The 72,089-nt window shown below is 35.8% G+C and overlaps 1 protein-coding gene and 1 pseudogene across 1 annotated transcript; both read right to left on the bottom strand.

Moving 5' to 3' along the window:
* Positions 1 to 29,301: 29,301 nt before the first annotated feature.
* LOC134757319 (putative tyrosine-protein phosphatase TPTE) lies at positions 29,302 to 69,362 on the bottom strand. The gene is given in 14 exon segments (XM_063699093.1): positions 29,302 to 29,557; positions 29,655 to 29,736; positions 30,553 to 30,613; positions 37,503 to 37,567; positions 38,300 to 38,363; positions 38,510 to 38,609; positions 40,258 to 40,377; positions 46,867 to 47,028; positions 48,522 to 48,572; positions 55,377 to 55,436; positions 64,919 to 64,972; positions 65,506 to 65,559; positions 66,785 to 66,841; positions 69,220 to 69,362. Coding segments are annotated over 14 exon segments (1,218 nt in total). The 3' UTR covers positions 29,302 to 29,412.
* LOC134757364 (uncharacterized) lies at positions 39,844 to 39,940 on the bottom strand (annotated as a pseudogene).
* Positions 69,363 to 72,089: the final 2,727 nt, after the last annotated feature.

Here is a 72,089-nt window from a genome sequence, read left to right as displayed (position 1 = left end):
ATTTGGAAAAATTTGATATTTTATGTACAGTATGTAATATATACTTGGTGAAATTTGATATTTTATGTACAGTATATAATATATATTTGGTGTAATTAGATATTTTCTGTACAGTATATAATATATATTTGGTGTACTTTGATATTTTGTGAAGAGTATATAATATAAATTGGGTGTATATTGATATTTTATGTACAGTATATAATATATATTTCTTGAAATTTGATATTTTAAGTGCAGTATATAATATATATTTGGTGAAATTTGATATTTTATGTACAGTATGCAACATATATTTGGTGAAATTTGCTATTTTATGTACACTGTATAATAAATATTTGGTGAAATTTCATATTTCATGTACAATGTATAGTATATCTTTGGTGAAATTTGATATTCTATGTACAGTATATAATATATATTTGTTGAAATTTGGTATTTTATGTACTGTATATAATAAACATTTGGTGAAATTTGCTATTTTATGTACAGTATATAAAATATAGTCGGTGTACTTTGACCTTATATGTACAGTATATAATATATATTTGGCGAACTTTCATATTTTATGTACAGTATATAACATATATTTAGTGAAATTTGATATTTTATGTACAGTATTTAATACATATTTGGAAAAATTTGATATTATATCTACAGTATGTAATATATATTTGGTGAAATTTGATATTTTATGTACAGTATATAATATATATTTGGTGCAATTTGATATTTTCTGTACAGTATATAATATATATTTGGTGTACTTTGATATTTTGTGAAGAGTATATAATATTTATTGGGTGTACATTGATATTTTATGTACAGTATATAATATATATTTGGTGAAATTTGATATTTTAAGTGCAGTATATAATATATATTTGGTGAAATTTGATATTTTATGTACAGTACGCAACATACATTTGGTGAAATTTGCTATTTTATGTACACCATATAATAAATATTTGGTGAAATTTCATATTTTATGTACAATGTATAATATATCTTTGGTGAAATTTGATATTCTATGTACAGTATATAATATATATTTGTTGAAATTTGGTATTTTATGTACAGTATATAATAAACATTTGGTGAAATTTGCTATTTTATGTACAGTGTATAATATAGAGTTGGTGTACTTTGACCTTATATGTACAGTATATAATATATATTTGGCGAACTTTCATATTTTATGTACAGTATATAACATATATTTTGTGAAATTTGATATTTTATGTACAGTATTTAATACATATTTGGAAAAATTTGATATTTTATGTACAGTATGTAATATATATTTGGTGAAATTTGATATTTTATGTACAGTATGTAATATATATTTGGTGTAATTTGATATTTTCTGTACAGTATATAATATATATTTGGTGTACTTTGATATTTTGTGAAGAGTATATAATATTTATTGGGTGTACATTGATATTTTATGTACAGTATATAATATATATTTGGTGAAATTTGATATTTTAAGTGCAGTATATAATATATATTTGGTGAAATTTGATATTTTATGTACAGTATGCAACATATATTTGGTGAAATTTGCTATTTTATGTGCACTATATAATAAATATTTGGTGAAATTTCATATTTTATGTACAATGTATAATATATCTTTGGTGAAATTTGATATTCTATGTACAGTATATAATATATATTTGATGAAATTTGGTATTTTGTGTACAGTATATAATAAACATTTGGTGAAATTTGCTATTTTATGTACAGTATATAATATAGAGTTGGTGTACTTTGACCTTATATGTACAGTATATAATATATGTTTGGCGAACTTTCATATTTCATGTACAGTATATAACATATATTTTGTGAAATTTGATATTTTATGTACAGTATTTAATACATATTTGGAAAAATTTGATATTTTATGTACAGTATGTTATATTTGGTGAAATTTGATATTTTATGTACAGTATATAATATATATTTGGTGTAATTTGATATTTTCTGTACAGTATATAATATATATTTGGTGTACTTTGATATTTTGTGAAGAGTATATAATATTTATTGGGTGTACATTGATATTTTATGTACAGTATATAATATATATTTGGTGAAATTTGATATTTTAAGTGCAGTATATAATATATATTTGGTGAAATTTGATATTTTATGTACATTACGCAACATACATTTGGTGAAATTTGCTATTTTATGTACACCATATAATAAATATTTGGTGAAATTTCATATTTTATGTACAATGTATAATATATCTTTGGTGAAATTTGATATTCTATGTAGAGTATATAAAATATATTTGTTGAAATTTGGTATTTTATGTACAGTATATAATAAACATTTGGTGAAATTTGCTATTTTATGTACAGTATATAATATATAGTTGGTGTACTTTGACCTTATATGTACAGTATATAATATATATTTGGCGAACTTTCATATTTTATGTACAGTATATAACATATATTTTGTGAAATTTGATATTTTATGTACAGTATTTAATACATATTTGGAAAAATTTGATATTTTATGTACAGTATGTAATATATATTTGGTGAAATTTGATATTTTATGTACAGTATGTAATATATATTTGGTGTAATTTGATATTTTCTGTACAGTATATAATATATATTTGGTGTACTTTGATATTTTGTGAAGAGTATATAATATTTATTGGGTGTACATTGATATTTTATGTACAGTATATAATATATATTTGGTGAAATTTGATATTTTAAGTGCAGTATATAATATATATTTGGTGAAATTTGATATTTTATGTACAGTATGCAACATATATTTGGTGAAATTTGCTATTTTATGTACACTGTATAATACATATTTGGTGAAATTTCATATTTCATGTACAATGTATAGTATATCTTTGGTGAAATTTGATATTCTATGTACAGTATATAATATATATTTGTTGAAATTTGGTATTTTATGTACTGTATATAATAAACATTTGGTGAAATTTGCTATTTTATGTACAGCATATAAAATATAGTCGGTGTACTTTGACCTTATATGTACAGTATATAATACATATTTGGCGAACTTTCATATTTTATGTACAGTATATAACATATATTTAGTGAAATTTGATATTTTATGTACAGTATTTAATACATATTTGGAAAAATTTGATATTTTATCTACAGTATGTAATATATATTTGGTGAAATTTGATATTTTATGTACAGTATATAATATATATTTGGTGCAATTTGATATTTTCTGTACAGTATATTATATTTGGTGTACTTTGATATTTTGTGAAGAGTATATAATATTTATTGGGTGTACATTGATATTTTATGTACAGTATATAATATATATTTGGTGAAATTTGATATTTTAAGTGCAGTATATAATATATATTTGGTGAAATTTGATATTTTATGTACAGTACGCAACATACATTTGGTGAAATTTGCTATTTTATGTACACCATATAATAAATATTTGGTGAAATTTCATATTTTATGTACAATGTATAATATATCTTTGGTGAAATTTGATATTCTATGTACAGTATATAATATATATTTGTTGAAATTTGGTATTTTATGTACAGTATATAATAAACATTTGGTGAAATTTGCTATTTTATGTACAGTGTATAATATAGAGTTGGTGTACTTTGACCTTATATGTACAGTATATAATATATATTTGGCGAACTTTCATATTTTATGTACAGTATATGTCATATATTTTGTGAAATTTGATATTTTATGTACAGTATTTAATACATATTTGGAAAAATTTGATATTTTATCTACAGTATGTAATATATAATTGGTGAAATTTGATATTTTATGTACAGTATATAATATATATTTGGTGTAATTTGATATTTTCTGTACAGTATATAATATATATTTGGTGTACTTTGATATTTTGTGAAGAGTATATAATATTTATTGGGTGTACATTGATATTTTATGTACAATATATAATATATATTTGGTGAAATTTGATATTTTAAGTGCAGTATATAATATATATTTGGTGAAATTTGATATTTTATGTACAGTACGCAACATATATTTGGTGAAATTTGCTATTTTATGTACACCATGTAATAAATATTTGGTGAAATTTCATATTTTATGTACAATGTATAATATATCTTTGGTGAAATTTGATATTCTATGTACAGTATATAATATATATTTGTTGAAATTTGCTATTTTATGTACAGTATATAATATATAGTTGGTGTACTTTGAACTTATATGTACAGTATATAATATGTATTTGGCGAACTTTCATATTTTATATATTTTATGTACAGTATATAATATATATTTGGCTAACTTTCATATTGTATGTACAGTATATAACATATATTTTGTGAAATTTGATATTTCATGTACAGTATTTAATACATATTTGGAAAAATTTGATATTTTATGTACAGTATGTAATATATATTTGGTGAAATTTGATATTTTATGTACAGTATGTAATATATATTTGGTGTAATTTGATATTTTCTGTACAGTATATAATATATATTTGGTGTACTTTGATATTTTGTGAAGAGTATATAATATTTATTGGGTGTACATTGATATTTTATGTACAGTATATAATTTATATTTGGTGAAATTTGATATTTTAAGTGCAGTATATAATATATATTTGGTGAAATTTGATATTTTATGTACAGTATGCAACATATATTTGGTGAAATTTGCTATTTTATGTACACCATATAATAAATATTTGGTGAAATTTCATATTTTATGTACAATGTATAATATATCTTTGGTGAAATTTGATATTCTATGTACAGTATATAATATATATTTTTTGAAATTTGGTATTTTATGTACAGTATATAATAAACATTTGGTGAAGTTTGCTATTTATGTACAGTATATAATATATAGTTGGTGTACTTTGACCTTATATGTACAGTATATAATATATATTGGGCAAACTTTCATATTTTATGTACAGTATATAACATATATTTTGTGAAATTTGATATTTTATGTACAGTATTTAATACATATTTGGAAAAATTTGATATTTTATGTACAGTATGTAATATATACTTGGTGAAATTTGATATTTTATGTACAGTATATAATATATATTTGGTGTAATTAGATATTTTCTGTACAGTATATAATATATATTTGGTGTACTTTGATATTTTGTGAAGAGTATATAATATAAATTGGGTGTATATTGATATTTTATGTACAGTATATAATATATATTTTTTGAAATTTGATATTTTAAGCGCAGTATATAATATATATTTGGTGAAATTTGATATTTTATGTACAGTATGCAACATATATTTGGTGAAATTTGCTATTTTATGTACACTATATAATAAATATTTGGTGAAATTTCATATTTTATGTACAATGTATATCTTTGGTGAAATTTGATATTCTATGTACAGTATATAATATATATTTGATGAAATTTGGTATTTTATGTACAGTATATAATATATATTTGATGAAATTTGGTATTTTATGTACAGTATATAATAAACATTTGGTGAAATTTGCTATTTTATGTACAGTATATAATATATAGTTGGTGTACTTTGACCTTATATGTACAGTATATAATATATATTTGGCGAACTTTCATATTTTACGTACAGTATATAACACATATTTAGTGAAATTTGATATTTTATGTACAGTATTTAATACATATTTGGAAAAATTTGATATTTTATGTACAGTATGTAATATATATTTGGTGAAATTTGATATTTTATGTACAGTATATAATATATATTTGGTGAAATTTGATTTTTTATGTACAGTATATAATATATATTTGGTGTACTTTGATATTTTGTGAAGAGTATATAATATATATTGGGTGTACATTGATATTTTATGTGCAGTATATAGTATATATTTGGTGAAATTTGTTATTTTATGTACAGTATATAATATATATTTGCTGTACTTTCATATTTTTTGTACAGTATATAGTATATATTTGGTGTACTTTCACATTATATGTACAGTATATAATATATATTTGGTGAAATTTCATATTTTATGTGCAGTATATAATATCTACACGGTGAATTTTGATATTTTATGTACAGTTTATAATATATATTTGGAGAAATTTGACATTTTAAAAACAGTATATAATATATATTTGGTGTTCTTTCATATATTATATAGAGTATATAATATATATTTGGTGAAATTTGATATTTTGTGTACAGAATATAATATATGTTTGGTGTACTTTGATATTTTCTGTAGTGTATATAATATATATGTGGCGTACTTTGATATTGAATCTACAGTATATCAAATATGTTAGGTGTAATTTGATATTTCATGTACAGTATATTATATATTTGGTGAAAATTGATATTTTATGTACCGTATATAATATATATTTGTTGAAATATGATATTTTATATACCGTATATTATATTTGGTATACTTTGATATATTATGTACAGTATATAATATATATTTGGTGTACTTTGATATTTTATGTACAGTATATAATGTATATTTGGTGTACTTTGATATTTCATGTACAGTATATAACATATATTTGGTGAAATTTGATATTTTATGTACAGTATATTTGGTGAAATTTCATATTGTTCGTACAGTATATAAAATGTGTTTGATGAGATTTTATATATTATGTACAGTATATAATATGTATTTGGTGAAATTTGATGTTTTATGTACAGTACATAGTATATATTAGTTGAAATTTGATATTTGATGTTCAGTATGTAATATATATTTGGTGAAATTTGATATATTATGTACAGTATTTAATATATATTTTTTCAAATTTGATATTTTAAGTGCAGTATATAATATATATTCATTGAAATTTGGTATTTTATGTACAGTATATAATAAACATTTGGTGAAATTTGTTATTTTATGTACTGTATATAATAAATAGTTGGTGAACTTTCACATTATATGTACACTATACAATATATATTTGGTAAACTTTCATATTTTACGTACAGTATATAACATATATTTGTTGAAATTTGTTATTTTATGTACAGTATATAATATATAGTTAGTGTACTTTCATATTATATGTACAGTATATAATATATATTTGGTGAACTTTCATATTTTATGTACAGTATATAACATGTACTTAGTGAAATTTGATATTTTATGTACAGTACATAATACATATTTGGAAAAATTTGATATTTTATGTACAGTATGTAATATATATTTGGTGAAATTTGATATTTTATGTACAGTATATAGTATATATTTGGTGTAATTTGATATTTTCTGTACAGTATATAATATATATTTGGTGTACTTTGATATTTTGTGAAGAGTATATAATATTTATTGGGTGTACATTGATATTTTATGTACAGTATATAATATATATTTGGTGAAATTTGATATTTTAAGTGCAGTATATAATATATATTTGGTGAAATTTGATATTTTATGTACAGTATGCAACATATATTTGGTGAAATTTGCTATTTTCTGTACACCATATAATAAATAGTTGGTGAAATTTCATATTTTATGTACAATGCATAATATATCTTTGGTGAAATTTGATATTCTATGTACAGTATATAATATATATTTTTTGAAATTTGGTATTTTATGTACTGTATATAATAAACATTTGGTGAAGTTTGCTATTTTATGTACAGTATATAATATAGAGTTGGTGTACTTTGACCTTATATGTACAGTATATAATATATATTGGGCAAACTTTCATATTTTATGTACAGTATATAACATATATTTTGTAAAATTTGATATTTTATGTACAGTATATAATACATATTTGGAAAAATTTGATATTATATGTACAGTATGTAATATATATTTGGTGAAATTTGATATTTTATGTACAGTATATAATATATATTTGGTGTAACTTGATATTTTCTGTACAGTATATAATACATATTTGGTGTACTTTGATATTTTGTGAAGAGTATATAATATTTATTGGGTGTACATTGATAATTTATGTACAGTATATAATATATATTTGGTGAAATTTGATATTTTAAGTGCAGTATATAATATATATTTGGTGAAATTTGATATTTTATGTACAGTATGCAACATATATTTGGTGAAATTTGCTATTTTATGTACACCATATAATAAATATTTGGTGAAATTTCATATTTTATGTACAATGCATAATATATCTTTGGTGAAATTTGATATTCTATGTACAGTATATAATATATATTTTTTGAAATTTGGTATTTTATGTACAGTATATAATAAACATTTGGTGAAGTTTGCTATTTTATGTACAGTATATAATATAGAGTTGGTGTACTTTGACCTTATATGTACAGTATATAATATATATTGGGCAAACTTTCATATTTTATGTACAGTATATAACATATATTTTGTGAAATTTGATATTTTATGTACAGTATTTAATACATATTTGGAAAAATTTGATATTTTATGTACAGTATGTAATATATATTTGGTGAAATTTGATATTTTATGTACAGTATATAATATATATTTGGTGTAATTAAATATTTTCTGTACAGTATATAATATATATTTGGAGTACTTTGAAATTTTGTGAAGAGTATATAATATATACTGGGTGTACATTGATATTTTATGTACAGCATATAATATAGATTTGGTGAAATTTGATATTTTAAGTGCAGTATATAATATATATTTGGTGAAATTTGATATTTTATGTACAGTATGCAACATATATTTGGTGAAATTTGCTATTTTATGTACACTATATAATAAATATTTGGTGAAATTTCATATTTTATGTACAATGTATAATATATCTCTGGTGAAATTTGATATTCTATGTACAGTATATAATATATATTTGATGAAATTTGGTATTTTATGTACAGTATATAATAAACATTTGGTGAAATTTGCTATTTTATGTACAGTATATAATATATAGTTGGTGTACTTTGACCTTATATGTACAGTATATAATATATATTTGGCAAACTTTCATATTTTATGTACAGTATATAACATATATTTTGTGAAATTTGATATTTTATGTACAGTATTTAATACATATTTGGAAAAATTTGATATTTTATGTACAGTATGTAATATATACTTGGTGAAATTTGATATTTTATGTACAGTATATAATATATATTTGGTGTAATTATATATTTTCTGTACAGTATATAATATATATTTGGTGTACTTTGATATTTTGTGAAGAGTATATAATATATATTGGGTGTACATTGATATTTTATGTACAGTATATAATATATATTTCTTGAAATTTGATATTTTAAGTGCAGTATATAATATATATTTGGTGAAATTTGATATTTTATGTACAGTATGCAACATATATTTGGTGAAATTTGCTATTTTATGTACACTGTATAATAAATATTTGGTGAAATTTCATATTTCATGTACAATGTATAATATATCTTTGGTGAAATTTGATATTCTATGTACAGTATATAATATATATTTGTTGAAATTTGATATTTTAAGTGCAGTATATAATATATATTCGTTGAAATTTTGTATTTTATGTACAGTATATAATAAACATTTGGTGAAATTTGCTATTTTATGTACAGTATATAATATATAGTTGGTGTACTTTCACATTATATGTACAGTATATAATATATATTTGGTAAAGTTTCATATTTTACGTACAGTATATAACATATATTTGGTGAAATTTGCTATTTTATGTACAGTATATAATATATAGTTAGTGTACTTTCATATTATATGTACAGTATATAATATATATTTGGTGAACTTTCGTATTTTATGTACAGTATATAACATATACTTAGTGAAATTTGATATTTTATGTACAGTACATAATACATATTTGGAAAAATTTGATATTTTAAGTACAGTATGTAATATATATTTGGTGAAATTTGATATTTTATATACAGTATATAGTATATATTTGGTGTAATTTGATATTTTATGTAGAGTATATAATATATATTTGGTGTACATTGATATTTTGTGAAGTGTATATAGTATATATTGGGTGTACATTGATATTTTATGTATAGTATACAATATGTATTTGGTGTAGTTTTATATTTCATGTACAGTATATAATATATATTTGGTGAAAGTTGATATTTTATGCACAGTATATATTTGTTGAAATATGATAATTTATGTACAGGATATAATATATATTTGATGAAATATCATATTTTATGTGCAGTATATAATATATATTTGGTGAATTTTGATATTTTATGTACAGTGTATAATATATATTTGGTGAAATTTGATATTTTATATACAGTATATAATATATATTTGGTGAATTTTGATATTTTATCTACAGTATATAATATATATTTGGTGAAACTTGATATTTTATCTACAGTATATAATGTACATTTGGTGTAGTTTGATATTTCATGTACAGTATATAACATATATTTGGTGAAATTTGATATTTTATGTACAGTATATTTGGTGAAATTTCATATTTTTCGTACAGTATATAAAATGTTTTTGATGAGATTTGATATATTATGTACAGTATATAATATATATTTGGTGAAATTTGATGTTTTATGTACCGTACATAGTATATATTTGGTGAAATTTGATATTTTATGTTCAGTATATAATATATATTTGGTGAAATTTGATATATTATGTACAGTATATAATATATATTTTTTGAAATTTGATATTTTAAGTGCAGTATATAATATATATTCGTTGAAATTTTGTATTTTATGTACAGTATATAATAAACATTTGGTGAAATTTGCTATTTTATGTAGAGTATATAATATATAGTTGGTGTACTTTCACATTATATGTACAGTATATAATATATATTTGGTAAAGTTTCATATTTTACGTACAGTTTATAACATATATTTGGTGAAATTTGCTGTTTTATGTACAGTATATAATATATAGTTAGTGTACTTTCATATTATATGTACAGTATATAATATATATTTGGTGAACTTTCATATTTTATGTACAGTACATAACATATATTTAGTGAAATTTGATATTTTATGTACAGTATATAATACATATTTGGAAAAATTTGATATTTTATGTACAATATGTATTATATATTTGGTGAAATTTGATATTTTATATACAGTATATATTATATATTTGGTGTAATTCGATATTTTATGTACAGTATATATTATATATTTGGTGTACTTTGATATTTTGTGAAGTGTATACAATGTATATTGGTTGCACATTGATATTTTATGTACAGTATACAATATGTACTTGGTGTAGTTTTATATTTCATGTACAGTATATAATATATATTTGGTGAAAGTTGATATTTTATGTACAGTATATAATATATATTTGTTGAAATATGATATTTTATGTACAGGATATAATATATATTTGGTGAAATTTCATATTTTATGTACAGTGTATAATATATATTTGGTGAAATTTGATATTTTATATACAGTATATAATATATATTTGGTGTACTTTCATATTTTATCTATAGTATATAATATATATTTGGTGAAATTTGATATTTTGTGTACAGTATATAATATATATTTGCTGTACTTTCATATTTTCTGTACGCTATATAGTATATATTTTGTGAAATTTGATATTTTATGTACAGTATATTATATATATTTGGTTAAATTAGATATTTTATGTACAGTATAAAATATATATGTGGTGAAATTTGATATTTTGTATACGTTATATGCTATATATTTGGTGTATTTTCATATTTCATGTACAGCATATACTATAAATTTCGTGAAATTTGATATCTTATGTACAGTATGTAATATATATTTGGTGTACTTTCATATTTTATGTACAGTATATACTATATATTTGGTGAAATTTGACATTTTCAGTACAGTGTATAATATATATTTCGTGAAATTTCATATTTTATGTACAGTATATAATATATCTTTGGTGAAATTTGTTATTTTAATTACAGTATATAATACATATTTTTTGAAATTCACTATTTTATGTAAAGTATATAATATATATTTGGTGTACTTTCATATTTTATGTACAGTATATAACATATATTTAGTGAAATTTGATATTATATGTACAGTATATATTTGGTAAAATTTTGATATTTTATGTACAATATGTAATATATATTTGCTGAAATTTGCTATTTTATGTACAGTATATAATATATCGTTGGTGTACTTTCACATTATATGTACAGTATATATTATATATTTGGTGAACTTTCATATTTAATGTACAGTATATAATGTATATTTGGTGTAGTTTGATATTTTATGTACAGTATATAATATATATTTAGTGAAATTTGTTATTTTATGTACAGTATATAATAAATATTTGGTGAAATTTGATATTTTATGTAAAGTGTGTAATATATATTTGGTGAAATTTCATATTTTATGTAGAGTAAATAATATATATTTTGTGAAATTTGATATTTTATGTACAGCAGTATATATATGGTGAAATTTGATATTTTATGTACAGTATATAATATATATTTGGTGAAATTTGATATTTTATGTATAGTATATAGTATATAGTGAAATTTGATATTTTATGTACAGTAGATAATATATATTTGGTGAAATTTGATATTTTATGTTCAGTATATAATATATATTTGGTGAAATTTGATATTTTATGTACAGTATAAAATATATATGTGGTGGAATTTGATATTTTATATAAGGTATATACTATATATTTGGTGTATTTTCATATTTTACGTACAGTATGTAGTATATATTTGGTGAAATTTGATTTTTTATGTACAGTATATAACATATATTTGGTGTACTTTCATATTTTATGTACAGTATATAGTATATATTTGGTGAAATTTGATATTTTATGTACAGTATATAATATATATTTGGTGAAATTTGATATTTTATGTACAGTATATAATATATATTTGGTGAAATTTGATATTTTATGTACTGTATATAATATATATTTGGTGAAATTTGATATTTTATGTACAGTATATAATATCTATTATGTATACTTTGATATATTATGTAGAGTGTATAATGTATATTTGGTGTACTTTGATATTTTATGTACAGTATGTAATATATTTGCTGTACTGGATGTTTCATATACAGTATATAATATGTATTTAGTGTACTTTGTATTTTATGTACATTATATAATATTGATTTGGTGTAGCTTGATGTTAAATGTAGAATATATAATATAAATTTGGTGTACTTTGATATTTTATGTACAGTATATAATATATATTTGGTGTACTTTGACATTTTGCATACAGTGTATAATATATATTTGGTGTACTTTGAAATTTTATGTACAGTATTTAATATATTTGCTGTACTTTGATATTTTGTGTACAGTATATTATATGGTGTACTTTGATATTTTATGTACAATATATAATATATATTTGCTGTACTTTGATATTTTGTGTACAGTTCATTATATATATTCGTTGTACTTTGATACTTTATGTACACTATATAATATATATTTTTTGTACTTTGATATTTTATGTACAGTATAAAATATATATTAGGTATACTTTGATATTTTATGGACAGTATATAATATATATTTGGTGTACTTTGATATCTTCTATGCAGTATAAAATATATATTATTTTGTATTTTGATATTTTCTGTACAGTATATAAGATATATTTTGTGTACACACACACACACTCACACACACACTCCTTCATTTTACTGGTTAGGAACTTAGTAGGGGTCTCTGGGAGCTTCAGGTTTCCTAATCATGTCTGCACCTAAGAACATTAGGGTCTTGTCTGGCTCTTCTTTTGAACGGTCCCCCAGCCCGGACTCCGTAAGATCCATGCCAGCCTCACCCAGCTTCTCCCTCTTCCCTCTCAGAAACTCACACTTAAGAGGAAGCTCCTCACCAGGGATCCGGAGCTACCATTCACCATCCCCTAGGGCTCCACCACACTCACCTCTGTCATCGCCAGTATCCCACAATCTCCCATTTCCCTGTCCTCTCCGTGATGGGCAATCAATGAAGAAATTGAGCTCTCCCGTGTCCTCCTCTGAGGATTCTTCAGAGTCACCACGTTCTTCAGTAATATACCACATGTTCCTACTGCCATCACCCAGCAGCTCACTCCCAGCTCTCGGGAAGTCTTCTGGGTCTCCCAGCTACTCTCCAAACAACCCCAGATTTCAGCTGGAGTCAGCCCCCCACACCCAGGAGTCACCTACAAACTCACGAGCCCCACGGTGCTCCTCCCCTATGTCTTTCATCTCTTCAGCCCCAGGCCTCAGGGACTCTCCTGTGGCTCCCAGTTACTCTCAAGCCATCCCCAGGTTCCTGCGGGAATCAAGCCCATGCACCCAGGAGTCCCCCAGAGACTCACAGGTTTCGGGAGCATATGAGCGGTCCCCCAGCCCTGACTCCTCAAGATTCATGCCTGCCTCACCCAGCATCTACCTCTCCCCTCCCAGGAACTGACCCAAGGGGCAGCTCCTCACGAGGGATGTGGAAGTACTCTACATCATCCCGCAGGGCTTCACCACTCTCACATCCGTCATCGACAGAATTCCACAACTTTACATTTCCCTTTCCTAACCAAGAAGGACAATCACTCATGTCATTGTGTTCTCCCGTGTCCTCCTCGGGAGATTCCTCACAGTCACCCCATTCATCAATAATATACCATATGTTCTTACTGTCATCATCCAACAGCTCACCCCCAGCCACCAATGACTCTCCTGTCTGTCACAGCTACTCTCCAACTACGCCAAGATTTCAGCGGGCATCGGTATCCCACACCCAAGAAACACCTAGAAACTCACAGACCTCAGTGAGATCAACGCCAGTCTCTCTCACGTCTTCACCCCCAGCCCTTAAGGACCCTCCAGTCTCTCTCAGCTACTCTCCAACCACCCCCACATTTCAGCTGGAGTCAGTTCCTGACACCCCGGAGTCACCACCAAACTCACCAGTTTCACTGAGTTACTCCCCGGTCTGTCTCATGTCTTCACCTTCAACCCTCAGGGATTCTGCTGTCTGTCCCAGCTACTCTCCAACCACCCCCACATTTCAGTGAGAGTCCGTTGCAGGCACCCAGAAATCACCATCAAACTCACCAATTTCACTGCGTTACTCCCCAGTCTCTCTCATGTCTTCACCAGCCCTCAGGGACTCTCCTGTCTGTCCCAGCTACTCTCCAACCATGCCCACATTTCAGCAGGAGTCCGTTCCAGGCACCCAGGAATTACATACAAACTCAGCAGTTTCACTGTGTTACTCCTCAGTCTCTCTCATGTCTTCACACCCAGCCCCCTGGGACTCTCATGTCTGTCCCAGCTACTCTACCACCATGCCCAGATTTCAGAGGGAGTCAGCCTCCCACACTCCGGAATCACCTACAGACTCACAGACTTCACGGAGGTCCTCCCTGGTCTCTCTCAGGTCTTTGCCCTCAGCCCACAGGGACTCTTGTGTCTCTTTCAGCTACTCTCAAAACTTCTCTAGATTCCAGCTTTCCAGCTGGACTCAGTTCCAGGCACCCACGACACACAACCGAACTCACGAATTTCACTGACTTACTCCCCAGTCTCTCTCATGTTCTCACCCCCAGCCCTCAGGGACTCTTCTGTCTCTCTCAGCTACTCTCCAACCATCTCCACATTACACCGTGGGTCAGCTTCCCACACCCAGGTATCACCTACAAACTCACGGACCTTACTGCAACCCTCCCCCATTTCTTTCACCTCTTCACCCCCTGCCTTCAGGGACTCTCCTGTGTCTCCCAGCTTCTCTCCAGCCTTCCCCAGATTTCTGCCACAGTCAGCCCCAGGCACCCAGGGGAACCCTGGACACTCACAGGCCTCACCAGGCTACCTCCCAATGACCTGTATCTATACAGGGATGGCTCCCACGCTTCCCTCAGGGACCCCAAACCCATCTCCACTTACACTCAGACACTCCCAGGGCCTGACAGCTACTCCCAGTTATTGTCCTTCAGTTCGAAGCCCTAGCCAATCTACTAGCCAACATGATGCAGCTATCTGGCCATGTCTCCACATTTCTGGGGAGGGCCACACACCCAGCCGCAGAAGAGCCTCTCCTGCATTCCGTCCTCACACACAGGCCTTTCCATCCACTTGCTACTGTCACACTCTTGCCAGCAGAAGAGGCCCCTATAATGGCCGATATCACCGCCCAGTCTATCCTCACCCCACAGCTGTGCAGCGGGACCCTCCTGCTGGCCCACGTGGCTGCCAGAGCCCATGCTGGCACGACGCTCCAGCATGTCGGCGTCCCTGCGGGCCACACTACCGGTGACATGGCTCGCATGACCCTCCTTCCTGGCTGTGACACTGCTGATGTGAACCCCAGTTTCACAGCTGTCATTTGTAAATAGGACCATTTTCCCTTTTCTCTCTCCCTTCCATTCACAGGGCTTCTCATTCTCTCTGTTTCTGCCTCCGTTTCAGAGATTTACTCACCTTTTTCTCTCTCACTATGTCTGCCGTGGTCTCCAGAAGAGTGTGCCACATAAAATTGCCCCATTAAAAGACATGAATTGATCGGATTTTAGTATATTTGTGCTTGTGCACATTCAATTTTAATTCGCAATCCATTTTAGAAGGTTTTATCACCCCCGACCAGAGAAAAACCCTGTGGACATTAGTCACTCATCATTCTGTCTCAAACCCTCTCCCTGACCCTCAGCCCTAGGTAACAACTGCATAGAACGATCAACCCCATATGCATAGATTTCCATATTGTGCACATTTCCTATAAACGGAATTGCACAATACGTGAGCTTTTATGACTGACATAACACTTTTAGCACAATATTTTCAAGATTCATCCACATTGCAGCCTTACCCACAGCGGGAAACCGCATTTTGTGGTTTCAGTAAGACCGGGTGTTTTCTCCTTCCTTCCGTCTTTCCTTCCTTCCTTCTTTCCTTCCTTCCTTCCTTCCTTCCTTCCTTCCTTCCTTCCTTCCTTCCTTCCTCCTATTTCTCTCTTATTCCCTCTGCCCTCTCTCTTTCATATGCCTTAGGTGCATCCTACATCCTGCGTCCTTTTGGGGAATCCTCAACAGGTGCTGGAAAATTGTGTTATTGTGATTATTTACTGCTATCTCTCTTTCATGGTTCTCCATCAGTTGTAAGCATCTATTGGTTTATCCCAGGTCACTAAGTATATTTTAATTAGGTACACCTGTTTTTCTTTATACACCTGTTTCTGGAGTATAGGGTCGCATACTCATAAACCCAGTGTATCTCAGAAACGCATCTAATATTCCAATAAACCCATCATAATGTTGAAAAATCATAAATCAAATAACATAACCATAACCATAAATAACATAACCATAAATCAAACCAACATAAGTCACGGATTGTCAGTGGATATGGGCTCCATCAATTCCATTGTCTTCAATAATGCTGTACACCATTAACAATGGCAGACTGATTGGGCGTGGATGTGGATAACATTATAAAAATCAGTTATTAGAGGGATAATTTAACCTGACTGAAGAGCTCATCTAATGGTATTAGTACAGTGCATGATTATGTGAGATGTTTTGAGACAGAGTAGTACATTTGTGTATGAAATTCTGTGGCTTTTTTCACTTAGTAGGAACCTTTGTGTGTGGAAAACTGAGAAAATTGCTTTCTGCTGTAGAGTCTGGCATTCACGGTAGATTAAAGCTTATTTTTCTGGAAGTAAATCTTATTCAATAAAATACTACTCTTTATAATAAAAAACAAAGACACTGGTGATGTGAAGTCATTATCCTCAGCAAACTAATCCAGGAACAGAAAACCAAACGCCACATTCTCACTTATAATGGGAGCTGAAAAATGGGATCACATGGACACAGGAAGGGGAACAACACACACTGGGGCCTTTCGGGAGGCAGAGCGTTAAGAAAAACAGCTACTGCATGCTGGCCTTAATACCTAGGTGATGGGTTGACAGGTGCAGCAAACCACCATGGCACACGTTTACCTTAGTAACAAATCTGCACACCCTGCCCATATATCCCAGAACTTAGAAACAAAACGAAAGCAAAGAAAACGAGAAAGCAATAGCAAAACGCCAACGGCAAAACAAAGTTTCAAACTCAGAAAGTGACAGACCAATTTTTGGTTCAAATCATGGTTCTCGACCCAGGTGCCATAAGGTCAGGATAAAGAATTTGATTACGTATTGTAAAGAAGACATGCAGCGGATGACCAGAAAAATTGTTCTCAACATACGTGTGGCTTCGAGTTCAACGGTGACGCTATCTACCGGGACATAGCATTAGATTCCAAAGGGCCGAGTCCCGCAAGACTGGCCTCCCACACTAATAACAATGGGAAGCCCTACGTTGTTTTACCTGTGCTTCTCAGCAACTGGCTATAAATCAGGTTTCCACCACTCCCAGTTTTAGTTGCATTCATTTGCTGGAAGAGCTCACAGCACGCAGGGAAACACTGACATTTCCCATTTTCTGTATTTTGGCGGATATTGCAAAAACTTCAGAAAAAACTTTTGGGCCCGGCATGTGGGGAGGGGCGCACTGCCTTCCAGGAAGTGTTATCCAGAAGCTCTCTAAACCCAGTCCTTTTGGGTTTTTATAGAGACCTCATTCTATAGGCATGATGGGTTAAACCATAGGCTATTGGTGATCAACTCAACTTGAGACTCTCAACCCTCCCTGGAAATTGGGGTTGAGGCTTTGCCATTCTCAGTCTGAGTTAAAGAATTTACACAAACGGAATTTTAAAACAGATTAGCATAACTGGAAACTTAACTAGATGATGGAATTATCTGGAGCCACACCTTGATATTCCTAACCCGAGCACCCACATCCAACGAATGCTCCACCCAACTGGCTCCCAAGCCTCTACGGGGTTCCAGAGCAAAAGGATGTTTCTGCAACGCCTATCTCCACCTCTTCTTCAAAGTCTTTTCGCTTACAAGGGTAATTCTTCAAGTGCCATGCATCAGGGTCAGGGGGAGGGCTTGTTACCACACAGATCTGTGGATCTCCGGGGTTTGAGGGTGACAAGGATGCTGCTGGTGTCAAAACCACAACGTGGGAACCACAGAACCCCTAGTTGGTTTTCAGTGTTTCCGTGCATTTAATTCATCATACCTTTGGCCAGGAAAACTTGTAAGTTCTCAGATTGTCCCAAAGGTGGCGCATGAAATCAAATCAGGAGAACAGTTTCCTAGGAGGTGTAGCCTGGGAAAGTTGGGGGTGACTGATGGAAAGGAGGAGTGAAGCTCCGCCCTTTCCGCTGCGAGGCTGCGCCCGAGGCTATTTAAACCCACCCTGGCTGGCCTGTACTCAGATCTTCGCAGAGCGGAGCCGCGGCCGGAGCGTTTGGCGGACTCTGCGTGGACTTGGAGCTCACGGCGTCTTGGAACTTGGAAGCGGATTCAGAGGACAGGACAGAACACTTGGGCAAGTGAATCTCTGTCTGTCTGTCTGTCTGTCTCATTGGTTGGTTTATTTCCATTTTCTTAAGGACCACATACCTCACACCCCACACACACAAACACACACGCGCACACACACACACACACACACACACACTCCTTCATTCTGCGGGTTAGGAAATTAGTAGGGGTCTCTGGGAGCTGCAGGTTTCCTAATCATGTCTGCATCTAAGAACACTAGGGTCTTGTCTGGCTCTTCTTATGAACGGTACCCCAGCCCGGACTCCCCAAGATCCATGCTAGCCTCACCCAGCTTCTCCCTCTCCCCTCTCAGAAACTCAGACTTAAGAGGAAGCTCCTCACCAGGGATCCGGAGCTACCATTCACCATCCCCTAGGGCTTCACCAGTCATCACCAGTATCCCACAATCTCCCATGTCCCTGTGGCTCACATCTGTAATCCCAGCACTTTGGGAGGCCAAGGCAGGCAGATCACTTGAGGTCAGGAGTTCAAGACCAGCCTGGCCAACACAGTGAAACTCCATCTTTACTAAAAATACAAAAATTAGCCGGGCATGGTGGTGCACACCTGTAATCCCAGTGACTCAGAAGGCTGAGGCAGGAGAATCGCTTGAACCCAGGAGGCGGAGGTTGCAGTGACCGAGATTGCACCACTGCATTCCAGCCTGAGTGACAGAGCAAGACTCCATCTCAAAAACAAACAAACAAAAAATAGGCTGGGCGCGGTGGCTCATGCCTATAATCCCAGCACTTTGAGAGGCTGAGGTGGGTGGATCACCTGAGGTCAGGAGTTCGAGAGCAGCCTGGCCAACTTGGTGAAACCCTATCTCTACTAAAAATACAAAAATTAGCTGGGTGTGGTGGCAGGCGCTTGTAATCCCAGCTACTTGGGAGGCTGAGCCAGGAGAATCGCTTGAACCTGGGAGGTGGAGGTTGCAGTGAGCCAAGACTGCACCCTTGCACTCCAGCATGGGCAACAAGAGCGAAACTCCCTCTCAAAAAAAAAAAAAAGAAATCATTTCCTTTGCAGCATCATGGACGCAGCTGGAAGTCATTATCCTGAGCAAATTAATGCAGGAACAAAAAACCAAATACCATATGTTCTCACTCATAAGTGAAAGCTAAACAATGGGTGCTCATGGACATCAAGGTGGCAATAATGGACCCTGGGGAGTTCTAGAAGGGGCACAGCAGAAAAGGGCACAGTTTGAAAACCTAACTATTGGGTCCTGTGCTCAGTACCTGGGTGATGCGATCAATCATACCCCAAACCTCAGCATCACACAATATTACCAATAAACCTGTATATGCACTTCCAAATCTAAAAGTTAATTTATACCAAAAATCTAAGCTCAAAAAGAAAAACAAAGTCTTTTGCCCATTAAAAAACAAATAATAACAAATACAAGAATCATCCTACATCAGATATCTATATTAATGCAATTTATCATATTCATTAATTAAAGAAGACACACCTTACAATTATCTCAATTAATGCAGGAAAAAGCATTCACTAAAATTCAGCCTGCACCTGTGACTTTAAAAATTAACAACTAGGAAACTTCCTTAACTCAGCAAAGAGAATCTACCAAAATACCTACCAGGAACATCATATTAATGACATAATATTGACAGCATTTTCTTTAAAGCCTGGAATTAAACAAAAATGCCTTCTCTTCACTGCTTCCATTTAACAGTATACTACAGAGCCTAACCAGTGTAGAAAGTCAGTGTAGTAAGTAAATCTTTAGAATAACTCCTTAATCTAATGAGAGAATTCAGGAAGATTTCTAGATGCAGGCTCAACATAAAAATTAATAGCTAAATCAAGGATGCAGGTTGAAATCTTTACAGTAATTACTAAAAACATAGAAAAAGAGTATATGACTTCCAAGGTAATGACAGACGGTGAGAAGGAAAGAATTATATTATTAAAATTCAATCGAATGAAAACAGAATGTCAGTAGGAAAACAGAAGAGTTAAATAAAATAGATGTACATAGAACACTGTTCTCAACAATGCATAATACATGTTCTTTTCAAATGTACAGAAAACATTTGACAATATCGACCAAATTCTGGGCCATTAAGCAAGTCTAAACAAATTTCAAAGAACTAAAAAAAAAAAAAAATACATAGTATGTTCTGTGTCCACCACACAATATAATCAGAAATCAAAAATTTAAAGATAAATACAAAATTCTCATATGTTTGGAAATAAGGAAGTATACTTCTACATAACTCATGGGTCAAAAAAAAAAAACAAGCACAAAGTTGGAACATAGTTTGAACTAAGTAAAATAAAAACACTAAAAATAAAAATTTATGGGACAAAACTAAAGCAATTCTTAGAGGAAAACTTGTAGCCTTAAATGGTAAATAGAAAAGATAGTGGTTGACACTCTAAGAATTATCCATGTCAAGAAGTCAGGAAAAAAACAAATTAACCCAAGGAGTACAGAATAAAGTACTAAATATAATAGTAATTGATGAAATAAAAAATAAGTAAAAAATAGAGACCACAAATAGGACCAAAACTTGGTTCTTTTAAAAGACTAGTAAAATTGATAAATCCCTGGTGAGACTACTCAGAAGAAAAAAGGAGAGAAGGCACCAAGAAAGCAAAGTCAGGAATAAAAAAGGGAACATCTCTGCAGACACTAAAATGGTAAAATGATATTGTGAACAATTTGATGGCAAGACAATTTGCAAAGTTAGATTAAATGGACAAATGCTGGGAAAACTATAATCTACCAAAATGGGCAAAAGAAATAAAATTATAAAAACATTCTATATAGGGAATTGAGCCATAATTTAAAGACTTCTCTCCAGAGAAAACTCTAGGCCAATGTGCGTTCGCTGGTGAATTTCACTTTACACTTAAGAAGGAAAAAAATCAGCGTGCATAAATTTACCCAGAGAATAAAAACAGAGAAAATGAAATTTAACTCACTTTACGAAGCCAAGATTTGAAAAAACTATGAGAAAGGAAAATTATAACCAATCGCTCAGACGACATGAATTTGAAAATCCTAAACAAAATATTAACGGACAGAATCCAGCAATTTAATAATAAAATAATTTAATAAGTATTTAACAAAATAATACAGCACAACTAAATTACATTTATTCCAGAAACATGTTGGTTTACCACTTAATCAATGTAATTAACCACATTTATTTATAGGATAAAGTAGAAAAATTATCATCTCAAAGATTCAGAAAAATCTTTAAGAATTCAACATCCATTCATGATTTAAAAAAAAAAAAACTCTTAGCAAGCTAAACGAATTTCTTTTTTCCTTCTTTCTTTTTTTTTTTTTTGTTTCATTTTTTGAGACAGAGTCTTCCTCTGTCATCCAGGCTGGAGAGCAGTGGTGCGATCTTGGCTCACTGGAACCTCTGCCTCCTGGTTTCAAGTGATTCTTGTGCCTCAGCCGGAGTAGCTGGCATTACAGGCATGTGCCACCACACCTGGCAAATTTTTGTATTTTTTAGTAGAGACAGGGTTTCACCATGTTGCCTAGGCTGGTCTTAAACTCCTGGCCTCAAGTGATCTGCCCCCACTGGGCCTCCCAAAGTGCTGGGATTACAGGTGTAAGCCAAGGCTCCCAGCCAAGGAATTTCTTAATCGATAAATGGTCACTAATACACACACACACACACACACACACACACACACACTCGCAAAGCATTTGGAGAGATGTTGAAAGCTTTTCCTTTGATAATGGAACTGTATGTTGATGGCTGCTATTGCCACTTCTAATTCTACACTGTACTGCATGTTCTAGCCAGTGATAGGGGAGATGAATGACTGAAATGGAAAAAGTATAATTTATTATTTTCATATGATGTAATCATGTACCATAAAATCCAAAAGAATCTATAGATAAATTAGTAGAACCAATAAGTGAGTTTAGGCTGGGCACGGTGGCTCAGGCCTGCAGTCCTAGCACTTTGGGAGGTGGAGGCTGAGGCTGGCAGATCACTTGAGCACAGAAGTTTGAGACCAACCTGGGCAACATAGCGAAACCCCATCTCTACAAAAAAATGAAAAAATTAGCTGGGCATGGTGTCACCTGCCTGCAGAGCTAGCTACTCAAGAGGCTGCTATAGGAGGATCACCTGAGCTCAGGGAGGTTGAGGCTGTAGTGAGCCATGATCATGCCACTGCATTCCAGCCTGGGTGACAGAATGAGACTGCCTCAAAAAAAAAAAAAAGTGAGTTTAGGAAAGTTGCTAACTGCAAGATTAATAAATAAAATGAAGTGCATTTAAAACAACAAAAAACATTTAGAAAATAAACATTTTAAAGGGATATCATTTAAATAACCACAAAAAAATCTAAGAATAAATCTCACCAAAAATATGCAAGCTTTCTATACAGAAAATGAGAAAGCATTGTAAAGAGAAATTGAAGAGGACCTAATTAAATGAGAGAATACCTCTGTTCATGGGTTGGATGAGTCAATATTGTAAAGATTCAATTCTCCCCAGTCTATAAATTCAATGCAATTCCAAACAAATTTCTACCCAGTGTGTGTAATTTGACTAGTTGATTCCCAAATTTATATGAAAATATAGATGACCTAAAATACCCAAACAATTGTGAAGAATAAGAAGAAGATGATGAGGACATATTAGAAAGCTACAGTAAGATAGTTGTGCTATTGGCACACAGATGAAAAATCAATGAACAGAAGAGAAAGGTCAGAAACAGATTCATGTTCCTCAGGGTAGTAAAGAAATGAAAATCTTCTGAACCAGTGTGCTGGAATAACTGTATAGCCATACATGAAAAAAGATGAAACCTGACGCCTTCCTCACACCACACACATAGATCAATTTTAAAAGGAATGAACCTTCCCGAAGAAAATACAGTAGTAAAATGTCCTTTAAACTCAAGGAAAATTTTCTTAATCAGGACACAAAAACACAAACTTTATAAAGGGAAAGCATGATACATATGATGGTAATACAACTAAGAACTTCTGTTAACCAAAAGCTACTCCTGAGAGACAGAAAAGGCAAATCACAGAGCAGGAAAGCTTTCTTGAAATACATTTATGACCAATAACAGAATTGAAATCAGAATACACAAAGAACTACAATCAGGAAAAAAAAGATGAATAATCCAGGAGAAAAGTGGTTAAGAAAATTAAAAAGTTACTTTACAAAAAAGGATATCCAGATACTTAATAATCTTAAAAAAACTTCCTCAATCTTATTAATTACAGAAATGCAAATGATCACCACCACAAGATGCCATCACACAAACACCCAAAGGCTAAAGATAAAAATACTCAGAATTGCAAGTATTGGGGAAGATATGGAATGCTTGAAGTCTACAATACCAGTGGAGTAAAAATTGGTACAACTGTTTTAGAAAACAGGTGACATTATCAAATAAAGTTCAAGATTCATTACCCTAAGACAGAACAATTTTAGTCTGAGGTATACATTCAACAAAAATGTGGCCACATGTGCAACAAGAAACGTGTATTTTTAAAAGCAGTATTATTGGGCTAGGCACGGTGGCTCATGCCTGTAATCCCAGCAATTTGGGAGGCAGAGGCAGGCACATCACTTGAGGTCAGGAATTTGAGACCAGCCTGGACAACATGGCAAAACCCCATGTCTACTAAAAATACAAAATTAGCTGGGTGTGGTGGTGGACGCCTGTAATCCCAGCTACTCTGGAGGCTCAGGCATGAGAATTGCTTGAACCCAGGAGGCAGAGGTTGCAATGAACTGAGATCATGTCACTGCACTCCAGCCTGGGTGAGTGAGACTTAATCTCAAAACAAAAAAACAAAAAACATAATTTATCACAATAAAAATTGGAAACAACCCAAATGTAATAGAAAAAAAGAGATTCAATTTTCAGTCACAATTTGTGCAAGAATGAGTATTTGAAAAGATGTGCAAAGACATGATAAAAAAAGTATAAAATATTATTAAAGAATGAACAAGATGACTCACATGTACAACTCAATATCGCAAAGTTGTCACTTCTCTCAAGTTAATCTATAAATTCAATGTAGTTCCAATAAAAATCCTAAAAGTGTTTTATTATGGCGCTTCACAAAATGATTTTAAAATTGAATGTAACAATAAAGTTCCAAGAAGAGCAAGACAATTATGCCTTTATCAAACCACATTATAAAGCTACAATAATTACAAAAGTGTGGTAGAGAGAACTTAGGAGCAGTTTTGAATATTTATAGAAACTTGGTATATTACTGAGAGGGATTACAAATTAATGGAGAACAAAACAGCACGCAATTGATGGTGTTAGGACAATTGGCTATCTATATGAAAAAAACACTTCCCCCAACTTCCAATTAGATTAAAGACCCAAATATTGAAAATGGAACTTGAATATTTTTGAAGAAATGTTGAATATCTTTACTACATCAGTATAGGGGGGTGAATTTCATAAACATGACAGAAAAGCGTGAAATATATACACACACATAGAAAAACAAATTTTACTATATTCAAAATTACAAACTTCTCTCCAGGCATGATGGCTCATGCCTGTAATCCCGGCACTTTGGGAAGCTGAGGTGGGTGGATCACTTGAGTCTAGGAGTTCGAGACCAGTTTGGACAACACAGTGAGACCCTGTCTCTATAAAAAATACAAAAATTAGCCAGGCATGGTGACGCTCACCTGTAGTCCCACTTACTCAGAGCGGCTGAGATGGGAGGATCGCTTGAACCCCGGGAGGTTCAGGCTGCAATGAGCCGAGATCGTGCCACTGCACTCCAGCCTGAGTGACACAGTGAGATCATGTCTCAAAACAAAACAAAAATTTACAAACTTTTGTACAACAAAATAAATCACAATCAAATTTAAAAGGCAACATGTGGGGAGAATATAATTACAATACTAAGAAAAATTGGCATTCAGATTCTTTAAAGAACTCCTATAAATCAATATAAAATATTTTTACTATCATGATACTACTGGTAACCTGCAGGCAGCAACCAACCAGAAGATAGCAAGACTAATATGAATGAACACATAAAAAAGAGGCTGCTCTCGTACATACCAGCTGAATATTAGCCCTCTAAACAAACTTTAACAAAATCAACAAAATATTATGTGAACACAGAATAATGTAAACCCCCTCTCAGCAAAAAAGAAAAAAAGTCAAATTTGAAATGATTGTTTTCCTTCAAGCAAGGAATTAGCATTAGTTAATAGAAAACTGATGCTAACTTCTTTAATAATAACATTTTAGGTTGGACAATGTGAAATGGCCATTTTTAAAGCAAAAGATGGTTAAAAACTGGCAATTTCAAATGATTCAACCTCTATATTCTTAACTATGGTACTGTAAATTGCCAGTTTATATACAATATTCCAACCTGTAGAGCTAAACACAGAACCTGTATATTAACTAATATACAGCTAAACACAGAACCTGTATATTAACTAATATACAGCTAAACACAGAACCTGTGTTTTAACTAATGGGCTTGAAACTAGTCAATAAGACTAAAACTTGATTTTACTGAATTATATAAGTCAGTTGATGGTGCTATGTTTTCCTGGAATTTGATATAAAAATTGATTTAGAGCCCACTAAAAATGTAATTATTTATGTCTGTCAAAATTTGTGAAATATGCTTAGATGATTATTTAAAGCCTAAACCTGAATGAGAGAAAATCTAACTAAACTTAAATTGGTTGGATTTACAAATGGCTTTTTTTCCCCATTTTCACCCCACCAATGTCAACTTCTTCGTATCATTACACTATAAAAATTCCAGTATAATTTTTGATATAGCATCTCTGTTGGCTCCCTTAATCTAAAATGTTCTCACAAAGTTTAAGAACAACCTTAAATATTACTGGAACAAAAACAGACTTATAGACCAATGGAACAGAATACAAAGCCCAGAAAAAATCCATGCATTTATACTCAGCTGATATTCAACAAAGGTGCCAAGAATCCAAGATGGGGAAAGGACAGTCTCTTCAATGAACGATACTGGGGAAACTGAATATCCACTTGCAGAAAAATGAAATTGCAACCTATCTCACCCAATATACAAAAATCATCTCAAAGTAAATGCTTAACTGTGAAACATGAAATTGGAAAACTACTAGAAGAAAAGATAGGTGAAAATCTTCTTGACGTTGGTCTGGGCCAAGATGTTTTTGGATATGACTGAAAAGCATAGGCAACGAAAGAAAAAGTAGACAAATGATACTGTATCAAACTAAAACGCTTTTGCACAGCAAAGGAAATATTTATAGAGTAAAGAGACAACCTACAGAATGGGAGAAATATCTACAAAGCATACATTCGATAATAGGTTAACAGATTTTTTAAAAAAGGAATTCAGACAACACAATAGCAAGAGAATAAGTTACTTCTCTAGAAAATGGGCAAAGAACCTGAAAAGATATTTCTCAACAGAAGACACACAAATGGCCAAGAGGTATAATGAGAAAATGCTAAACATCATTAATCATCAGGGAAAAGCAAATTAAAACCACAAAGAGATATCCTCACACCTGTTAGGATGGTCATTAACAAAAAGACAAAAGAAGAGTTGGTGAGGATGAAGAGAAAAGGGAACCCCCTTGTACGCTGTTGGTGTGAATGTAAATTAGTAGTTATTGTGGAAAACAGCACTGAGGTTCCTCAAAAAACCAAAAATAGAACTACCATATGATTTGGAGATTCCACTTCTGGGTATATATCCAAAGGAAATGAAATCTGCACTCCCATGTTCACTGCAGCATTATTCATAATACCCAAGCTATGGAGTCGATCTAAATGTCATCAGTGGATAAATGGATAAATAATATATGGTATATATAATTAAAGGCATACTATTCAGCCTTAGAGGAGATCCTGTCACTCGAGATAATATGGACGAACCTGGAGAACATTATGCTAAGTGAAATAAGCCAGGCGTAGAAAGACAAATACTGCATGTCTCACTTATTTGTGGAATCTAAAAAAGTCAAATTCATAGAAGCAGAGAGTAGAATGGTGGTTACCAGGGGCTGGGGAGACAAAACTTGGGGGATTGTGAAGATGTTGGTTTTTACTTTATGATTATTGTTATTTTTTTAGATGGAGTTTTGTTCTTGTTGCTCGGGCTGGAGTGCAATGCTGCGATCTCAGCTCACTGCAACCTCTGCCTCCCAGGTTCAAGCGATTCTTCTGCCTCAGCCTCCCGAGTAGCTGGGATTACAGGTGCATGCCACCACACCTGGCTAATGTTTTGTAATTTTTAGTAGAGATGGGGCTTCACCATGTGATCCACCTGCCTCAACCTCCCAAAGTGCTGGGATTACAGGTATGAGCCACTGTGCCCAGCCTGAGATGTTGATTAAAGGATGCAAAATTTCAGTTAGACAGGAAGAATAAATTCAGGAAATTTATTGTACAACATAGTGACCACAGTTAATAATCATGTATACTTGAAAATTGCTGAGACAGTAGATTTTAAATGTTCTCACACAAAAATATGTGGAGTAATGCATATGTTAATTAGCTTGATTTAGCCATTTCACAATGTTTACGTATATCAAAACATGTTGTACACCATAAATATATTGGTTTTTTATTTGTTAATTTAAAAATAAAAAAGATCAGCCTTAAATAAAAGTACTCTGATATTCTAAAATTAAAGACTGTTTGTATTTTGAGAGATATAAACTGGCAAACCAAAAATAAAGAAATCCAAATACTAGTAAAACAAGGGAAAATATGCTCAACCTTCCTTAGTTCTTTTTTCCTACTTTCTTCCCTTCCTTATCCTCTCCCTATCTCCTACCCTTCCTCCTCTCCTCTTTCCTTTCTCCTTCCCTTCTTTCAGTCTTGGAGCTAATATTTAAAAATGCTAACAATTATTAATACACATTAATAGCAATACGTATCTTGTTCTTGTACTTTATGTATATTTACATATCTTTAGAAATGGAGAAATAAAAAGGAAAATGTTATTACCTGTGCCTCCTTTACAGTGAATCGCTACGATGTTTTCAAGATCTTGAGCCATCCACTCATTTACTTCCTTGGTGAAAACCACCATCTGACTGATTTCAAGTTTAAGATTTTTAGTTAAAATATTTCAAAAAATCAAGCCCAATATATTTAGCCCTCTTCTGATAGTCAATTTAGCATAAAACTTACTGTAGAGTGGGGACATTATGATCATCGATCATGATTCTAACAACCCTATTATGGAAGTGCTTAGGATCATAAGCTCTTTCACCTAAAATAAATAACATGTATGTCATATCTCTATAGGGAATAACATGATAAATGAGGAAGTTATGAATAAGTTAACATATCTTATTAGAATTCCTTATCTATCTTCAAAAAGAGCTTTCCAAGTTGCTCCTGCCACTCTAAAATAAACGCAAGCGTTTCAAAAATGTAAGGATGGTAGTGGTTTATCCATCTCATATAACCTAAACTCAACTTATTTTTGTTTAATAGGTATAATTTTTAACTTTCTAGCAGACTATTCATTATATTATTTCAGGGTAGTTAGAAACCACACGAGGCAAATGTAGCTGACCAGAATGTTTGCCCCCTGAAAATGTCTATTGAGTATACAGGTAGAGGAAAAAATCAAGAGAGACAGGGTATTAAACTGGGTTACAACCTATTTTCTACAGTTTTTTGCTTTTTTCCCATCTAGACCCTTGCTCTCATCACATGCCACTGCTGATGGGTCAGAAGACTCATTTGTTAAATTGTCTATGTCCTCATAATGCAATCTGGCAAGAAAAACAGAAAGATTTTCCTAAACCTAATATCGCTAGAACAGATCTTCCCTAAAATGGTTTGCTTCCACTGCAGCCTCATTGGTCCTGCCAAAGCCACATCCTTCATATGGTACTTTGTGCTGCTGGGCTAACTCCTTCTACTAAATGGGGCCAGTCCAAGATGGGGATTTTTAAATTCATTCCTTGCCACTACCAAATACTTATGATTAAATGCAATCTAAAAAACAAAATCATCTTCTTACGTGCAGTAATCTGTTTTCTATCTACAGTAGCAAAATATAGAGTAATGTACATACTGCATAGATTGTAGACTCGATAGTGGTTTCAGTGTTTCTTATCTAGAAACCGCACAACTTCCTAAAAAAGACAAACGCATATCTTACATATTTACATGGCACCAACATAAGCTATTTCCTAGGGGGAACCTAAAATGGTTATTACTTTTATTAATTTATCTCTCACTAGCATCTTCTAGGGGAGATTCAGGGAATAAGAGGGTATGCAAATTTCAAGTTCTAATCCACTGTGATTTTTCAAATAGTCCACAAGTATGTTTGCCTACTCAGATGAGTCTCTATTGTAAATACACACTGTTTAAAGCTATCAGATAAGTAAATTAGCTGGTTAACTAACTTTAAGTAATTTGTTCTAAATCATTAATTCACAGTTAATATGGTTCTTGTTTAAATCTAATTCATATTCGTTCTTATTTAAATTTAATTCTGAATAGATACATCTTTAGAGTGATCTGCATATTACAGTCTATCTAAGCACCATGTAAACAAATAAATGCAAAAAGTATATAGTATGATTGTGTGTATGTGTGATAGAAAAAGATAAACATATCAAATTTTAAATAACTGGTAACAATATGGAGACTTTTTTGGCTCATTTGTTCTCTTTATTTTTTTAAATGAAGATATATGTGTACCTATAAGTGTGTGTGTATATATATATATGTATATATGTATAACCTTTAAAATGAAAAACAAATAGTAGTTATAATTTAAAATACAATCAATACCACTATATGAATCCAACTTTCAGTAAATACATCTTTCTGAAACATACACACACATACGTATATATCTCTGTGCAACAACAAAAATGACACAAAATTTTAAAACTGATTAGTATGGTACCCTCAGAGCAATGTTTACTGGCTTAATATTGAGAAAAATAAAATGAAGGTATCAAAGTCATCCATTTATTAAACTGGCTATCTCTGTTAAGAGGAAATAATAAGTCAAAAAGATGAACACTCTGAATCTGCATAGTGGGGGAGGCAAGGATAAATAGTTTTATATACTTCAGGTGTATCCTCCCCCCAGGTGATGGCTTTGTTCTTATCAATCTCTATGTTAAGATAATCCAATGGCCTGACCTGTCTTCCACCTGAAGAGACCATGGAGATTAGGCTCAGTCTTGTGCTTGCTTCCCTTTTCCACGGTGTGGCACTGGGCACACTTCTGAACAAAAATTTTCTTGCCTTTCTCAGCATCACCCATATTTAATTCTCTCTTTCATCACTGGCACTACAAAGGTTCCCGCTCAGAAGCCAGATGTCCCGCTCTATGTACCATATTTTCTTTATCTAATCTATCATCGACTGGCATTTAGGTTGATTCCATGTCTTTGCTCTTGTGAATACTGCTGCAATGAACATATGTGTGCATGCATGTATTTTTATAAGACAATGATTTATATTCCTTTGGGTATATACCCCATAATGGGATTGCTGGGTCTGATGGTATTTCTGCCTCTAGGTCTTTGAGGAATTGCCACACTGTCTTCCACATGGCTTGAACTAATTTACACACCCACCAACAGCATTTCTTTTTCTCTGCAACCTTCCCAGCATCTGTTATTTTTTGGCTTTTTAATAGTAGCCATTGTGACTGGCATGAGATGGTATCTCATTGTGGTTTTGTTTGCATTTCTTTAATGATCAGTGATGTTGAGTTTTTTTTTCATATTTTTGTTGACTGCATGCATGTCTCTTTTGGGAAGTGTCTGTTCAGATCCTCTGCCCACTTTTTAATGGGGTTGTGTTTTTCTTGTAAATTTAGGTTCCTCATAGACTCTGAAGGAGATATTACCAGTGAAGCCTGAGAAACAGCAAAGATGGCAGCCAGCTCCTTCCTTTGGAAGCTCCATCCCAGGGGGATACTGACCTGTAGCCAGCCCGCACATACCTGCAAGAGGTGGCTGGAGACCCCTGTTGGGCATTCTCACCCAGTCAGGAGGCATGGGATCAGGGACCCATCCAAAAAAGCAGTCTGGCTGCTTTGGGGTAGAGCAGGTGTGCTGCACTGTGAGGGATCCTTCCTCCTCCGGACCACCTGTATTCTCCAAAGCCAGCAGGTTGGAGTGGCTGAGTTGACCAAACTGCAGAGGTGGCAGCTGCCCCTCCCACCAGGAGCTCCATTTCAGGGAGAGATCAAAGCTCTGTCCATAGAACTGTTGCTGGAGTGGTTAAAGCCCCTACAGGGATTCCTGCCCAGTGAAGAGGAATGGATTGGGGTCCTGCTTAAAGAGGCAGTCTGGTCATGATCTGGCAAGCCATCTGTGCTGTGTCGTGGGGAACTCTTCCTTGTCCCGACTGTCTGTATTCTCCATAGCTGGCAGGCTGGAGTGGCTGAGTCTATGAACCACAGTGATGCTGGCTGCCTCTCCCCACCTCCCCGGGAACTCAGACCCATCTGAGGTGGATTCCAACCTGCTGCTGTTGGCAGGCTAGGATTCCAAGCCAGTAGGTCTTAACTTGTGAGGTGTCAAGGAAATGGGGCCTGCAGAATGATGCTGCCTGGCTCCCTGGATTCAGCCCCCTTCCCAGAGATACGTATGGACAGATTTCCCACTGTGCTGAAGATCCCCGGGGCTAAAGTGTGTAAAACTCCTGGGTTTCTGTGTGTGCCTGAGCAGCTGATGTGCCCAGACTCCATACAGGTCTGTGTATCAGACCCACAGCCCTGGTGGCATGGGCTCACAAGGGGATCTCTTGATCCACGGCTTGCAAAGATCCATGAGAGAAACACGGTTTCCCGGGCAGGACTGCACACTCACTCACTGCTTCCCTTGGCTGGGAGTGGGGGTTCCTTTGGCTCCATGCCGCCCCCGGCTGGGCCGTCGCACCCCCTGCCTGCTTGTCTTCATTCTCCATTGGTCAACCTGTTCATCCAGTCAGTCCCAATGTGAGAACCTGGTTATCTCAGTTGAAGGTGCTGAATTCCCTCGCCCCTTTTCATTCTTCGTGAGCACTGCAGACTGCAGCTGCTTCTAATTGGCCATCTTGCATCACTCTAAACATTTCTTTTTTAGCCGTAGTTCTTAATTCCTATAGCCCTTGGTTTATCACTAGTTTCTTGATAAAACAATCCGTCCACGTTCTCTAGTCATGGGATGATGACTCAGGCCAGGTATCCAGGACATTTTCTGGGAAGTAGCTGAACTTGCAGCCCTGTCCTGTTCAGAACTGAGCTAACACACTGCAGAGAGGTACTCCTTCCACCTCTCGGCAACTGATAGCAGCCCTAGATAGTTAGACTTTTATTGAGGTATAAGTATTGTAAATTACATAAAATTAAACAATGATCCTTTCAAGCTGGCATTTCACAGTAAACAGCATTATACGTTTGAAATTAATTTAGTCATCCACAGAGCCTAAAGCAATATGCCCCGACTATAATTTAGGATCTCAACCTAAGAAAACACATTTTGGGTTATGGCATCCCCATCTTTCTTCCCTATGGTAGACTATCAAAAACGGCCACAATTCTTTATAATTCCTTCCATCAAGAGCTGGAGTTTATTTTCTACTCCTTGAATCCAGACTGGTAGTGTAATTTGCATTGTCCAATAAAATGGGGTAGAATTAATATATAATTTTGAGCCTGGGCCTGAAGAGGATTTGCATTGTTTTGTTGCCGCTCCTCAGACTCTTGCCTCTGCCATCATGTGAACAGGTCTGAAGTAGCCTACTGGAGAACGAGAGACCACATGGGGCCATTCAGCCAAGTCAGGTAATATTCTTTCCTTTCATTTAAAAAATCTGTTTCCTTCATTCTTTAAAAATATTTTTAATTGACACATAATACTTGTTCATATTTATAAGATAGAGAGGGATATCTCAATACTTGTATACAATGTGTAATGATCAAATCAGGATAATCAGCATATCTATCACCTCAAATATTTATCATTCTTTGTGTTGGGAACACTTAACATCCTCTCTATTTAAAAATATACAATAAATTATTGTTAACTGTAGTCACCCTACAGCACTACAGAACACCAGAACTTATTCCTATCTGTAAGCTGAAATCTGATATTTCTTTGTTGATTTTCTGTCTAGATGATCTGTCCAGTGGTTAAGAGTGGGGTGCTAAAGGCCCCAACTGTTACTGCATTGGAGTCTATCTTTCCCTTTAGACCTAAAAATATTTGCCTTGTTTATCTGAGTGCTCTAGTGTAGGGTACATACATATTTACTATTATTCTATCTTATTGCTAAGTTGATGTCTTTATTATTATAAAATGACCTTCTTTGTCTCTTCATACAGTTTGACTTAAAGTCTGTTTTTATCTGATAAGTATGGCTACCTCTGCTCGCTTTTGTTTTCTGTTTGCCTGGAATATATTATTCTATCCCTTCACTTCCAGTCTGTATGATCCTTTACAGGTGAAGTTAGTTTCTTGTAGGCAGCATACAGTTTGGCCTTTTTTTTTTTTTTTTTTTTTAAATCTTGGCAGCCAACTCTGTATCTTTTAATTGGGAATTTGATCTGTTTACATTACATTCAAGGTTACTATTAATAGATTAGGTTTTATCCTGTCATTTTGTTCATTTTTTTCTGGTTGTTTTGTATATCCTTTGTTCTTTTCTTCACCTTTTTTTTTTTAATCTTTGTGGTTTGGTCACTTTCTGTAGTGACAAAGTTTGATTCCTTTCTCTTTTTCATGTGTATATCTGCACTACAGGTGAGTTTTACACGTTTGTGTGTTTTGACAATGGTAATCATCCTCTTGCTTCCAGATGTAGAACCACCTTAAGCAGTCCTTGTAAGGTCAGTCTAGTGGGAATGAATTCCTTCAGTTTTTGCTTGTATAGGAAATACTTTATTCCTCCCTCATTTCTAGGGTATAGCTCTACTAGGTATAGTATTCTTGGTTGACAGTTGTTTTTTCTTTTTTTCCTTCAGTACTTTGAATATATCATCCCATCTTATTGTCTACTGACCTGTAAAGTTTCCACTGGGAAATCCACTGCTAATCAAATGGAGTTTCCCTTATATGTGACTTGATGCTTTTTTCTTGCTGTTTTTAACATTTCCTTTTTTTTTTTTTTTTTTTTTTTTGGATACAGTCTTGCTCTGTCACCCAGGCAGTAGTGCAGTGGTGTGATCTTGGCCCACTGCAACCTCCACCTCTTGGGTTTAAGCAATTCTCGTGATTCAGCCTCCCAAGTAACTGGAACTACAGGTTCACACCACCACACCCAGGTAATTTTTTTGTATTATTAGTAGAAATGCGGTTTCTTCATGTTGGCCATGCTCACCTTGAACTCCTGGCCTCAAGTGATCCACCGGCCTCAGCCTCCCAAAGTGCTGGGATTACAGGTGTGAGACACCGCACCTGATGAATATTCCCTCTTTTTGACTTTTGACTACTATGCACCTCAGAGAAGACCTTTTTGGGTTGAATCTATTTGAGAACCTTTGAGCTTCCTAGATTTTGGCCATATCTCTCCCACGTCTGTTTTTAAAGCTCTTTATTGTTTTTTTTTTTTTTTTTGAGACAGGGTATCACTGTGCCACCCAGGCTGGAGTGCAGTGGCACAATCTTGGCTCACTGCAACCTCCACCTCCTGGATTCAAGCTATTCTTGTGTCTCAGCCTCCCAAGTAGCTTGGATGGCAGGCATGCACCACCAAACCCAACTAATTTTTATATTTTTTAGAGACAGGATTTCGCCATGTTAATCAGGCTTGTCTTGAACTGCTGGCCTCAAGTGATCCACTGTCTTGGCCTCCCAAAGTGCTGGGATAACAGGTGTGAACCACTTCACCTGGACTCTTGATTGTATTTTTATTTTATTCCTTAAATTCTTCAGCTCCACAATCTCTGTCTGGTTTTTAATGATATATATATCCTTGTTGAATTTCTCATAAGATCATAAATTGTTTTTCTAATTTCATTGATTTGTCTATCTGTATTCTCTGTATCTCATAGTTTCCTTAAGATCATTATTTTGAATTCCTTCTTAGCCATTTGATATACTCTTTAAATTTAGGGTCTGTTAATGGGGAATTATGGTGTTTCTTTGGATGTGTAATGTTTCCTTGCTTTTCACGTTTCTTGTGGCCCTAAACTGATTTTTGCACATCTGGGGGAACAGTTGCCTCTTCCAATGTTAGGGAGTTTTCACAGAGAAATACTTTTTCCAATAGTTGTCTCCTATAGTGTTCATTGGGTAGGGTGCTTTGACTTTGGATCTGGGTGGGTGCAGTAATATAGTCTTCAGGTGACTTTTTTGGCTGTAATCAGCATTCAGTGGTGTCTGTGAGTGCCTCAGTGGCCTGATGGTGAGTGTTTGTGGAGACAGTGGTATGGCTTTTCTTGGTGTGAGAGCCATCATTCAGATTAGTTCTCAGGCCTTAGGCATATGCATGCTAGCTGCAGTGGCTTTGCTAGTTGTGGGGTACTGCCAACAGCAGGGCAAGCACCAGTCAGGCCAGTCCTCAGTGCCTTAGAAGTGCATGCGGCAAATGGTGGCTCTGCTGGTGAAGGGGGTGGGGCTGTTGGCAGCAGTGGGTGCCAGATGGGATGGGCCTTGGGCCTTGGGGGGTGCATTTAGCATGCAGTGGCTCTGTCAGTCGAGGGTAGCCAAGTCATTTTAGACTAGCCAGTCCTCAGATGACCCAGTAGCTGCCCACAGATACATGAATGAGCTTAGTTGAGACAGGAAATCCTTTCTGCAAGCACCTAAATTGGACAGTTAAGCCCATACCAAATTCACAAACCACAGTATCATGAGCCAAATAAATAGCTGCTGTTATAAGCCAGTAAGTTTTGGGGTGGTTTGTAACCACTGGCACAACTGTAACTGGTATCAATCCATTATGATTTTTTTCCTTGAAAGAGTACATTTTTAAAAGAATACTGCCATATCTGGGTCAGTATTAAACTTATGACTACACAGTCTACATTCACCAAGAAATGAGTATTTGTCAGATAAAGACCCTTACCTCGATTGGATTTCTATAGAAAGACTGCCTTCCAGAAGATGGAAATGACATAGCAATAATACGTTCTAAAAGTCAAAATCGTCACTATTACAAACATTATTATAGATTTCATATAACATACAAAAAAATTAACTTATACATGATCAGACTCCATTTTCACAGAAAAAAACCTTTTAAGATTGAGGTTGACAGAAAAGAGCTAATACTCAGGATAATCAAATAACAAATTATACAACACAATGACCATTAAACTGCCATGGAGTTCTTAAGTCTCCACTAGTTCTAACTGTATGCCATGTATTTATGATGGCCTCAGTCTGAAGTTCCCCCTGTTCTTCGAATTTATTTCTTATCTTAAATACCACAGAAAATCCAAGATTTCTGGGCACCAGTGATGGTGGGAACTCCCAAGGTGCTTTGCAGCCCTCTGACTCAGAAAACCTGAGATCTACAAAGCACTGACCTCATTCTCTGGGATTCTAGGATAAGAAGAGGTCTCTGTGGGATCCTTGGGACTCAGAAATAACTACTAGAGGTTAATAAATTGAAACTCAAATGGAGTCAGCTGAAAATCCATTCAAGTTCCTATGCTGCAACTGAGTAGTCCTGAATTGAGAAGACATGCAGATCTTCCATTGCCAGGGCTAAACCACAAATATGTCACACTATCACAGTAGCATATATCCTCATGAATAAAGAATATTTTGAATGAATGTGTCTTAGATGAGGCAAAAAAAAATACATTTACAAGAAAAAGTGAAGTAATACAAGTAAATCAACGGTTAAGTGTCACAAACCTGTAACGTAAGTGAGGTCTAGGTCAAATCCATCCCTTGTGTATCGCCTTTTGTTTTCTGAAACCTGACAGTTTAAAATCATCATTAGTTTGTGAAACACTCATCAACATAAAAATAAAAAACATTATATAGTATAGATATCAACCCTTGTCAATGGGTCCCAAAACACAAAATATTTTTGCGAATCATAAGCATGTTTTGCCCACTTACCCGCCTTCTTAACAGCTTTTCAAGTTGTCTTTTTTGATGAAACAGATGAAAAATTCTTAACAGAATAATAAGTCGTAGAAGTCGAAGTAAATGTGTCCATCTAAGAATAAATTTAAAAGATCCATTTTTGCTTCAGAAACAGAATTTTATCAATATAAACTATGTCTAGAGCAGCAGTTGTTAACCAGAGGCAATTTTCCCTCCTCTCCCCAATTACCTACCTGGGGGATATTTGGCAATGTCTGGAGGCATTTAGGTTTTCACCACTGGCGTGCGTGCGTGTGTGTGTCTGTGTGTTACTTACATCTAGTGAATAGAGGCCAGGAATTTTGCTAAACACCCTACAATTAATATAACTACTCACCACCCTCTTATGACAATGATCTGGCCCAAAATGTCAGCAATGCTGAGGCTGAGAAATTCTGGTCTAGAGAAATAGTGATACAATAGACTCTTAGCATCTGTAAATTTAATTTTGGGATTTAAGACTAGCATTTTCAATTTTTCCACATCAAAACAAATCGATTATTCTTGTTCATCTTTGTTATTCCCATGAGTAACAGATGTTCACTACAGCTGCTACTACACATCAGGGAGGCAACAGATTGAGATACTTCTGAAGTGTGCTAGCTGGAATCTCCCCTACCATCAGAACCACCAAAGCAGAGAACTGATGGTCTGGACTGGTGCTTCTCTGATTTGGGCACACATCAATAAGAGCCACCTGGAAAAGCTTGTTAAGCTGCAGATTTCTGGGTCCCAGAGATACTGATTCAGTGGGTCCAGGGTGGGGCCTAAGGTATTTTTCTTCTTATATTTCTAGCAAGCTGTCAAGTGATGCTGACGTTTCTAGTCAGAGGACCACATTGGCTGAGGTTATTTTCAAATAACTCCAAAAGCCTATCACTTAACATGCTTTTAGTTAGGGCCTGAGCTGTAGTCCAGGGAAGCTAGGGTACAAAAAGAAACCAGCTATTTGACCCATGAACAAGCTTAGGAAGCCACCATCTACATCCCAGTATACATTTGCTCTTTCATTTTCCTCATTGTCACAGTAAAAAAAGAGTCACCAGGGCTTCATATACTCTTCAGTTTCCCAATCCCTAACACTTCTAACTTTGCCTAAGCTTTCTTTGTTTCTACCACAACTATACTGCAAAACTCTACTATTGTGTTGCCACGTGTCATCTCCTAGTTTCTGTTCTGTTTGCTATTTTTTAGAAACTCATGATTGAAGTCACTCTAATTTTGCGTATGCTCAAATAAATTCCCTCTTGGCTGTAGGAAAAATCCAGACAGAACATTATGTGTAAGGGATTTGTAGTTGAAGCAGAGAGGGGAATTGTTTTCAATATAAATTTTTTTGATATAGCAGATATTAAACTGATAATAATATTATACTTGATCTTAGCCAAAAGGCCAAAAAATGATACAAATGGGAATTTGACGAGAACTTCAAAATGTAGAGAAGTTAAAGTTAGTACAAGAGTAAAAGTCCTTCTTTGGGGTACTGCATCTTCTTTATTCCATTAATGGTACTTAGCCTGTATACTCTTCACCGGTCCCTAAATATCACAATCTTTTAGTTTCAAAGTATGTGGGAATTTACCTAAACATTTCATTTTAAAGCAATGTATTTGGTATAGAATGAGAACATTTGAAGTTGAAAAGATTATATAGAATAAAAGGCACAGAAAATGCTAAAATTAATGAAAAACTTTAAGAGAGGTAAGTCTTATGTTTCATACCTGGGAATATTCCTAAGCAACTTAATGTCAAAAAAAATGTAAACGACATCAACCAGCAGAAGAATCACAATAATGGCAGTATCTAAAATGTTAAATAAGTCAGAAAAACACTGCTGTCTCCTGTAATATAAAACAAAAAAATAAGTTCATTCCCCCCTGCAAGAAGAGATAGGAATATTTAAAGACCACAAACTATTGACTCATCCCCATTAAGAATTCTACTATCAAGAATTATTTAAAATGTATTTTCTAGAGTAGACTAAGGGAAAAATATAACATTCATGGGAAGTTTTCAAACAATAAAATTATATTCATCATTTGACACTTATATGTGACTAAAACACCAACATGGCAATTCAAACATAATAAGAGATATAACTAAATGCGTAATAATCACCCTCATTGTGGACAATGGGGTATCTATCCCCTCAAGCATTTATCATTCATGTTACAAACAATCCAATTACACTCTTTCAGTCATTTAAAAATATACAATCAAGTTATTGTTGACTATGGTCAATCTGTTGTGCTATCAAATAGTAGGCGTTACTCATTCTATTTTTTTGTACCCATTAACCATCCCCACCTCCCCACCCCCAAGCCCCTACTACCATTCCCAGCCTCTGATGACCATCCGTCTACTCTCTAGGTCTATGAGTTCAATTTTTTTTTTGTTTTTTTTTTAGAGCTCCATAATAAGTGAGAACATGTGATGTTTATCCTTCTGTGCCTGGCTTATTTCACTTAACAAACATAGTGATCTCCAGTTCCATCCATGTTGTTCCAAATGACAGGATCTCTTTTTTTTTTTTTTTTTTTTTTTTTTGAGATGGAGTTTCACTCTTGTTGCCCAGGCTGGAGTGTAATGGCGTGATTTCGGCTCACTGCAACCTCCACCTCCTGGGTTAAAGCGATTCTCCTGCCTCAGCCTCACGAGTAGCTGGGATTACAGGCGCCCGGCACCACACCCAGCTAATTTTTGTATTTTTAGTAGAGATGGGGTTTCTCCATGTTGGTCAGGCTGGTCTCGAACTCCCGACTTCAGGTGATCTGCCCACCTCAGCCTCCCAAAGTGCTGGGATTAGAGGCATGAGCCAGTGCACTTGGCCAGGATCTTATTGTTTTTTATGGCTAAATAATACTCTCTTGTGTATATGTACTATATTTTCTTTACCCCTTCATCTGTTGATGGGCACTTAGGTTGCTTCCAAATCTTAGCCATTATGAACAGTGCTGCAACAAACAGGGAATGCAGATATCTCTTCTATATACTGATTTCCTTTTTTGTGGGTATCTACCCAGCAGTGGGATTGCTGGATCATATGGTAGTTCTATTTTTAGTTTTTTGAGTAACCTCCAAACTGTTCTCCAATTGGTTCCACTAATTTACATTTCCATGAACAGTGTATGAGGGTTCTCTTATCTTCACATCTTTGTCAGGATTTGTTATTGCCTGACTTTTGGATATAAACCATTTTAGCTGGGGTGAGATGATATCTCATGGTAGTTTTCTACACTGAGAATTTCTCTAATGATCAATCATGTCAAGCATCTCTTGATATGCCTGTTTACCATCTGTATGTTTTGAGAAATGCCTATTCAAATCTTATCCTCATTTAAAAAATTAGATTATTAGATTTTTTCCTAGAGAGTTGTTTGAGCTCCTTACATATTCTGGTTATTAATCCCTTTTCAGGTGGGTAGTTTGCAAGTATTTTCTCCCATTCTGTGGGCTGTCTCTTCACTTTGCTAATTGTTTCCTCTGCTATGAAGCAGTTTTTTAACTTGATGTGATCCCATTTGCCCATTTTTGCTTTGGTTGCCTGTGCTTGTCAGGTATAGCCCAAGTAATTTTTGCTCAGACCAATGTCCTGGAGATTCTTCCCAATGTTCTCTTGTAGTATAGTAGTTTCATTGAGGTCTTAGATTTAAGTCTTTAATTCATGTTGATTTGATTTTTGTATATGGTGAGAGGTAGGGGTCTAGGTGCATTCTTCTGTATGTGTATATCCAGTTTTCCCAGAACCATTTGTTGAAGAGATGTCTTTTGTTCAATGTATGTTCTTGGCACATTTATGAAAAATGAGTTCACTGTAAGTGTGTGTGGATTTGTTTCTGGGTTCTCTATTCTATTCCAGTGGTCTGTGTGTCTGTTTTTATGCCAGTGCCATGGTGTTTTCGTTATATAGTTCTGTAGTATAATTTGAAGTCAGGTAATGTGATTCCTCCAGCTTTGTTCTTTTTGCTTAGAATAGCTTTGGCTATTCTGGGTCTTTTGCGGCTCCATATAAATTTTAAGATTGTTTCTTCTATTTCTGTGAAGAATGTCATTCATATTTTGACAGGGAGTGCATTGAATCTGTAAATTGCTTTGGATAGTATGGACATTTTAACAATATTGATTCTTCCAATCCATGAACATGGAATCTCTTTCCATTTTTTGGTGTCCTCTTCAATTTCTTTCATCAGTGTTTTATCATTTTCATTATAAAGATCTTACACTTCTTTGGTTAGGTTAATTTCTAGGTATTTAATTTTATTTGTGGCTATTGTATATAGGACCACTTTTTAAATGTCCTTTCCAAATGGTTCACTGTTGACATATAGAAATGCTACTGATTTTTGTATATTGATTTTGTATCCTGCAACTTTACCGAATTTATCAATTCTAATAGTTTTTTTGGTGGAGTCTTTAGTATTTTCCAAATAAAATGTATCATCTGCAAACACAAGGATAATTTTACTTCTTCCATCCCAATTTGGATTTCTTTTTTTATTCCCTTTCTTTCTCTTCTATAATGGATCTAGCTAGGACTTCCGGTACTATGTTGAACAACGGTGGTAAAAGTGGGCATCCTCATTGTGTTCTAGATCGCAGAGAAAAGCTTTTCATTTTTTCCCCATTCAGTACGGTAATGACTGTGGGTCTGTCATATACGGTTTTTATTAAGTTGAGGTATGTTACTTCTATACCCAGTTTTTTTAGGGTGTTTACCATGAAGGGATGTTGAATTTTATCAAATGTTTTTTCAGCATCAACTGAAATGATCTTATGGTTTTTATCCTTTACTGTGTGGATATAATGTATCGCATTGATTGATTTACAAATGTTGAACCATCCTTGCATCCCAGAGACACATCCCACTTGTCATGATGAATGATCTTTCCCATATATTGTTGAATTCGGTTTTCTAGTATCTTGTTGAGGATTTTCGCATCAATATTTATCAGATATATTAGCATGTTTTTGGTTTTGGTTTTGGTTTTTGGGTTTTTTTGTTTTTATTTTTATTCTTTTTGAGACTGAATCTCACTCTGTCACCCAGGCTAGAGTGCAGTGGTGTGATCTCAGCTCACTGCAACCTCTGCCTCCCAGGTTCAAGTGATTCTCTGGCCTCGGCCTCATGAGTAGCTGAAATTACAGGTGCCCGGCACCACACCCAGCTAATTTTTGTATTTTTAGTAGAGACGGGGTTTCACCATATTAGCCAGGCTGGTCTCGAACTCCTGACCTCCAGTAAACCACCCGCCTCTGCCTCCCAAAGTGCTGGGATTATGGGAGTGAGCCACCACTTCCAGCCTACATGTGTCTTTATGGGAGAAGAGTGTTTCCTGTAGGCAACAGAGCAATGGGTTTTTTTATTTTATTTATTTTTGAGCTGGAGTCTTGCTCTGTCACCAGACTGGAGTGCAGTGGCACCATCTCGGCTCACTGCAACCTCTGCCTCCCGGGTTCAAGTGATTCTCCTGCCTCAGCCTCCTGAGTAGCTGGGACTACAGGTGTGCACCACCACACCCTGCTAATTTTTGTATTTTTAGTAGAGACAGGGTTTCACCACGTTTGCCAGGATGGTCTGTAGCTCTTGACCTCATGATCTGCCTGCCTTGGCCTCCCAAACTGCTGGGATTACAGGCGTGAGCCACCACACCTGGATGGGTCTTGTTCTTTCATCCATTCATCCACTCTATCTTTTGATTGAAAAGTTTAGTCCACTGACATTCAATGTTATTATTGATAAGTAAGGACTTACTCCTGCCATTTTGTTATTTGTTTTCTGGTTGTTTTGGGGTCTTCTCTTCCTTCTTTCCTTCCTGTCTTTCATTAGTGAAGGTAATTTTCTCTGGTGATATGATTTAGTTTCTTGTTTTTTATTTTTCGTGTATCCATTGTTATATTTTTTGGTTTGAGGTTACCATGAGGCTTGTAAATACTATCTTATAATCCATTATTTTAATCTTATAAGTTTTCATAAACAGGTAAAAAGAAAACTAATAAAAACTCTACAACTTAGTCTCCCTATTTTTTAACTTTTTGTTATTTCTATTTATATCTTATTATACCATCTATGTCTTGAAAAGTTGTAGTTAATATTTTTGATTGGCTCATAGTTTAGTCTCTCTACTTAGAGTAAGAGTAGTTTATACATCATAGTTACAGTGTTATAACATTCTGCATTTTTCCGTATACCTACTATTACCAGTGAGTTTTATACCTTCAGGTTGTTACTTATTGCTCATTAATGTCCTTATCTTTCTGATTGAAATACTCCCTTTAGCATTTCTTCTAGGACAGGTCTAGTGTTGACAAAATCCCTCAGCTTTTGTGTGGAAAAGTCTTTATTTCCCCTTCACTTTGAAGGATATTTTCACTGGATACACTGTTCTAGGGTAAATGTTTTTTTCCTTCAGCACTTTCAATATGTCATGCCACTCTCTCCTGGCCTGAAACGTTTCTACTAAAGAGTCTGCTGCCAGATATATTGTAGCGCCATTGTATATTATTGGTTTCTTTTCTCTTGCTGCTTTTAAGATCCTCTTTTTATCCTTGATCTTTGGGACTGTGATTATTAAATGCCTTGAGGTAGTCTTCTTTGAGTTACATCTGCTTCGTGTTTTATAACTTTCTTGTACTTGGATATTGATATCTTTCTGTAGGTTTGGGACGTTCTGTTACCATCCCTTTGAATAAACTTTCTACACTCCCCACCTCCTCTTTAAGGCCAATACCACTTATATTTGTCCTTTTGAGGCTATTTTCTAGATCCTGTAGGCAGGCGTCATTGTTTTTTATTCTTTCCTTTGTCTCCTCTATGTATTTTGAAATAGCCTGTCTTCAAGCTCATTAATTCTTTCTTCTGGTTTATCAGTTCTGCTATTAAAAGACTAATGCATTCTTCGGCATGCCAATTACATTTTTTGGCTCCAGAATTTCTGCTTGATTCTTTTAAATGATTTCAATCTCTTTGTTAAACTTATCTAATAGAATTATGAATTCCTTCTCTGTGTTATCTTGAATTTCTTTGAGTTTCCTTCCTCAACACAGCTATTTTGATTTCTTTGTCTGAAAGGTCACATATCTCTGTTTCTACAGGATTGGCCCCTGGTGTCTTATTTAGTTCATTTGGTGAGGTCATGTTTTCCTGGATAGTGTTGATGCTAGCAGATATTCTTTGGTGTCTGGGCATTGAAGAGTTAGGTATTGGTTGTAGTTTTCACTGTATTTATTGTAGTTTTCACTGTCAGGGCTTGCTTGTACCCATCTTTCTTGGGAAGGCTTTCCAGATATTTGAAAGAACTTGGATACTGTGATCTAATCTCTATCTGCTTTAGGGGGCACCCCAAGCCTCCTAAACTCTGGTTCTTGCAGACTCATAGTGGTACTGCCTTAATGGTCTTGGACAAGATCCAGGATAATTCTCTGCATTACCAAAAAGAGACTCTTGTTTTCTTCCCTTACTTTCTCCCAAACAAACAGAGTCTCTCTCTCTGTTCTGAGGTACCTAAAGCTTGGGGTTGAGTGACATAAGCACATCTGTGGCCACCACTACTGTGACTGCATTGGGTCAGACCTGAGGCCAGCACAGCACGGGGTCTTGCCCAAGACCTGCTGTAACCACTCCTTAGCTATTGCAGGAGTTTACTGAAGGCCCTGGGGCTCTACAGTCATCACATGGTAAAAACAGCCAGGCCTGTGTCCTTGCCTTCAGGATGGCAAGTTCTCCTAGCCTCCAGGTGGATCCACAGGTGCTGTCTGGGAATCAGGGCCTAGATCAAAAACTGTAAAAGTCTACCTAGTGTTTTATTGTGCTATGGCTGAGCTGTCACTCAAACCACAAGATGCAGTCCCTCCCACTCTTTCCACCCCTGTCCAAAGGCAGAGGAACATCAATCCATGGCCACCTCAAACACAGGACATGGGGGGGTACTGCCAGACTACCACCAATGTTCTCATAAGGCCCAAAGGCTCTTAAGTCAGTTTGTAGTGAATGCTCCTGTTAATTATTTTAAAATGCTTTTTTTTTTTTTTTTGAGATGGAGTCTCACCCTGTCACCCAGGCTAGAGTGCAATGGCATGATCTCAGCTCAGTGCAACTTCTGCCTCCCAGGTTCAAACGATTCTCCTGCCTCAGCCTCCCAAGCAGCTGGGATTACAGGCAACCACCACCACATCCAGCTAATTTTTGTACTTTTAGTAGAGACGGGGTTTCACCATGTTGGCCAGGATTGTCTCGAACTCCTGACCTTGGGATCCTCCCACCTCAGCCTCCGAAAGTGCTTCTTATAAAACTACAAAGTAGCTTAATGCATTATAAAAATAATCAAACGTACCCTTCTACAAATACTCGAAGAAGAACATCCATGAGAAAAAATAAGGCAATAGCTAGAGAAATAGAACGATACTCCAAAGGAATATAAAGTTTGCTGTCAGTGAAAATTAGGTCAGCAAGGACGAGAGTGACATCCAGTAAGACCAGGAAAACTCCAAATAGTCTAAAATAAACAAACAAATAAATAAATAAATGCAAAGATAAAGGGGCATTTGTCCCTGTAGCTATACTATATTTAAGCCACTGATCAGGTACCAAAATGTTATTATTTAGTATTAAGCTGTCCAGTGGCAGGAAAAACTGTAATGCCTTAGAATCTCAGAAAAATCACTGTTTTCACCCAATAGAAGCAGTTCTTAATAAACAAAATTCTCACCAAACCACTTCACAAGATATTATTGTGGCCTTTTACAGTAAACACACCAGGCCAACACCTCAAGAGAGAAAAGTAAAACTGAATTAAAATCACCTGTCTGTTTATAAACTCTTCTTAAAATTTGCGAATTTCATAAGAAGTTTATACCAATTTCTCATAAAAAATAAACCCTCATTAATCTAGATAATTCTAAAGAATTTATTAATAAAAACCAAATGAAAGCATGAGTAACATAAGCTCTTAAAAGACCAAGATTTTTCATCAGTGACATTTTCAACAAGCACATGATTTCATATTTATGGGTGCTTCTAGCAGAGTGATGGGCACATGAGTCTTGAACTCTAAAGTACCTCCTGCCACTTGCTGTTACATATTCTAAATACATTCTCCATAAATTGATTAGACTATTTGCCTAGTCTATGAAGGTGAATTCGTCTTTGAAGTACTTTTTTAAAAACTTGCAGCTCAAATTCAAATATTATTAATTCAAAAGGAAACAATTATATTGCATAAATCTATATCATAGTATGAAATCTTACTCTTATGTAGAGAAGAGTCTAAGTAAATTGTTTCCAAAATTAAAGAGTAATTCCTGATGTATACGGTACTAATAAAACACTTTATTAATAATTATAGAATTTTAACATTTGATTTTCATTAATGTTACTTTTGCAGATGGAAGAAAAACAATATTAATATATTACTATTAATCTTAGGCAAAAGCCATTTATTTGCAATTCTTAATGTCCAGCTTAAACCAAAATTCCATGATAAATTAGATTACATTAGACGGGGCACATGGCTACTTAGCAACTGATGGACAGTGGAAATGCTTTTTTGTTATTTTATTTCAGTGTTTCTCATTGAAGTATTAAGTCTCATATATATATATGTATGTATAGATATATATGAGACTCATATATTTTCTTTTCTTTTCTTTTTTTTTTTTTTTACATGGAGTCTTGCTGTGTCGCCAAGGCTGCGGTGCAATGGTGCAATTTCAGCTCATTGCAACCTATACCTCCTCGGTTCAAGCGATTCTTCTGCCTCAGCCTCCTGAGTAGCTGGGATTATAGGCACCCACCATTATGCTTAGCTAACTTTTGTATTTTTAGTAGAGATGGGGTTTCACCATGTTAGCCAGGCTGGTCTTGAACTCCTGACTTCATGTGATCCGCCCGCCTCGGCCTCCCAGAGTGCTGGGATTACAGGCGTGAGCCACCGTGCCCAGCCAAGTCTCAGATATATTTAATACATGGTGTTTTCTATGTCTCACATACCCAAATGCAAAGGATGATACAATTGAATGCACAATTTTCTTAATCTTGCTGCTGCAAAAAGAAGTAAAAATAAAATTAATCAGATTTCTTCTAACATATATTGTAAATTTAACCAAAAAACAAAGGGCCTTATAAATATAATTTCAAAAGAAAATTATTCAGAAGTTGTATAACAAAATGCTTTTTACTAATAGCTAAAATTTTATTCTTCCTGCTCCATGAGTATTTTACTTGTTTACTGTGCTATCCAGAATATATGCAAATAAGACAGTAAACTTTGGATGTTTAGTAACATTTCCATTGCATGCAAAGCTCCAACCCCAACTTTATGGCAATACTAAACTTAAACTTGTGGTCATCATCTCAAGGAGTATAGCATGAAGACAGAAAAGGGTGGTAGAAGAGAACTGTATTTTAATGCCAGCCTGGGCAAATCATCAAACTTTGGCCAGATCTCAGTTTCCACTGCAATAAAATAAGGTGTTTCAGGAATGAGCATAGGGAGTAAATGGTGCTCTTGTCATCTCCTCAAACTAGACACCTAGTGAACAGATACACATTAGCAAGAGTCGCATATGAGGTTGCAAACGAACTTCAGAGGTAAGACATTTTAGTAAGATATACTTCAAAGGAGAAACACCCGAAAGACTGGGCTCCTTCCATTAATCAAAGGAAGGAGAACCTGTTTGATGGAGCCTCCAGTAATGCCTCATTTTACCTTATGGCTGGAGACAAGGTAGCTCATGAGGAACAATTTTTTTTGTCCTACTGAAGCCTCCTGTGTTGGAGGCTCTTCAGGAGGAGAAGCCTCCAACACAGGAAGCTTCAGTAGGAGAAGACTTCAGGAAGTTTCTGTCATACTGAAGCCTCCAACACAGGACTCAAATTCCACCCCAAGAGCCATGAATCCTAAGACAATGCTCACAGCCTGTGCCTAAGACGGGAGAACAAAGAGGGCAGATACTGAGCAGAACTGGGGCACTGACAATTGGCCTTTGACATGAACAGACATTTCTCAAAAGAAGACATGCATGTGGCCAACAAACATATGAAGAAAAGCTCAATATCACAGATTAGAGAAATGCAAATCAAAACCACAATGAGATACCATTTCACACCAGTCAGAATGGCTATTACTAAAAAGTCAAAAAATAACAGATGCGGGCAAGGTTGCAGAGAAAAAGGAACACATATACATTGTTGGTGGGAGTGTAAATTAGTTCAATCACTGTAAAAAGCACTATGACAATACCTTGAAGAGCTAAAAGCAGAACTATTTGACTGAGCAATCCCAATACTGAGTAGATACCCAGAGGAATATAAATCATTCTACTATAAAGATACATGCATATGAATGTTCACTGCAGCACTATTTACAATAGCAAAGACATGGAATCAACCTAGGTACCCATCAATGACAGATTGGATAAAGAAAATGTGGTACATATATACCATGGAATACTATGCAGCCATAAAAAAGAATGAGATCATGTATTTTGTGGGAACATCGATGGAGCTGGAGGCTCTTATCCTTAGCAAACTAGTGCAGAAACAGAAAACCAAATACTGAATGTTCTCACCTATCAGTGGTAGCTAAATCATAAGGACTTATGAACACAAAGAAGGAAATAGACACTGGGGTCTACTTAAGTGGGGAGGGCAGGAGGAGAGAGAGGAGCAGAAAAGATAACTATTTGGGTACTGAGCTTAATACCTGGATGATGAAATAATATGTAAAAAATAAAAAAAAACCTCCCTGACACAAGTTTACCTATGTAGCAAACCTCACGTGTACCTCCAAACCTAAAATAAAAGTTAAAAAAAAAAACATTGGCCTTTGATGAATGATGTTAGGTTAAACTGAGATAAAGGAAATCCCCAATCCTTCTAATCTTCCCCTCTCCACCTGGACCCACCACCTCCACCCAGGCTTGGAGAGTTAAGGCTGATGTAGATGGAGGATCAATTGGCCAAAAGAGGTGAATTCTCTCCTCAAGTTGCCATTCCCTTACTACAAGAACCTCTGATCCCACACAGTCTACTAGATCTCTGGGTATCAAGGAAATGTCATAAATCTGAACTCACTTGACAATGTCACCATACAGAACCAAGTCTGACAGATTACGAAGGCATGAAGAAGTGGCTTGGGTGGCTTTAGCCCCTTAATCTGTTTCAGTGTACCCTGAAACTATACCAAGTAAATACACAATTGAGACTTTTTTGCTTAAAAAAAGAGTACTATGTAAATGAATCTTCAAGCAGTTATGTGCAGAGTTTGCAGGGAAATAACTATGACTTAGTAAATCCATATCCAGGAAAAGTACTTTTCACACTCGGGAGCAACAGACAGACACTCCAACATGAAGCAACACGAAGCATAGCCTCCATGTACCTTTCCTAAAAACAATTACTCAAAGTGCTTGAGTCAGCTGAGCAGTGAATCAAAATGAAGAACAAAAATGTAGCAGGTGACCAAAAGCAATGGCAACAAAAGCCAAAATTGACAAACAGGATCTAATTAAACTAAAGAGCTTCTGCACAGCAAAAGAAACTACCATCAGAGTGAACAGGCAACCTACGGAATGGGAGAAAATTTTTGGAATCTACTCATCTGACAAAGGGCTAATATCCAGAATCTACAAAGAACTCAAACAAATTTACAAGAAAAAAATCAAACAACCCCATCAAAAAGTGGGCAAAGGATATGAACAGACACTTCTCAAAAGAAGACATTTATGCAGCCAACAGACACATGAAAAAATGCTCATCATCACTGGCCATCAGAGAAATGCAAATCAAAACCACAATGACATACCATCTCACACCAGTTAGAATGGCGATCATTAAAAAGTCAAGAAACAACAGGTGCTGGAGAGGATGTGGAGAAACTGAACACTTTTACACTGTTGGTGGGACTGTAAACTAGTTCAACCATTGTGGAAGACAGTGTGGCGATTCCTCAAGAATCTAAAACTAGAAATACCATTTGACCCAGCCATCCCATTACTGGGTATATACCCAAAGGATTATAAATCATGCTGCTATAAAGACACATGCACACGTATGTTTATTGCGACACTATTCACAATAGCAAAGACTTGGAACCAACCCAAATGTCCAACAATGATAGACTGGATTAAGAAAATGTGGCACATATACACCATGGAATACTAAGCAGCCATAAAAAAGGATGAGTTCATGTCCTTTGTAGGGACATGGATGAAGCTGGAAACCATCATTCTCAGCAAACTATCGCAAGGTCAGAAAACCAAACACTGCATGTTCTCACTCATAGGTGGGAATTGAACAATGAGAACCCTTGGACACAGGAAGGGGAACATCACACACCAGGGCCTGTCATGGGGTGGGGGGATGGGGGAGGGATAGCATTAGGAGATACACCTAATGTAAATGATGAATTAATGGGTACAACACACCAACATGGCACATGCATGAATATGTAACAAACCTGCACATCGTGCACATGTACCCTAGAACTTACAGTATAATAATAAAAAAAAAGTAGCAGGTGAACATGTAAATAAATGATTCTAAAAGTAAAGATAAATGATATAAAATCATGAATAATAGTATTGATTTGAATTTTTAGGCATTCTTACACTAGGATTCAAGGTGTGGAAGAAGATAGAAGTAAAGGCAGGTTGCATTTCTTATCTTTCACAGGTACAAGTCCAGTTTTATTCTCGATATTGATGGAAAAAACGGTATAATTATGTTTTCTAAACATTTAAATATAAACATTGATAGACTATAAATGGGCTTCTGACTTGCATATCAACAAAAAATGCAAGGGATAAAAACAAATCAATTAATAGCAAAACATAGACAAATTTACAAAGAAAATATCAAAGTATTTTTAATAAAGAAAAAGATGATAAGTAAAACCAAACGTACCAGAAATCATAAATACAAACATATTACTCTCATATTGCATATTGAGAAATACTCTCAGATAACTTTGAAATTAAAGGCATTACATGCTATACACGAGAGACAAAAACTAAATTTAAATGACAATTCAAAAATAAAGAGATAGAGGCCAGGCGCGGTGGCTCACACCTGTAATCCCAGCACTTTGGGTGGCCAAGGTGGGTGGATCATGAGGTCAAGAGATCGAGACCATCCTGGCCAACATGGTGAAACTCCATCTCTACTAAAAATACAAAAAATTAGCTGGGCGTGGTGGTGCATGCCTGTAGTCCCAGCTACTCGGGAGGCTGAGGCAGGAGAATCGCTTGAACCTGGGAAGCGGAGGTTGCAGTGAGCTGAGTGGAGCCACTGCACTCCAGCCTGGTGACAGAGCAAGACTCCGGCTCAAAAAAAAAAGAGAGAAAAAAAGATATGAGATACTAAACCTTAATACACTGAAAGTTCCAATAATATCAAAGTTGAATTAAAAGCACAAATATTAACTATGAACATGACTCATTTTTTATCAATAGAAGGTGGAAGCTACATGACACTAACAAGACCGTGTTTAATGAAATGGGATTTGTATTGAAGGCAGGTGCTATCTCCCCCACCGGACACATTTTTCTCTTGTGCAGACTCTGGGGGTAGGGAGGTGGCCATGATGCAAAGCACGAAAAACACTGTAGTGACTCTGGTCTTCCTGCTCACTCTAGATCACTAAAACAGGGTAAGGACATTACAGAGGGATGACATGTTCATGCTGAAAAAACTATGAGTCACTTAGGAGAAAAGTAAATTTCTACACTTTATACCTTAAGACAAAGTAAATTCAGGGCAGATATTTTATTTAAATGAAGAAAATAAATTCAAAACAGAAATTTTGGTGGATATATTTAAAATCTTGGGGTGAGAAGGACTTTCTGAGAATAACATTAAAGGCAAAATCACAAAGAAAAGTACAGATACATTTGATTACATGAGGATTAAATGCTTTTATGTAGTGAAAAGCAAGACAACCTGGGAGAAATTGCTTATATTACATAAAATAGAAAAAGGATCAATAGATTTAACTTTTCAGCCCAAAGACAGAAAAGGATAAATGAAGGTGTGTCAAAGAACATGCATTAGAACAAATATATTTACTAATATCAGAGAAATCAATGATGGCTAGTGTTAAGTGTGGGAGGGGAGAAATGTACACTTTGCATCTTGATGTTAAAGCACATATCAATATCAATAGCGTCACAATCATTCCCTTTGACACAGAATTTCCACTTCTGAGAATTTATAACAAGCAAATAACCAACAATATACGGAGATTTAGCCTCAAATATATTCATTTTTGTAAGTTAAAAACTTGTAAAAAACTGAATTGTTCAGCAATATCTGACTATTAAATGAATTATAGCACATCTACACCATGAAATATCACACAACTGTTACAAATAATGTTGTAAGTGCACATGAATATACATTAACAAAAAAATATAGCCATGATGTCATTAATAAGGTTATTTGCAAAAGAATAAGTATGGTCTCATATCTGTAAACAAAAAAAGTGTATGCTTAAAGAACTTAGAAGTGCATGCATCAAAGTTTAAGAATGACTAAATGTGGGTAGATTTGTTGATTGTATTTTCAGATTTTCCTTAATGAACTCTTACGTTATTTTTAGCTTTTAGAATAAAACCTATTTACAGAACTACAGAGTTTTCAAAGTATTTTTGCATGTTATTTTCATTTTATTACTAATTTTTTAAATACAATATCCAGTACATGGATTGCATAATAGCCAGTTTACATTTGAATAACCTGAAAGTTAAAGAGGGTTAGTGACTTGCTGAGTATCAGGTGAATGAATATATGATGCCAAAGCCAAACACTGATTCCAGCTTTTACTATAAATCCAATATCATTCCCCTGTTATGAAACACCAGCATTTCTCACAGGGACTACTGCAAATTCCTCCTATATCTATGTAATGAGACTTTGTAATTTAAAAATAAAATAAAATGAAAACCTGCTTTATTTTGTTTGGAGTGGGGAAAGAAGGAAATGCTTGCCTTGCTTAATCGGTCTAATTTTGTTTCAGCCCTGGGCAGCTCCATTACAGAAAACGTATAGCTAATCTGCAGACACACAGTTTAATTCAGTGGCAAATTCAGGGTAATTTGAAGAACTATTTTTATTTGCCCTCTTTGTTTCCAATCTTTGTTTAGTCACCAACAGCTTACAACCATGGTGAGTTAACTTCCTCTATGGCGGTACTTCCTCTCCAGCATTGACACAAGCTGGTGAATGGTTATACAACTGGGCAAGAAAGAAGCAGAAGAAAAATCTCCTGAATATGTCTGCAGTTCAGACACAAGCCAGTCTAAGAATGTATTGTTTCATTACAGTGAGTACATGATAAAATGCCTTCAGGTCAGTGCAACAGGAAGTACTCTAGTGAGATTAGAAACAAATAAGAATAAAATCCCAACGAGCATAAAGAGGTCTTTAGTCAGCAAAATATGTTTGCTTTTGCTATCAATACTATTTGCTCATAGGCAAAATGTAAAAAATTGGGAATCACACCATATCCAGTAAAAATGAGAAACGTTCACTATTGATGAGTTAAGTAGCATTCTGCATTCCTGTTTTTTTTTAAAAAAACTTTTAATGGAATTAATTTCCTCTAAGAATACTTTTTACATTTTCAAGCTAGAAGAACATTTATTTCTGAATGGATGGAATTTTTTTTTCAAAATAATACTTGTCTAAGAATTCAACTGGAGTAAATACGGTGTACCCTCCCACCCATACATTTTGATATCTTTCCATAGTTTCCCTTTTTCCTTCTTGCCTCAGCGGAAGCCCTGTTCAACTAAAGGTAAGAGATCCATCAATGGCTCCCTCCTTTCAAACTTCAAACTGACTTACTCATATGAAGCAACATTTTCAGCATCTTCAACTTCAAACTTGGAAAGTCGTGCTAACACACTTTAGCCACCAAAAAAAAAAAAGCAAAAATATATCATTAGATATTTGCTACACAAAATAGTGATGAAAAATATATTTGAATAACAAGAATCCCATGAATCTAAAGGATATAGTAAACATGACTTAGCTCACTGGAAGACCTAATATTTAAGAAAGAAAATTACAATCATTAACCAGAAACTCTTTCCTCGTGGATACTCCCAACACTGAATTTTGCATATTTTTATCTTCTTTTCTGTCTCTGTCTCTTTCTATATATATGTATATAAAGATATATAAAATAATATGTATATGGATATATAATATATAAATAATATGTGTATAGACATATCTCAAAGACATTGTGGGTTTCATTCCAGACCACTGCAATAAAGCAAAAACTGCATTAAGCAACTCACACAAATGTTTTGGGTTCCCTGTGCATATAAAGGTTATGTTTACCCTACACTGTAGCCTGTTAAGTTTGCAATGGCATTATGTTCAAAAACCTTATGTGTATACCTTAATTAAAAACTACTTTATTGGTTAAAAAATGCTAATGATCACCTTTTGCTGGTGGAGGGCGTTGCCTCCATGTTCATGGCTGCTGACTGATCAGAGTGGTGGTTGCCAATGGTCGGAGTGGCTGAGACAATTTCTTAAAATAGGACAACAATGAAGTTTGCTGTAGCAAATGGCTCTTCCTTTCACAAGTGAGGATTAAGTGGTGAAGCCATCAGGTCCTGGACTTTGTTGAAAGCCTTTTTATTACTGATTTAATCTCATTACTTGTTTTTGGTCTGTTCAGGTTTTCTATTTCTTCTTGGTTTAGTCTTGGTAGGTCGTATGGGTCAAGGATTTTGTCCACCTCCTCTAGGTTTTCAAATTTATTGTAGAGTTGCTCATAATAGTCTCTAATAATTATTTTTATTTCTGTCATTATCTGTTATGCGGTCTCTTTTTTTGTTTCTGATTTTACTTATTTGGGTCTTCCTTTTTTCTTAATTAGTCTAGCTAATGGTTTGTTGATATTTTTTAAACCTTTTTGTTGTTAACCTTTTGTAATTTTTGCCTCAAATTTGTTTATTTCTGTTTGGTCTTCATTATTTATTTCCTTTTAATAATTTGGGGTTTGCTTTGTTCTTACTATTCTAGTTTCTTGAGGTAGAATTGTTCAGTGGTTTATTTGAAAGTTTTCTAGTTTTTTTGATCCAGGCATTTATTGCTAAAAATATACTTTTTTTTTTATACTTTAAGTTCTAGGGTACATGTGCACAATGTGCAGGTTTGTTAGACATGTATACATGTGCCATGTTGGTGTGCTGCGCCCATTGACTCGTCATTTACATTAGGTATATCTCCTAATGCTATCCCTCCCCCCTCCCCCTACCCAACAACAGGCCCCAGTGTGTGATGTCCCCCTTCCTGTGTCCGAGTGTTCTCATTGTTCAATTCCCACCTATGAGTGAGAACATGTGATGTTTGGGGTTTTGTCCTTGCGACAGTTTGCTGAAAAAATGATGAGTTCATGTCCTTTGTAGGGACACGGATGAAGCTAAAAACATATTTCTTAATAACTGCTTTTGCTGCGTCCCCTGTTTTGGTATACTGTGTTTCTAGTTACATTTGTTTCAAGGAATTCTTAAATTTCATTCTTAATTTCTTTCTTCACTCACTGTAACTCAAGGGCATGTTGTTTAATTTCCATATGTCTGTATAGTTTTGAATGTTCCTCTTGTTATGAATGTCTAGTTTTATTCCATTGTGGTAAGATAAGATACCTGATAGAATTTCAATTTTTAAAAATTTGTTGAGACTTGTTTTGTAGCCTAACATACGGTCTATCTTGGATATTGTTTCATGTGCTGATGAAAAGAATGTGTATTCTGGAGCTGTTAGGTGAGATGTTCTGTATATGTTTGTTATTTATGTCCATTTGGTCTATGGTGGAGTTTAAGTCTGATGTTTCTTTGTTGATTTTCTGTCTAGATGATTTGTCCAATGCTGAGAGTGGGATACGGAAGTGCCCAACTCTTATTGTAATGGGGTCTATCTCCCTCTTTAGATCTAGTAATATTCGCTTTATATATCTAGGTGCTCTGGTGTTTGAGTGCATACATATTTACAATTATACACATATTACAATTATATTTCTTGCTGAATTGAACCCTTTATTATTACATAATACTCTTGTTTGTCAATTTTTATGGTTTTTAACTTGAACTCTGTTTTGTCTGATACAAGTATAGCTATCCCTGCTCACTTTGGGCTTCCATTTGCATAGGATATCTTTTTCCATCCCTTTATTATCAGTCTATGTGTTTCTATACCGGTAAAGTGAGTTTCTTTTAGATAAAATATAGTTGGGTCTTATTTTTTAATCCACTCAGTAAGTCTATATCCTTCATGGGGTATTTAATCTACTAACATTCAAAGTTATTATTGGTAGGTGAGGAGTTGCTTCCAATGTTTTATTGTTTTCTGGTTGTTTTGTATATGTTTTATTCCTTTCTTCCTGTTTACTTTTGAAGTTGGGTAGTTTTCTGTAGTGATAAGGTTTCATTCCTTTCTCTTTCTCCTTTATGTATTGACTCTAACAGTGACTTTTAAAGTTTTGCATGTTTTCATGATGGTGGTTATCATCTTTTTACTTCCAGATGTAAGACTCCCTTGGGCATTTCTTGTAATGTTGGTCTAGTGGTGATGAATTATCTTGGTTTTTGTTTATCTATGACAGATTTTATGTCTTCTTCATTTGTAAAGGATAGCTGTGCTGGCTATAATATTATTGGCTGAAAGATTTTTTTCTTTCAGAACTTTGAATGTATCATCCCATTCGCTTCTAGCCTAAGGTTTTCCACTGGGAAATCAGCTGTTAGTCTAATGGGGATTCCATTATAAGTGTGTTACTTTTCTTTTGCTATTTTAAAAAATCTTTGTCTTTTGATTTTTCACAATTTGCCTATAATGTCTGGGTTGAATGTATTCGGGGTTCTTTGATCTTCCTGGAACTAGATGTCTAGCTCTCTCTCAAGAGTTAGGAAGTGTTATGCTATTTTATTAAATATGCTTTCCTCATATTTTCTCTACACTTTTCCTTCTGGAATGCCCATAATATGAATATTTGATCAAATTAATGGTGTCCCATAAATCCTGTAGGCTTTTTTCATTCTTTTTTATCCTTTTTTGCCTGTCTGTGTTATTTCAAAAGACTTGTCTTCAAGTTCAGAAATTATTTCTTCTGCTTGTTCTTGTCTGTAAAGCCATTGATTGTATTTTTTCATTTCATCCATTGAACTGTTTAGCTTTTAGGGCTTCTGTTTGGTTATTTTTATGATATCTGTATCTTTACTGAATTTCTCTTTCACCTGATTTCATTGACTTGTCTATCTGTATTACCTTACATCTCACTGAGTTTCCTTAAGATTATTCTTTTTTCTGTCACATCATATGTTTATGATTGGGTTCTATTACTGGATAATTATTATTTCCCTTTGTAGGTGACATGTTTTCTTGCATTTTCATGGTTGCTGTGTTTCTAAATTGATTTCTATGCATCTGGTGAAAAAGTCACCTTTTCCAATTTTATGGAGTAGGTTTACTTGTATGAATTAATTTGTATGAATGGGTCTTGGATGTCAGTTCATTGGGGTATACCGGCCTTGGTTCTACATGGATGCAGTAAGTGTAGTCTCCATGTAGTTTATTCAGCTGTGATCCACACTAGTAACATTTGCAAGTTACTCAGTGGCCTAGGTTAAGGAAGTTTGTAGTGATGGTGGTGCAGCCTTGCCAGGGGTGGGCTCACTGGGCTGTTTCTCAGGGTAAGGGTGTGTGCAGGCATACAGTGGGTCAGAAAACTTGGAGTATGGCTTTATGCCGCTGGCCATGGTGCCGTCACTCTAGCCAGGAGCATGGGGATGCAGTTGCTCAACCAGAGCATGACTTCCAGATGTGCTTTGCAGGACAGTGTCTCAGGCCCAGGATGCAGGCACACAGCTGTTTGCCTGGCCTGGAAGCATGCACTCCAGGAGTGGCCTGAAGGGCTGTTTCCCATAACTGGTATGTGGGTACACAGCTGCTCATCTGGCCTGGGGGCAGTCTGCTGGGGGAAACTCATGGGCCAAATATATAGGTGCATAGCTGCTAAGCTGGACTGAAGGTATCTTTGCCAGGGCTGGCCAAGAGGGGTGTTTCTCAGGCCTGGGATACAGTCAAATGACTTCTCAGCTGTCCTAGATGTGTGTCTGCTGGGGGTAGTCCATAGAGCTATTCTAGCTCAGGATGTGGACACACTGCTGCTCAGCTGGTCTGGGTGGTGCCTGCCAGGGGAAGCCCTGGGGACTGCTTCTATGAGCCAGGATGTGGACACGAGGCTGCTCAGCTGGCGTAAGGACATGTCTTCTGGGAGTAGCCCATGGAGCTCTTTCTTAGGTCCAGGACATGGGCATTCATGGCTGATTGGCTGGTCTGGAGGTGCATCTGCTGGGAATGGATACAGGAGTATTTCTCAGGCTCATCCAAGGTTGCACAGCTGCTTAGTTGGCCTGGGAGTGTTTCTGTGGGGGGTGGCCTAAAGGGCTCTTCCTCAAGCTGGGACATAGGTATGTGGCTGCTTAGTTGGCCTGAGTAAGCTCCCAGGGTTGCTTCTCGGCCCTGAGACTTGGGCATACACAGTTGCTTGTCTCTCAGGTCTGAGACACAGGTGCAAGGCCCACTTGGTGGTGTGCCTGCTGGGGGCAGCCTGTGGGACTGTTTCTCAGGCCCTTATTAAAAGCAGAGGGCTACTGGGCACGCCAGGAGCATGTCTGTGGTTGATGGGGCCCGCAAGGCTGTTTCTCAGGTCCTGAGCATGGGCTCATAGTCACTCTGTTGACCTGCGGGTGTATCAGCTGCTCAGAGGCTTAGGGGCCTCTCCCACTTGGGAGAGGGCATGTAGTGGTTTGGCTGTCTTAAGAGTGAATTTACCCTGGATGGGACTGCAGATTATTCCTCTGTCTGGAAGTGTGGTGGTGGGGGTTGATTTCCCTACTCTGCATTACTTGAGTTACAGCCAGTCCTGGGACCAACCTCCACACAGCTGGGATTGTGGCTTTAACCCACCCATGTGGGCTTGGTGTACTGAAGATAAAGTTCCAGTGCTGGAGAGGCGCAGTGGCTACTGGCCCCCAGAGGAGGGCACACTCAAGAGATGACTCTGTTCTCAAGATGGTGCTGTGTTGCTGCAGCTTAAGTCTCTGGGGGTGGGAAGTCTTCACCTTGTACTCCTAGTCCAGGACATGCAGCTGTGTCAATTCTTGGCAATACTCCAAACTGGCCTGAGGGCTTGCAAAGACTGTGAGATTCTCTTGTTGTAAAGACTTTGTGTTTGTGATGGCAGTGGGGCTGGTGGGGATCTTCTGCCTACCTTCACCCTGCGATGAGAAGTCCCTCCTGTCTCTGGGCCAATTCAATCCAGATGGGGCAGAAGCGGCTGCACAGGCTGAGTGCTTCCGTACTATGGCAACTTTCAGTCACCACAGATGTGTCTCCACTCCTTTGCTGCACTCCAGGACTATCCCTTTGACACTCTAATCAAATCTTAGATGTGTATTTCTTGCCTCGGTTCTTTCTTGTAGGGGAGATGAGCACCAGACATCTCTAGTCACCCATCTTGCTTGATTTAGCATAATTCGTAAGGGCCCCAGGATTTTCAGAATAGTCAATGATTGTTGGCTTCAACTTAAAGTCACCAGCTTCATTAGCCCCTAACAAGAGAATTGGCCTGTGCTTTGAAGATTTGAAACCATGCATTGACTTCTCCTCTCTAAATATAAAAGTCCTAGATGGCATCTTCTTCCAATAAAAGGCTATCTTGTCTACATTGAAAATGTGTTGTTTAGTTTGGCCACATTCATCAGTTATCTCACCTAGATCTTCTGGATAACTTGCTGCTGCTTCTGCATCGGCACTGGCTGTTTACCTTGCACTTCTATGTGATGGAGACGGCTTCTTTCCTTAAACCTCATGAACAAACCTTTTAGTGTCAAGCTTTTCTTCTGCGGCTTCCTTACCTCTCCCAGGCTTCACTGAATCAAAGAGAGTGAGGGCCTTGTCCTGGATTACGCTTTGGCTTAAGGGAATGCTGTGGCTGGTTTGATCCTTTATCCAGACCACTACAACATTCTCCATATTAGCAATCAGACTGTTTTGCTTTCTCAACATTTGTATGTTCACTGGAGTAGCAGTCTTAATTTTCTTCAAGAAGTTTTTTGGCTTTTCTGTTTTGTTTTGTTTTTGTTTTTGTTTTACATTCACAACTTGGCTGAAGTGGTGCAAGAAGTCTAGCCTTCCTCACAATCATTTCTAGCTTTTGGTTTAAAGTGAGAGACATGTGACTCTTCCCTTCACTAGGACACTCAGAGACCATCATAGGCTTATTAAATGGCCTACTTTCAATATTGTTGTGTCTCAGGGAATAGGGAGGCCCAAGGAGAAGGAGAGAGATGGGGGAATGGCTAGTCAGTGGAGCAGTCACAACAAACATGTCATTGATTAGGCTTGTCATCTTAATATGGACATGGTTCGTGTTGCCCCAAAACAATTACAATAGTAACATCAAAGATCACTGATCGCAGATCACCATAACAGATATGATAATAAAAAGTTTGGAATATTGCAAGAATTATTAAAATGTGACGAGACACAAAGTGAGAACACGCTGTTGGAAAAATAAAACCAGGAGACTTGCTCAATGTAGGGTTGCTACAAACCTTCAGTTTACAAAAAAGTAATATCTGAGGGGCAATAAAATAAAGCACAAGAAAACAAGATATACCTGCATATACACACACATATATGTATATATAAACTATATATGTGTATATATACATATATATGCTAAAGGATATATACATATATGTTTACATATATACACACGCATGCTCATATATATATTAAAGGATATATATATGACTACTGATGTTATTAATTTGGGTCAGTGCTAAAGAATATATCTATATATAGATATGTATATATAGATATATATACACACATTTAAATATGCACATATGTAGACATGTATATAGATATGTGTATCTATATACATATGTAGACATATGTATATAGATATATGTATATCTATATACACACATACATATTTATATATCTATATATATTACATATATAGCTAAAAGATATATCTGTATATATACACACACACACATATACATGTGTGTTATGTGTGTGTGTGTGTGTGTGTGTGTGTAGATAGATCCTTTAGCACTGACCCAAATTAATAATGTCAGTAGTTTTCAATGACACCACCATTGAAAGGTGAGTTATATCAAATATATATCAAATTAGTGAAAGACTACTGATGTCATTTTATCCGGGCCAGTGCTAACGATTAAAAATGTACACTTCAGGTCAAGTGACTTCAGAGACATACTTTTCTGGTTGAAATTATGTACAATTGCTCTACATTTATAAACTGGCTGAACTCTGAAAATGTATATGTCAGTGATTTGGAATCTACTATTAATATATCATTTTTTCCTAGAAGAAAACCTTATATTATGTAAAGGTGCTCTTGGGCCTTAAAAAACAAACTAATGAATCACAATTTAAGTGCAGTTCTTTATTACTTCATTTGTGAGTGAATTTTACCAATCTTAATATATGCCTCTCTTCTTTCTCTCCGTATTTTGAAATCTCACCCATCATTGATGACTCTACCACACATTACTCTTTTTAATTCAATGAGGTAATAGCTAAAGGATTAAAAATGAACATAGCAAGACTCCACATGTTATCCTAGACTTAATTTTCTGATACAAATTAGTAATAATTATTCTCCAATTTATAATCTAGTTCCCCTGAAAAATGGACATTAATCAGTTATTTATTTGAAACATGGTATTTAATTTTTCTCTGGAAATGAGGTTTTAGAGGTTTGTAATGAAATTTTTCGGCCTGTGAAAAAAACTTAATGAATCAAGTTTATATACATTTCTTTACTCCTAAACCTAATCCCCAAGTTACTGTTTCTGGCAAAATTTACATAAAATCAACTTTAGTTTGTAAACACCCACCTTGCTCACCCTTGTAATTTTCTGCCTTCTCACGTTCAAATACCACCAGTAACTCTTCACCAATCATGGATGTCTTTCCTGCCCCTCAGATAGGGTTAAGTAACTACAGACCCAAGGCAGGGCCTCCATACAATCTGATGGCTCATGACTGTAAACCCAGCAGTTTGGGAGGCTGAGGCGGGTGGATCACGAGGGCAGGAGTTCAAGACCAGCCTGGCCAATATAGTGAAAACCTGCCCCTACCAATAATACAAAAAATTTGTCTGGCATGGTAGCACATGACTGCAGTTCCAGCTACTCAGGAGGCTGAGGCAGGAAAATCGCTTGAATCCAGGAGATGGAGGTTACAGTGAGCCGAGATCACGCCACTGCATGCCAGCTTGGGCAACAGCGAGACTTCATCTCAAAAAATAATAATAATAATAGAAATACGTTTTAATTTGCCCATGCCTCCAACGTCCTATAAAATAAATTCTTTTAAAAATTTATTTATTGGCTTAAAAATCAATACTACATACAAAACTCACATGCTATTGCTTAATGAGCAGCTAAGAATTCTCACCTAGATGTTTCCTTAATCAGCCACTGATTAAACACAATCCTTTTATTCCTTCTGTAAAATCTCATTCATTTTGCAAGGTTTCTTGAGCATTACACTATAATTAACTTGAATCAGGTTTTCCATATTACTTACACCTTTATGATTTATTTCCAGGAGAGGTTTTCACATGATTGGGAAAACCCTCCACCACCTCCTTCCTTTCACTGATCATGCTAGTCTCTCCTGCCCATGAGACACAGTGAAGTACCCGCACACCTGAGGAAAGCGGCATCCAATGAGGTGGTGGGTTTGGGTTGGGTCTAGGCACCAACCTCACATGTGGACAGAGCTCTCGAGTGTGTGGGACAAGTCCACGTTCCATTAGCTCCGTTCTTTCTTTCCCAGGGCTTCACTACTCCTTATTGGCTGCTATCTCCTCCATGTTGCAAATAGGATTCTCTCCTTTCTTGGAACACTGTGGTAGGGTCTCAAACTCAGGAAACCTGAATCCCTTAAAAAATTGCCTACCAGAAATTGAGGGTGACAAATACACTAACAGGAAGAAGCAGCTCTCCTACGAACTGACCTCCTTATACAACTCCATCAAAAAAAGGTGCAAAGTTATCTACAAATGCTACAATGAGAAGAATTGGAAACCCTGTTAAAAAACACTCTGTATGGCCATGCAGGCTCCTGAGAGTAAATTCCACAAATGTCCATCTGTCTCCGTGTTTTGTGTTTCCATTTTGTGCATGGGTTTGTTTGTGTAAATGTCTTGACAAAAGTGTGTATGGATGAAGATGGATGGATATATTTGTGTATGTGCTTCGTGTGTGTATAGCTCTATGCACTCTTATGCATACGTGTGTCTTCATGTATTTATAACTCACCTTTCACTGATAGGTGACACGAGGGCTGCTCCTTTAAATTCACCTGTGTGTGGGCTAGAGGATGATAAAAGAATACAGTCAGATAGGAGACGCAATTCTAAATTTACTTTTTTGGAAAATTAGCTTTTATTACTCTAGACAGAAACCAATGAATTCCTGTCAGAAATCTGAGTCCCATAAAAAAACTGCTTAGTAGGAACTAAGGGTGGCAAATACACTACAGGAAGAAGCAAATCTCCTATGACCTGCTCCTTTTTATAGAACTCCACCAAAGAAGGATGCAAAGTTACTAACAAATGCTACAATGAGACGAATTGGAAACTCTGTTAAAAAAAAAAAAAAATCTCTATGGCCATGCAGGCTCCTGAGAGTAAATTCCACAAATGTCCACCAGTCTCCTTTCTCTTTGGTCTATGTTTCCATCATGTGCATGGATTAGTTTGTGTAAGTGTGTTGAAGAGACGTGTGGATGGATGGATGAATGGATGGATGGATGGATGGATGGGGTATACTTGCTCATGTGCCTGTGTGTGTATAGTTCTATGCACACTTATGCTGACGGGTGACTTTAACTATTTATTACTCACCTTTCTTTCGCAGGTGCCTCCTCGGTTGCTCCTTTAAATTCACTTGTCTGTGGACTAGTGGATGATAAGAGAAAACAGTCAGAGAGGAGACATAATTCTGAATTTATATTTTGGAAAAATTACCTTTCATTACTCTAGACAGAAACCAATTAATTTCTGACTATTCATGTGTATAGCACTACTGGAACCTGGAATGTTTTTTCCTCTTTATTAGAAATGAGGATTTATATGGCGACAACCAAAATCTTAGGCGGGGGAAAATAGTAATGCTTCCCGATTTAAGTAAACCTCTTTATTATGACCTCAGTCCCAATGTGTGACAGCTTTGTGGTGGCAGTTATTTCAAACTCAACTCCAATTTGTAGGTAGTCAGCCCTCTTATTCCATTCAATGTCCTGCTTAAAAGGCCCTCCATTAGCTCCTTATGTTCACCCAGCATGGTGGTTTCTCATGTCCCACAAAAAGGGTCAGGTAACTAGAGGTCTGACACAGGGGCACAATCCAATAGGATGGTGATTTGAGGTTTGGAGCACCAGCCTCTGTGGTGGCAGGGTTCTGGAGGGTGGAGAACACCTCTAAGGCTCATACCTCTGTTGCTTTCTGCTGAAGGCTTCACAGTTCCCCAAGTACTCCTACCTCCTCCTCACTCCAAACAGGATTCTCTCTTCCCTGGGCCTACTCTGGTATGTCTGGTACACAAAAAATCTGCTTTTCCAAAGCATTTGCCTGCTACTTACTAAGGGTGACAAGACAGTAACAGATGGAAGCCTCTCTCTATAGTCAGTTTCTTTTTTTCTAAACAATGTAAAAATGTGGAAGTTATCTATACATGATACAGTGAGATGATAACCTGTGTGAAAGAAACACTGTATTATCATGAACACATCTGAGAGTTAATCCCACTAATCTCGGTCTCTTTCTCTGTCACTGTTTTGTGTGTGTGTGTACATCTTTTTTTTTTTTCTTTTTTCTTTTTTGCAACAGTTTCGCTCCTGCTGCCCAGGGTGGAATGCAGCGGCATGTTCTCAGCTCACTGCAAACTCCACTTCCCCAGGTTCAATCGATTCTCCTGCCTCAGCCTCCTGAGTAGCTGGGATTAGAGGCACCTGCCACCACACCTGGCTAGTTCTTGTAGTTTTAGTAGAGACAGGGTTTCACGATGTTTGCCAGCCTGGTCTCAAACACCCGACCTCAGGGTATCTGCCTGCTTCAGCCTCCCAAAGTGCTCAGATTACAGGTGTGAACCATTGCACCTGGTCATGTGTACATCTTTTATAACTCACCTGTCATTGGGGCCGAGCCAATGATGACTCCCGCCAGGTCAGTCGGATCGGGACTAAAGGACAAATATGGTCAGAGTCAGACACAATGCGTAATTCTAATGTTTTGCAACAAATAGCTACAGTTAGTCTATGTGTCATTCCCCAGTTACACTTTTATTATTCACATGTATGTATATCACTAAATTGACCTGGGATGGCATTTGTCTTTTTATTAGAAATGAGGTTTCATATGCCAACAGTGAGCATTTTAGGCTGTGACCATAGCGATGCATGCAGATTAAGTAAGGGTATCTACACCTCAAGGTGTAACAGCATTTTTGGAGAGCATTTAATTCTAGTTCAAATTTAGTTCCTGAGTCTCCCTTCTTATAATCCCATTTGAGTTCCTCATTCTCTATCACCTCCAATCACCTCCTCACTTTTCACCCATCCTAGTTTTCTTTGCTGCCCAAGAGTTGCGGCCAAGTAGCTGGAGGCCTCAAGCAAGGGCTCCATCCCATGTGAGAGTGGGTATGGGCAAAGGCAGTCAGCCTCACATAACGGTAGAGCTCTGGAGGGGGTGAAATAATTCCAGGGTTATTAGCTCTGTTCTTTGTTTTGGCTGGGATTTCTCTGATCTTTGTCCACTCCTATCTCCTTCTCCCTGCAAGCAGGATTCGCTTCTCCCTTGGTTCATGCTACTAGGAAAGTCTCATTCTCACAGAAAGGTAATGTGACAAACACTAACATAAAAAGTCTCCCTCTATGAGTTCCTCCCCATTTTCCTACCTCCATCCAAAAAACAAAACAATATTGCATACAAAGCTCATTCTGAGAGGACTCTAGAAATAGTTTCAAGGGAACTCCTTGTTCCCATGGATGCTTGTCACACTCAGTAGCCCTACTCAGTCTCTCTTGTGTGTATGAATGCATGTATGTACGTGTTTGTATATGCATAGATACATGTATAACTGTATTCCTTGATATCACATGGTGCATTGGCCAGCCTACTAGAAGGTACTCTCAATTCACACACAGGGCCATGCCAAAGAAGTTAACATGTACATACTAAGACAACATGTAACTTCCTAGACTTAAGGTTTTCAGTTCAAAATAATTCCAACTGCTTTTGTTTTGGTTTTTTGTTTTTGTTTGTTGTTGTTGTTTTTGGTTTTTTTGAGACAGAGTCTCACTCAGTCACCCAAGCTGGAGTGCAGTGGCATGATCTCGGCTCACTGCAACATCTGCCTCCCGGGTTCAAGCAATTCTCCTGCCTCAGCCTCCCGAGTAGCAGGGACTACAGGTGCCCACCACCACATCCGGCTAATTTTGTATTTTTAGTAGAGATGGGGTTTCACCATGTTGGCCAGGCTGGCCTTGAACTACTGACCTCGTTATCCACCCGCCCTGGCCTCCCAAAGTGCTAGGACTACAGGCCTGAGCCACCGCACCCAACCTTCCAACTACTTTTCAACCTGTAAATTGCCTTACCCTTACAGAAGTCATGTGTGTATTTGGTTCTTTGGAATCTACCATGCCATTTACCCTACACATCATACTTTATATGATTGCAGCACATCTATCTAAGACTCACTGACTCAAGAGTTCACCAAAACTCTGTACCACTGGAGCTGGCCAATGCACGACAGACAGCCTTTTGTGGGTGAATTTCTTTTAAATTCAACTCCACTGTGTAGGCATTCCTCCTCCTAATCCCATCTATGGCCCACTTCCTGGATCTCTCCATCACGTCTTTCCTTTCACCCATCATGCTAGTCTTTCCTGTCCATGGGACACAGGCAAGTAGCTGTGGGCCTAAGGAAGGGCTGCATCCAATGAGGTGGTGTGCTTGTGTTTATGTTTTAGCACCAACCTCATATGTTGACAGAGCTCTGGAGTGTGAGGGACAAGTCCATGTTCCATTAGCTCTGTTCTTTTCTGCCCAGGGCTTCACTGCTCCTTGTCAGCTGCTATCTCCTCCATGTTGCAAACAGGATTTTCTCCTCCTTTCTGTCAATCTGGTGGGCTCTCAAACTCAGGAAATCTGAGTCCTTTAAGAAGCTGCTTACTAGGAACTAACAGTGACAAATACACTAACATAGGAAGCAGCAGCTCTCCTATGACCTGCTCCTTTTTATATCACTCCGTTAGAAAAGGAAGCAATGTTACCTACAAAGGCTACGAGGAGAAGAATTGGAAATCCTGTTAAAAACCACTCTCTATGGCCACGCAGGCTTCCCAGAATAAACTCCACAAATGTCCGGCCGTCTGTCTCCTTGTTGTATGTTTCCACTGTATGCGTGGATTTGTTAGTGGATGTGTTTGAGAGAAGTGTGTACGGATGGATGCATGGATGGATGGATGGATATATTTGTTTATGTGCCTGTGTGTGTGAATACTTCTATGCTCAGTTATAATTCGATAAATAAAGACACACATATGCATAACTCACCTTTCATTCATACGTGCCTCTGGGTTCACTCCTGATAATTCATTTGTGGGTGGACTAGAGGATGACAAAAGAATACAGTCAGACAGGAGACACAATTCAAAATTTACTTTTCTGGTAAAACTAGCTTTCATTACTCTGCACATAAACCAGTTAAGTTCTGACTATTCATGTGTATAGCACTATTTGGTTCTAAAATGTCATTTTTTTTATTAAAAAGGAGGATTTATATGATGGCAACCAACATCTTAGGCTGGGGAAAATAGTAATGCTTTCAGATTTAAATAAACCTCTTTATTATGACCTCAGTCCCAATGCGTGACAGCCTTTGTGGTGGCAGTTATTTCAAACTAAACTTTTGCGTGGAGGTAGTCAGCCCTCTTATTCCACTAAATGTGCTGCCTCGAAAGCCCTCCATTACTTCTTCACTTGATTGTCTCTCTTGGTCCACAAGTACGATAAAGTAACTGCAGGTCTGAGTCAAGGACACAATCCAATATGATGGTATTTGGGGTTTTGAGTACCACCCTGTATTGCGGCAGAGTTCTGCAGGGTCGAAAACATTTCTAGGGTTGTTAGCTTTTTTCTCTTCTCCTGAGGTCTTCACTACTCTCCGTCCCTGCTGTGCTATCCTGTTTCCAAAGAGGATTCTCTGCTGTCCTCAGCCATTATAGTAAGGTCTCACATACAGGCAGTCTGAAAATTATTTTTTATTTTTACTCGAGTATCAAACAGACTAGTAAGAAAAATCATTCTTCTTTTTATGTGGCCATCTTTTATCTAAATTCATTCAAGACATAAAGTCACCTTCATATCCTATAGTGAGATCACGCAGACACATGTGTCAAAAGCTTTTTGTTTTTCCATTAATGCCCTTGAATGGGAACTTCCCTAACCTCAACCTTTATATTTCTCTGCAGTACCTGTGGGTGCATGCCTTGATTTAATATGAATGCATATAGGTATATATAAATGGTATATAATCGTTTCCTCCCTTGTTCATACATCCTTATATCTATATTGATTTATTTCTTTTTCTTTTTCTTTTTTTTCTTTTTTTGAGGGGGAGTCTCCCTCTGTTGCCCAGGCTGGAGTGCAGTGGCACGATCTCGGCTCACTGCAAACTCCGCCTCCCGGGTTCATGCCATTCTCCTGCCTCAGCCTCCTGAGTAGCTGGGACTACAGGCACCCGCCACCACACCCAGATAATTTTTTGTATTTTTAGTAGAGATTGGGTTTCACTGTGTTAGCCAGGATGGTCTCGATCTCCTGACCTCATGATCCACCCACCTCGGCCTCCCAAAGTGCTGGGATTACAGGCGTGAGCCACCGCGCCCAGCCTCTATATTATTTCTGTCTCACAGTTCACTGACAGCTCCACTCCAGGGTACTGATTTGAATTTAGACTTGGCAGTGCTACAGAATTTAAATATATATATGTATCGTCCAACACCAATATGACATCCTGGACTTCACTTTCTGGTTTGAATTACTCACAAGCGATGTTTAGTTCTTTACAATTGAACACAGCACAAACTAAGAATTTGGTGGTTTACTTTATTTCAAATTCAGCTGCAGTTTCTGTATACAAATCCCCTTGACCCCATCTCATTTCCTGACACTAAAATCCCTTCATGAGTGCCTTGTTTTTGCCATTATAGGTGTCTTCTCTGCTCTCACACAGGGTCAAGAAACTGCCCCATACAATGTGATGATGGGTGTGGGCTTGCAGTGTTAGCCTCACATGGTGGTAGAGCTCTGGGTGTGAGGAACCCTGCCAGGGCCATTAGCTCTGTTTCTTTTCCCTAAGGGCTCCACTGCTCCCTGTCCACTGTTACTCGCTTGTTGCTCTGCATAGGATTTTCTTCCCTTGGTCCACTCTAGTATGTCTCATACACAGAAAATCTGACTTTCCTAAGTATGTGCCTGCTACTAAGGGTGACAAGACAATAACAAGAAGTTTCCCTTTTTTGCCCTGTTCCTTTTTTATCCAATTTAATCAAAAAGTTGGATAAGGGGCCTGCAGGGCCTATAGTGAGGAGGTTTATAAACAGTGTAAAAGACATTCTGTATGGCCATAGATGATCCTGAGTGTAAGCACATAATCTTCATCTTTCTCTCTGTCGATTCTCTCTCTTTTCTCTTTCTCTCCCTTTCTCTCTCTCCCTGTGTGTCTAGATAGACAGAAGTATGTATATCTACATATATATTTCTTTAAATATTTGTGTATATATATTTTATAATTCACATTTCATTGGTGGTTCTATCATAGGTCATTGATGTCAATTCTGTATGCAGGCTAAAGGAATATAAAAGTAGATAGTTGGACACACATGTAATTCTAAACTTACTTTTTGAATCAAACAGCTACAGTTACTCTACGATGTACTATCTGGTTGACATTTAAATATTCATGTGTATATCACTAATTCGAACTAGGTGTATCCTTTTTTTTAGGTGGAGTCTCACTCTCACTGAGGCTGGAGTGCAGTGGTGCCATCTTGGCTCACTGCAACCTCCGCCTCCCAGGTTCAAGCAATTCTCCTTCCTCAGCCTCCTGAGTAGATGGGATTACAGGCATGCACCACAACACCTGGCTAATTTTTGTATTTTTAGTAGAGACAGGGTTTAGCCATGTTGGTCAGGCTTGTCTCAAATTCCTGGCCTCCAGTGATCTAGCTGTCTTGGCCTCCCAAAGTGCTGGGATTACAGATATGAGCCACCATGCCTGGCCAGTGGCATTTATTTCTAATGTAACTGCAGTCTGTAAGGAAACATGCCTCTTACCCCATCTAAATTCTTGATTCCTAAGTCCTTCTGTCACTTCTTTACTTTCACCCATCATGGCTGTCTTTCCTGCCCAGAAGATATGA

This window comes from Gorilla gorilla, chromosome 16 (assembly GCF_029281585.2).
Source record: "Gorilla gorilla gorilla isolate KB3781 chromosome 16, NHGRI_mGorGor1-v2.1_pri, whole genome shotgun sequence".
Classification (NCBI taxonomy): domain Eukaryota; kingdom Metazoa; phylum Chordata; class Mammalia; order Primates; family Hominidae; genus Gorilla; species Gorilla gorilla.
The sequence above is the reverse complement of the archived record's forward strand: the minus strand, read 5'-3'. Positions and strand labels throughout refer to the sequence as shown.